The 71854-nt window shown below is 48.6% G+C and overlaps 1 protein-coding gene across 1 annotated transcript; it reads right to left on the bottom strand.

The window, feature by feature from the left end:
- Nucleotides 1–58474: 58474 nt before the first annotated feature.
- Nucleotides 58475–61469, bottom strand: FAM241B (family with sequence similarity 241 member B). Its single transcript, XM_057505935.1, has 3 exons — nt 61362–61469; nt 59978–60127; nt 58475–59269 (listed from the first exon to the last, which is right to left on the bottom strand). The coding sequence occupies exons 2-3, from the start codon at nt 60068–60070 to the stop codon at nt 59000–59002; spliced, it is 363 nt and encodes a 120-aa protein (XP_057361918.1). The 5' UTR covers nt 60071–60127; nt 61362–61469; the 3' UTR covers nt 58475–58999.
- Between the last annotated feature and the right edge of the window lie 10385 nt (nt 61470–71854).

Raw genomic sequence — 71854 nt, 5'->3', positions numbered from 1 at the left:
GCCAAAAGGACAGATGGAGAGTGAATGACTAGGACTTCTGATTCCAACATTTTGGCAAACTGGGTACTAGGAAAGGCCCTCTTGCTAAAGAACTCAGTCCTGGATAAATTATACCACACTTTAAGCACATTTCTGAGCTTGCAGAATGTTAGGGAGATATTTAAAGGAGGGAAAACACCTCACAAGAAGCTAAAACCCAAAGGCAATATTGACCTGAGGCTAAATACATTTATTGGAAACACCAAAGAGAGCCACCCGCAGGTTGGGGGAACCAAAATTGATACTCCTAAATTAGGTCTGGGACCCTTAATATTGTCCATAGGTGTTCCAGGTCAGAAGTACCTCTCCGGCTCTCAGCCAAACACAAATCCTCTCTGGAGAAAGGTGTTCCCATCACAGAGACCCTTTTGACGCCCAAAGATTAAGTTTAACAAAAGTGAACTCACAATTGAAAGTTACCACACACAAGGATACGAGTCACCACCGATTTAGATTCCTAAGGACTGCAAATGTTGGAATCCTCAAATACAGACAATTAAACAACTGTTTTTAAACACTGAGCAATAGGAAACTCAAGATTGAGAGAAGAGCAACAAATGAAATCAAACCTTACCCCAACTTCCTGCAAGGAGGGACTTTCTGGAATGCAAAGCAGGGTGGGGAACCCAGAGTCCAGCAGCCTCACTGATTTGAAGAGACACAGATTGGAGTCTGGGGAGGACAAGATACCTAGAGTTTACAGGACAGAACACCAAAGAAAAGGGAGCTGGGCAGAGAAAAGGCTTCTAAAATCTTCCTGGAGTCTCCTTTGAATCTTTGGCTGAATTCCACTCAGTGCAGCATAAAGTACATACCTGAGGCTGAGGAAAGAACATCTGGGGAAAGAACAATTACCAGGGAGCAGCAGGCTGAAAGCTTCCCAGAGCCACACAGAGCCAGGAATCACTGGAGTTGTTTGTTTTTCATACAGCTATCCAATTTTTTCAGCATCTTCTGTTGAAAAAGACATCTCCTATCATTATCTCTATTCAAGATTTAACTTGAGTCCTGGCTACTACAGTAAGTTAAGACATAAATGCATCCAGATTGGCAAAGAAAAAGTACAACTGCAACTGTCTTTATTTTTAAGCAACACAATTGTGTACATAGAAAATCTTTTAAAATATGTAAAGTTACTAGAATAAGTGAGGTGAGCAAGACTGCAGGATACAAGGTTCATACATAGAAACCAGTGAAATCTCTATACACTAACAATGAACAACTAGAAATTGAAATGGAAATACACCATTTAGGATTTGGGGGATACCAATCTGGAACACCAATAGCATCTCAAAATACTTAGAAATAAATTTAATGAAGCATGTACAAGGCCGGTACACTGAGAACTGCCAAACTGATGGTGAATATATCATACTCATAAGTCAAAAGATTCAATATTATAAATACATCATTTATCCCCAGCTAAGAGATTTAATGCAAAACTAGGAAAATTCCCAAAAGGTGCTTTTTTTTGGGTAGAAATTAAAGCACCAATTCAAAAATTTATATGAAAGTGCAAAGAACCTAGAATAGCCAAAACAATGTTGAAAGGAAGAGCAAAGTGAGAAACTTATACTATCTGATTTCAAGATTTATTATTAAGCTATAGTAATCAAACCATGTAATATTAGCATAAGGATAGATATATTTACAGATTAATGGAATAGAATAGAAAAATCCAGAAGTAAATCTACACATATATGGTAGTAAATTGATTTGACAAAGATAATAAGGAACTTTAATGTAAAAAGATTAGTCTTTTCAACAAATTGTTATGGAACAGTGTGGATAAAGTGAAGGTTCCTATGGCCAGGATCCTCACCTGATTTATATAAATGCTCTGCGTGGAGGCAGAGATGAAGGAGTTTTACATACCTGCAGACTGTTGGATGCAGACATAATTCTAGTGCTTGACCTATCACTACCAGGAGAATAAGCTGGGTAATAAACCCTTTCACCCCAAGAATGTTCCATTTTCATTCCTTGATCTCACTGAATCCATAGTGAACTTGTGGGGGGCTGAAACCCATTGGCAAGACAAACAGATAACCATATGAAAAAAAGTCTCAACCTCTACCTCACACCATATAGAAAAATACTCAAAATAGGCAAAGGCCTAAACATGAAAACTAAAACTGCTAGAAGAATGTATAGGAGACAGTCTTTGTGGCTTTGAGGTAGGACACAAAAAGCATGATCCTAAAAGAAAAAAAATTCATAAATTAGATAATTAAAATTGAAATTTTCTACTCTTAGAAAGACACCATTAAAAAAATGAAAAGTCAAGTCATAGATTAGGAGAAAATATTTACAATACACATACCTGACAAAGGATTTTGCATCCAGAATATGTAAAAAACTATCAAAACTTGTAAGAAGACAAGCAACCCAATAAAATATGTGTAAAAAGATGAGTAAACATTTCACCAAAGAAAATATGCAATGGCCAAAAAGCCCATGAAAAGATGCTTAACTTTATTAGTCATCAGAGGAATGCAAATTAGAAAACCACAACAAGTTGAGTTACCACTACAGATTTATTGAAATGGTTCAAATTAAAAGTTAGGTAATACCAAGTATTGATGGGGACATGAGGCAATTAGAGCCTTCATGATCTGCTCATGAATGTTAAAGAAAGCTTTATCCATAATATCCACAAATTGGAAATGACTCATATGTCCACAGCAAGAAAATGGATTTTAAAAATGTGGTATATCCATACTATAGGATACTGTTCATCAATAAAATGGAGCAAAACTCTCATACACATAGCAGTGTGAATGAATTTCATACTGTTATGCTGAGAGTTGTGGGTTGAATTGTTCCTTCAAAAAGGTGTGTTGAAGTCCTAACTCCTGTGAATGTACCTGTGAATGTGACCTCATTTGGAAATAGGGTCTTTGCAGATATAATCAAGATAACATGCAGTCATCCTGGATTGGTGGGCCTTAAATCTAATATGATTGGTGTCCGTATAAAAGAAGAGACACAGAGACACAAGAAAGAATGCCATGTAGAGATGGAAGAGACTAGACTTACGCTGCTGCAAACCAAGGAACACCAAGGACTACCAGCAACCACCAGTAACCGGGAGAGAAGCCTGGACCAGACCCTCCCTCTGAGCCTCTAGAAGGAACAACCCTACTGACACACTAATTTCACACTTCTGTCCTGAACTGTGAAAGAATACGTTTCTGCTGTTGTAAGCCACTCAGTGTATAGTAGTTACAGCAGCCCTAGGAAACTAATACAGTGAGCAAAAGAAGCCAGATACAAAAGACTATATACCTTACAATTACGATTTTTATGAATCTCTAGAAATGACAAATCTAATCTATAATGACAGATGGCAGATCAGTGGTTACCTGGGTATGGGATGGGGGGTTATTGGAAAAAGCCAAAAAGGAATATTTTGTGGTGATGGAAATATTCTCCAACTTGATTGTGGTAGTGGTTACATGGGTATATATACATTTAAAACACTCAACAAACGGTATCTTTAAAATGGGTGAGAGTTTTGCAAATGAACCAGATTGAACTTCTGGAAACAAAAGATGTATAATAGTCCAAATTTAAAACTCAATGTATGGACCCTGTTATGTTGGGTTGGAATCTGAGATAATGGTGTGAACACATATTTATTTTAAGATAGATGATAGATGTGATAGATAGATAGATAGATAGATAGATAGATAGATAGATAGATAGATAGATAGGAGATAGAGATGTGTGTACCTTTGAGTTAGTATACACATACACATTTCCTATTTCTGTCCACTGAGAGGATCTTGAAGCAGCACCAATAGGCATGCTTCATGCCCAGATCTTGGTTTCTAAATATCATTGTCCAGTAAAAGGAACCAGACCCCTTGATGATATGCCTGATTTCTATGTCTGGGGCAGTGAAAATACAAGATGATCCTAAAGCATCTTGAGGTGTCAGACAGTAAGGAAGTGCTTTTTTAAAAAGTCAAAAGGCAGAGAAGCCAAACTGAAAGAACTTCAATGGCCAAAGTTGCAACAATTTAAGCAACAAACACATCCCCATGAAACCATAGTGATGTAAATAAATGGTGCAAAAGAGAGAACTCTGGCCTATAGAAGACTTCTAATTAACAAATGAAGGAGGGCTAAGGGAAATAGAAAACCACTAGTGAAACATTATAATAATGTTTAGCACTGATGGCTGCTAAAACTAGTGACCAAACTATAGGGAGAAACAGGATATTTACACAGCCTCAAAGTACCTCCTCCAAAAAACATATTAATTACTACGGCATTTTTAACACAGGTCCACAAATCCTTTGATACTCTTCTCTCCAGGGGGTTAGCTTAATTTTCCTCTGGGTGAATGTGGGCTGGATTTATGTCTCACTTATAATAAAGGGGAAAGTAGCACTTAGAGTGGAGAAACCAGACTGATACCACTTTAAGCAGGTTAATCAAGGTTAACATCACTAGTCAAGAGACGTACCAACATCAGACAAATCCAAATTGAGGGACATTTTATAAAAGGCCTAACAAGTATTCCTCAAATGTATCAAGACCATGAAACACAAGGAAAGACTGAAGACCTGTCACAGATTGGGGGCCTGAGGAGATGCGATAATAAAATGCAATGTGATATCTCAGTTGAGCAGAAGAAAGACATTAGTGGAAAAACTAGGAAATCCAAATAAAGTCTATAGTGTAGAGACTAGTATTGAACCAACGTTAATGTCTTAGTTTTGGTTAGTGCGCCATGGCTATTTGAGGTATTAACATTGGGGGAAGCTGGAGGAAGGGTGTAGGGAGTTCTCAGTACTCTCTCTGCAACTCTTCTGTAAGTTTAAAAATTCTTTCAAAATAAAAAGTTTTCATATAAATTAGGTATAGCTCTTTAAACACATATATACATGAAACATATATATATACATCACATATGCATGAGATTATGCACCAGATAATCCTAATCCAGGCAAACGTGGAGGATCACATATATTCATAGCATTTTCTATCAGCTCCCAATGTACTATGGGAGAGCGAATAGATGGAGAGGTATGCAATAGCTTGTAGTTTAATGATACTAAGAAAGCTACTGTGGCTAAGGTACAGTACCTTGTGGCATTTATTCCACATATGTCTCAAATTATCCTTAAATCTTTTTTCAAACTTTCAGATTTTTATATCGTTTTCTCAAATAGATTTTAAATTCCTTGATGTCTAGAGAGCATGCTTTAATTTCAGTGGCTCCTCCTATTTTATTATCTAATCACTTTTAAATGTAGCTCTAGGTCCACACTTTCCATACCACGAGGGGATACATAATCTGCAGGTGTCACGTACTAAAGATCTCATTTTGATTTGTGTTGTTCTGTGGATTGAACTGTGTCCTCCCCAAATTTATGTTGAATCTATTGCCTATTGCCTTAGTATTGATCATGGTTATCCCCAGGGAGTGGAATTTTGGATAATTTTCACTTCTTTCTTTACACTTTTTCCACATCTCTTTACTAATAAGCACATAATACTTGGGAAATATCAGAACCAATAGCTCCCAAATGGTGTACTGAGGCATCTGGGTACAACAAACCCACAAAGACACAGCAGGGTTATTTTAAGCTTTGAGGGAATTGCAGTGACATCTGTTGGTTGCTCCGCAAATGACTAGGTCTCGTTGTCCAGTTTCAGCGTTAGATCATACAACATTCCTTTCAACGATGTCATATCTTTGTGAAGCTCATTTTTTGTTGGTTGCTGTGATAAAAAGCAAATACCATGTGAAAATCATTGTGGTACAGGAAATGAGATGATGATGTCTAACATGATTCCAAGGTTTGAGAAGTCGTGTGGTGCCTGGCGCATATCCCGTTAGTAAATAACTGTGGTTATTTAAGAATGAAATATAAATGGTTTTTCCTTTTTTCTTTCGATGTATGTGTATTATTTTTAGATGGCTATGAAATATGCCTTGAGTTATTTAGACTTAACCACTTAATCAAAGGACTTCTTTGGTATTTCTTTTGGCCTAGAGGACCATAAAAAATTACTCTAAGGGTACCATAAACAGAGAAAGTTTGGGAACCTTTGTTCTAGGGCATTTGTTTCTAGCCTATTGGTGTATACAAACGAATGGGTCTCTCTTCCTCATAATTGAATCCATATGTATATGTAGTTTTATAATGGGTACTATGAGCTATCATTTTATAGTTGAAGAAGCTAAGCTCCAAAGGGAAGTAGTCACTCAGCTAATGAGGCCCCTCTTGGGCACACTCGGCTGCTTCCCTCTCTGTGACCTTGAGGTGGCAGACCTCTATGGTTCTGATGAGTACCAGCCTCATCAACCAACATTTGAAGAGACTTAGGATTACTCTGCCTTACTCTGGGCTGCTGGCATGGTATGGTCCCTCATTCACTGAGAAATCAGAAGTGCTCCAATGTTATTACCCACTTTGCTGATTCCTAAAAAACCATATACCCTTTGACATAAGATTCTCAGAAAGGAAACCCACTGAGCTATTATCAACCCCTGGTACCTCCTTGTGAATGAGCTCACCAGAGCCTTTCCTGAGAAGTTCTGATGAGAAAAAAAAAAAGGGGGGGCTCTGAGAGAAGCTGGTAAGGTCTCAGGGCTCACTGAAAACAGACTGATTCAGAGAGCTGTGTGCAGAAAGGATGCCAAGGAGTGACTGCAGGAGACGCAAGGACCGAGGAAGGAGGACTGGGCAAGGGAGGGCCGGCCTGCAATGCAGTTGGAAATCGGCCGTAGTCATCCTATGGGGCACTCTAGAAATGAGGGTTGTCTCAAATTGAGGCAAGTGGGTCTTTGTATCCCAGTAGGAGCCAGTCACTGTCCATGGGTCACCCCTGGAAGGAGATGTGACCAAAAGTGAGGCAGCTCCATGCAAACCAGACAGGTCACAGTGACTGATGTGGCTGTGAACCATCAGCAGCTAAAAGTCCTAGCAGATGGACACTGAAGAAAAAGTTTCAACTGTGCTAAGTGCCCTGAAAGAGAAATCTAAAGAGCTTAAGTGTGTGTAAAATCTAAAGAGCAAATATCTTAATCCAATTTGGAAAGGGGTAGGGGGTGGGGTTGAGCTGGGGGAAGGGTATGCACAGCTTCAAGGAACAGTTCCCTGGGAGGCTGACATTCAGACTGAGGCCTTTAGCTTGAGGAAGAGCTGCACAGATTAAGAGGTGGGGAAAGCAATAATGGCCAGCATATACGCAAAGGTCCTGAGGCAGAAGGAACAACTGTTAGCTGAAGTCAGGGCATAAGAAACTATTGCAAATTGAGGCTGGCATGCACCCTGGGTCGATCAGGACAGGTGTGCAGGGAGGATTGGGGACCTTATCCTTAATGGAAGCCACTGGTCAGGGAGGTAAGTAACATGATCAGATCTCTCACTTCCTTTCTGGGATCCTTTTCCTCCCCTCAGGCTCTGATGATTGGTCTAACCAGTTTCACCTGGATGTAAATGTGGTTTGCCCTTAGTCCCCCTGTGCCTCTGTGAGAGGTCCAGGGCCTCCGTGGCAGCCACCAGCCTCTCTTCAGGAACCACCAAAGGCCCTGGATGTCCACACGTGTCTGAGGGCCCTCAGAGAAGAGAGCAAGCAGGGCCTGGGAGGCAATGGCTGTCCTTGTCTTCCTCCCAATGCTCCCTCCAGCCAGAGCAGACACAGCTACCCTTTCTAAAAAGAGCCCTGTGGGGAAAGAGGGAAGGGAAGTGAATAATCCCTTTGCTGAGTTCCCCAGAAGAAAAGGGTGGAACAAATTAGCAGAGCTCAAAGGTTCCATCTGGGAAACCACTTAGGGTTTCCAGGATCTGACCTGACGCAACTCTGAGGGCACCTGAGCAATCAAGGAAACACTGGTGCGTCCTCCCTCTGATGTCTGTCTGCCTCTGTGGGAACTTCTCCCCCCAAGAAGTGGCTGAGGATCTGCAGACACACAACCTACCCATGGCCTCTGAGGTGGCTGGTCACCCCGTGCAAAACAACAGCATACTTCACAAGCTGATCACCACACGCTGACCACTTTTTTTTTTAAACACTCCAAATAATTCAATTGAATCTACCACTCACTTTGACTTCTTTTCTCCCTGGCTTATTATGATGATCCCATTTAACCATTCCTTTACCAAGGCAACCATTTAAATCAGCTAACGCATGGTACAGTCCCTAAAGGTAATCAGCCAAGACAGGATGGCCAGTGAATGACAGTCATTTATTTAGCACTTCATATGTTCCAGTCATTGTTCTCTGTGCTTATCAGGCATTTGCCCATTTGATCCTCACAACAATTCTATGAGACAGATAACATTACTGCCCCATTGTACAGATGAAGAAGCTGAGGCACAGAGCAGTTAACTAACATTCCTGAGGCCATGGTTGCTAAGTGGTAGACCTGGATGAGAATGTGGTTTAGCTCAGGCCCAGAGGGTACCCTTGGGCCTCTGTGGAATGCCTCAGGGCAGCAGAGTGGCCACCTCCAACCCCTTCAATCGGGTCAGAGGACTTGTTTCATTGATTTTCTCTCTGGCATAAAGATTTTTGAAGTAAGAGGTTTCAAGACTTCAAATAAATTTGCCAATCACTGGCGTGAGAACTTTGTCTAAAGAAGCAGGAGAACTGCCCTCTCTGCTTTGAAATTATGATGTGAAGGTCTTAATTAGAACCCACAAATTCATAGTTAATGAACACATCACGTGATTCTCAGCCTCAGAAGCATTTGGGAAAGAAAGAGGTATTTGCCTTTGGGTTCCAGCTCACTGTTCTAGTGGGGCCTAAGTCAAGTCCCGAGCCTCAGTGCTTTGCCTATAAAATGGTCACAGTTCCCACCTTGCCTCCTCCTAGAGCTATAGTGAGGTGCAATGAAACCAGCGCAGTGCTATAGAAGGTAGGGAACCGTCACAGCACAATGATGCACTCCTTCCAAGCCACATCTGTGGGTGGATCTGCTTCTGAGCTTGTGCGAGGGCAAACCGGAAAGGTAGATGGGAGGGATACTCTGGGGTTGGGTGATGGAGAATCCAAACCTTGACATTATGGAGAAAACACAGGTTGGAGCAGAAGTGTTTGTCAGAGTATGTGTAGACCCCTGGCTAACAACTAATGCTGTGGCTAAGATGTTGAAATACACCTCCCACCCCCAGGTGGGACAGTCCAGGGTGGGGAAGAGAGCCTGCTGAGAGGGCAGGGCAGTGCAGAGCATGGGCTCAGGAGGCAGACAGACACGGGTCTGCATCTGACTCCTATCACAAGCCGGCTCTGTGATCTTGAGCAAGTAGCCCAGTGCCTCTCTGGCTCGGTTTCCTCATTTGTAAAATGGGAGGAATCGCAGTGTGTGCCCCATGGAGCTAATCATGAGGATCAAGGAAGGCATCACCCAGGACCTGTCAGTAAGTGTCAGTGCAGCAGGCACCACCCTCGGGCTGCAGCTCAACTGTGCAAGGCAAAATAATTTCATCTTTCCATAGTAATTTAATCTCTGCCTTGAGCTTCCCACTCAGCTGTGATGATGGACAGTCTCAGTGAGTTTGGGGCAACCCTCCAATCTTCCCCCTGGAGAAGCTGGAGTTACAGGTGCTTATATAACCCGAAGTTCTGGGGGTTGTTGGTATGCGCCACTGAAGCATTTGCCCCACAGTCCCCTGGGACATCTCTCAGTGCAGCCCTCAGAGCACAGCCATCAATCAACAAAGTTTGTTGCCAAAACAACCCTCATTCCTTCCTTTTTCCTGCCTCTTGCCTGCAAGGTGCAAGGGCCCAGGGACCATTTCTCAGGTCTGGACCTCACCTGGGTGGGGCAGCCAGACAGCGCCTGGACTTGCCCCCAGCCCTCCCCTCCCAGGGCTGGTGCCTCTGCAGCTCTCCAGAGAAGCTCCTCGGAGGCCAATGCCTGCTTTCACTCCAGACCTTGCTCCCAACTTCCTATTAAGCCGCCTCATCCTCATATCTTCTAAGGTTGGGCTTTGGGGCATCCATGCCAGGCAGGCTCCTTTGTGTCCACTCACCACCTGTCCTATCCTTCTTCTTGGTCACACAGGCTCAGCACCTCGAATGCAGAACACAGAGTGCATCCCAGGAGAAAAAGAACTGTTATTGTCGTAAACAAGTGTACCCCACCTCATTTGCTGGGACTATGAGGTCATGGCCTAGCAGAGAAATGCAATGCTGTGGGGAAATGGCATGAAAGTTAGAGGACCAAAGTCCCTAGCAGAGTTTGAGCATGGCTGCAAGGATGCGATTGAAAAGACATCTTAGAAGAAAGCAGTTAACAGGGTACAGATTTTGGAAGATGGAAAGAACTGGGGGAAATCAAAGTCTCCCACTGCAACTGTGCCCGGGACATCTGGGTGTGGACTGTTGGAAAGGGCTTCTGGGTCCTTTGTAAGGGAGTTGGGTTCAATGGGGATAGGCAGTGGGAAGTTGGGCTAGGTACACAGCCCCCCACCCCACACACGTACTCAAAGAGCTCAGGCCTCTGGGGCTCGATGGGGCCATGACTGATCCTTCCCCAGTGCCAAACTTTTAAACAGCACCCCAAAAGGAGAGACAAAATAAGCTCTCATACTCTCCCTGTGCATAGCAGCAGCTTTCACAGCTAAAGAGAGGGCAAGAGGAAGGGAGGAGAGGGACAAAAGGTGGGATTGAGGGTACCTGGGTTTCTCTATCCAGGACCTCTCCCCTGCAGTTTTCCAAAATGTTTCACAAATCATTATGCCCTTGAAATTGTCCTTCAACCTCTTGTGGGTCTTCTTGAGCCAGCATGATGTCCCCCCACACCATATGGTCTCAGAGAGGTGACAGAAGGTGACAAGGGTGAGGGCAGGACCCCAAGGCCATTAGACATCTATCTCCAAGGAGGTCTTTCCCTCCCTCTAACCATACTTGTCCTCGCAGGGGAATCTCTGGCTTGGCTGAAGCCCTTGTCCACTCTCTCCTTTTGCTTGTGAGGGTACTGCTGGAGAAGTGCAAGGGTTCACAGAGCTAGTCCCAGCATGGCCACCAGCTCAGTGGCCCTCCCTCCTTGGAGTCTCCACGTGGAAAATGAGATAGTCAGGATGAAGATCTGAGGCCCTTCCAGGGCTGAGATTCTAAATCACCACCTGCTGCAGCCAGATGTCTTTACTGAAAGCAGACAGGGAGCCTGCTTTGATCTCAGAAGGGGGCAGGATGGACGCCCAGAGCTAGGCCAAGGGTGTGGCTGATGGGGTGGGAGGACAGGCTGGTGGGGAGACTGTTCAAATGGGAGCTTTCCAAGTGCTTGGTGCGCCAGACATTCAGGCCAGCTCCTGGGCATGAGTGTGTGACAGGATAGAGGAGGGATAAGAGTTAAAATGCCCAGGACATGGTTCAGCCAGGGGCTCAGAAGTGGGTCATCTGTGCCTCTGTGTCTGGAGAGTCTCCAGGCGGGACTTGGTGGGGTTGGGACAGGGTGCAAGTGCAGGTCACGTGCCAGAGTAGGCATATGTTTATGGATTTCCTGGGCACTTGGATGTGCTGAGTGTCCAGAGAGGTCACGCACACACACACATGCACATGCAGCTGTGTGTCTGTGTCTTCATGTTTCAGAGTCAACAGAAGCCTTTCCAGGGAAGAAAGCAGAGCCAGAGTTGAGACAGGCTCCAACCCAAGGTGAAGGTTCAGCAGGACCGCCGGGACTGCTGGGCTGGCAGTTAGGTTATCCAATACTTTAATACCAGGATAAATAGCTGAAGTCCCAAGCAGGCCTGGAGCATCCTCAACTCCCACCCCACACTAAGACTCCAGTCCCAGGGTTCCAAGACTTCCTGCAGACCAGCAACCAAAGGGTGAGCACTGGGTTCAGCAGGGAAGGACACTGGGGACCTACCCGGTGTCATATCTGGCACCCCTGCTGACTGACCAACTGCTTGCTCCTAGTGGTAACACAGACAGGTTCCCTCCCTGTTCCCAGCCCACTCCCTTCCCGTCCCTGCTGTCCCTTTCTTCATTTTCATATCCTTCTTAGCTGCAGAAAAAATCTGGCTTCAGAAGAGGGGCAGAGCTGTCCAGATTACTGCATGGTCCCACCTTGAGTTTTGGGGTCCCAATGGCAAGGCCAGACCCTGAGGAACTGCTCCAGAGGCTGCCGCTGGGCTGAGGCAGCAGACGGAGGGCTCTCCATGCTCAGGCCACCTGCCCCCTCCACGCCCCCTTACCCAAACGCTCAGGAACTCTGTCGCCTGCAGCCAGCCTTCTGATGAGTATTCCACACTAGCTCAGGCCCAAAAGCAGAGAGGCAGCCCCTCCCTGTGGCTGTTAGCTGACAACCCAGAAAGGGTTTTAATCTCAGAAACAGTCAAGGTGGGGAAGGGAACGTGGGGCGGCCGGGAGGGCCATATGGAACCTGTTTGGGGAGCTGGGTCAGAGCCCAGCTACACCTCCATGCGCTGGGGCACCAGGCCAGCTCCTGGCTCTGCCTGCTCAGCTCCAGCCAGAAAGGGGAAGGAGCGTGGGAGAGCAGACAGGCGGCCGCGCGGGGACAAGGCGTGCTGTGTGCTCGGGGGCTGCTGTCCTTTAGGTGTGGACACCCTGGCTGGCTGCCCAGTGACTGGCTGGGGGGCTGGCTTTATTGCCCCACAGTGTGGCGATATGCTAGGTTCACAGAGGTCGGAGCGGTATTTCAGGTCTCCTCAAGACAGTTGCCAGGCTCCTTTGTGAACACCACTCCCGCTCAGCCCTGCCGTTTCCTCGGCCTGGTTCCTGGTGGAGATGGTTCTGGAAACCCCCTGACAATACCATTTCATCTCCACTTTGGCTCCCCTGCCTGCACACACAGCCAGTCCTGTCTGTCTGTCTACCTGTCACAAACGCAGTCCCACAGCCGGATGTCAGGCTGACACAATGCCAAGTGGTTGGGTTGACATTTAACCCATCTGACTAAGTATTTGACAACGTTGCTTGGACTTTAGCTTCATCACACTGAACTTTGGATTGATCCAGATTTTGGACTGACCTTGCTGGATTTTGGAGAAAGCTCACCAAATTTCCAACTCACCACTTCAGTACATGTGAGGCCTGCCTGAACTTCTGTCTGGACTCCCAGGACTTCAAGAGGAACTGACCAAGTTTCTGATTGATTTTGCAAAAGTTATGTTGAAACTTGACTGAAAGTAGTATCCCAAATAATCAACCCCCCTGAGTGGATTTGACTGGTTTGACTGAAAAGTTTTAACCAATTTCACTGTTATTTTAAAAACTGAACTTCTCAAGTGTTTGAGCTCCCAGCTCCTCTTAGTCTGAATTGTCCAGATGTTGGGGTGCTCTCAGAACCAGACTGAGAAACAGGAAATCGCACAGGGAGCCCTGACTGGCCGGCCCTTGGCACAGGGCTGAGCCATCAGCAGCGTGCCCCCATCTCACACCCAAGTCTCACCCAGAGCCAGCCCATCTCCCCTAAAGAGGGAGTGCGGCAAGAGACTGCACTGGTCCTTTATCCCCCATCTGGAATCTCCTAACATTCTAGGACCTGCTTTTTTATCAGTATTTCCACGAGCATTTATCTGCCTTCCTCCTCCTCATTTCCAGCACTACCCCAGCTCTTAGAACTGGGTATCAGCAGTTCTAGGAAACACTGCTCCTGAGTCAGTTTCATCTGAGTGCTCACCTCTTGCTAAGAAGTCCTATGAAACAGAGCTCACCAGTGTGGGCTCTGGGTCAGCCCCCTGGGCTTGGGGCTCTGCACTGCTGGTTCTAGCTGTGTCATCCTGGGAAGTGTTCATGAACTGTTCTGAACTTTGATTTCCCCTCCCGAGTGGACATAATTCTCCTGCTTATCTCTTGGGTTTGTTTGAAGGTTTTTAGCAAGAATGGTAATGATAGTTAATGCTTGTTGAGCACTTACTCTAAGGCAGATTCTGTTCTAGGGCTACAATGACCTTAGGATCCTTGCTGATCCTCACCAAAGCTCACAAGTCCAGTAAGTGGCAAAGCCAGCAAAGTCCGAGCTGGCAGAGGCTTTCCCTCAATGACCGGGATCCTGCCTCTTGGGCCTGCCCTGCACCGACTGAGTCCAGTGAGAGTTGGCTGGCATCAACTTCACCACCACAATTAGAACACTACTGTCAGTGGCCTGTTTCTTGGGGGGAATTGGGCTGCTCTTTGGGCCCCACTTTGGTGAGGCAGTTGTTATTTGATGGCATGAATTTATATTCTTTAGGGGACACTGAGAAGCAAGGATCCCCCAGCTACCCTACCCCCCAAACTCCAAGTGAACCATGGATATTTTCAACCTCCCCACCAGGCATGTTAGAACCACAGGGCCAGTTCTGTTTCTCAAGACCTTTGTCAGACTACTCACATCTGGTCTGAATTTACCATGAGAACCTCCTGGGTTTCTTTCCTGGCACCTTAACAAGAACCAGATTTGCAGAGCATTCACCAGTCTGTGATGTGCACTGATATTTGCCAGACTGTATAGGCTGTAAGCTGTGGGCAATGCCAGTGGAGAAACTGGACCCCGCCCCTTACCTTGAGGAATGCCTGTGGCCACACCCGTCTCTGCTCCCCTTCACTGCCACTCCTCCTTGCCTTTGTGCGTGCTATTCCCTGCCCCAGGTGTCTTCTCCTCCTATACATACTTACTCAGAACTTACTGAAAATCTTCTACATGTTAGACATGGTTCAGGAGCTAGAGGCACAAAGACACAACCCCTCAGTTGCTCCCAGTGGTAGAGACATGCAAAGTCTCAAGGGACCACAGGCCTGGGACACCTAGGCCAACTAGGGCAGGACAAGGGAGAGAGTCAGGAGAGACCCCCTCTCCCCTCCATGGGAGGTAGCATTTAATGACTTCTGTCTTTCCCACTTATCCTTTATCAACCAGCTGGAGTAGCACCGTGTTTGAAGCACTCCCAGATTCCATAAACAGAATCATGCCTCTCTCTCTAGAACTCCTTTGGCTTTGCACTTAAAAGAGAGCACTGATCACCATGCTGTTTAAGCCAATTCCTGCACACACACACACCCTGCCAACCCCAATCCTGGACTGCAAACTCCCTGAGGACAGAATTGGGTTCATTTCTGCATAGCCAAAGCCCTGCAGCAATTTTATAAATATCTGTTTAAAGTAAGTCTATGTATCTACATGTATTGTATCCACAAATGAATGCATGTGTGTGTGTGTGAGCAAGGACATGGTAGTCATGGGGGGGTAGTTCTTGAGGCTCATTCGTTAACATATTTGTTTCATTAAGATCTCTCAATGTTCCCCATGACTGCCTCCTCGCCATATGAACAAGAGTGATAGTGGGCTCCCTGGTGCTTGGAAGCTGAAAGACTGATTCGGTCGGGGTGCAGGCAGCACTGGGAGACACTGATGCATCAGCTCCCATCAGTGCTTCTCTCACAGCCAACTCAGAACGCCATCAGGGCTTGGGAAGCATACCAAGAGATCACCAGCCCACCTTAGCCAAAGGGACCCTCCTCCTGCTTCCCTACAGCTCTGCTCCCATTTAATTCCTCCACCCTTGAAAAAGCCATCCACTGTTTCAACCTACAGCTAGAGTTTGGTGGGACAGTACCAAGGGCCCCTAGTGTCCTGACCACTGAACATTCAGGACAGAGACCTAAGGTTGTATCACAGGTTAATTCCTATCTAGAAACTCATATCCCAGCTGGGCCCTTCCCGCTCCTGGGAAAGGGCAGTTGCCTGGGTTGTCTAGAACAAGCAGGCCTTTGTAATTTCCAAGGAACCTTTCACACATTGTCCATTCAACTAACATTTGTGGAACCTTTGCTTTGTGCCTGACACATGTCTTACTAATGATAACACGAGCAGGCACTTGCTAAGCTCTTCACATGCATCATTGTTTGGTCCTCTGAATGACCCCTTTATAGAGATGAAGACAAGTGAGACTCAGTTTATCTATTTCTCAAGGACACAGTGCTAAGTAGTAGAACCAGGATTTGAATCCACCTCTCTCAGGTCCTTCAGACTCCCTCTCCTTCCCCACTCTGGGTGGGGGTGCCAATCTGGCTCCAAAGCCTACGCCACCCATAAGAAAGCACTCACCCCAGCACTGCCCCCGGATCCAAGCACACTCCAGGTCTCACTTTGCCTGGCTTTGCCCTGCACCCCAGTCTCCTTCCCAGACCCTGCCATACAGGACACCACAGCAGGAGACAGGCTCCTGGGAATGAAAACATCACCCACTGTGACTGGTTGTGAGGCACTAGTGCTGGTGGCCAGATGGGCTGCAGAGCAGGCCGGGGCCAGCTGCCTGCCCCGTGGGGCTCCTCTCCGCTCAGGTGCCCTCAGCTGGGGCAGGAATGACCCAGCATTCCTGGTGGCTGACGCACAGGAGCGCTCTTTCTGAAACGTTCTTGCCTAATCCCCACCCACCCAGCAAAGGGCTTTGGGCTCTGTGACAAAGTCAATAGTAGAGCAAATGTCATCAGATCAGATCTATTTCTGGTTTTCAGACTGGACAGTACCAACCAAGCCAGTTTCTCGTGTCACCCTGACTTTATGTCAGCCCCTTCCCTAAAATGCTCCTGTCTCTCACTCAGAACCTAGGACTCTCCCTGTGTTTTGAGAGGCAAACATGAAGCAGGGTTTTCACACCCTTAGATCCCACCCCCCAATTAAAAGAAGGTCAAATGAGTGCCACAGAACCTCCAAGCCCATGGGTCCTCGCCCCTTGTTCCCTGGTGAGGGGGTGAGAGAGGGTCCCATCCTCTATGAGAGGCCAGTCCCATAGAGGTCTCCTTCTCTTAGGACTTGGAAGTTTGGAAACTTAATTATTCAGAAATTTGATGAGCATAGAAGAAAACCAGTTGCAGTAAGAAAACTTGAGTACAAGCCCCAGCTCTAGCCACTCATTGTGGGGTCATGAGCAAGTCACTCAGGAGCCCTGGGCATCACTTTACCCACTGCTTTATGAGAGGGCTTGACTTTGTCTCTGAGTATGATCCTAGCTTTGAAAATGGCCCCATTCTTTAACACAGGCAATCTAGGAAAATCATTCTGATGAGCAAGTTTTTGTTTTCAAGGCACTGTTATATCATTCCTTCTTCTCTCACATTATCTCTGACAACACATGGTATTAATTATCCATGTGCTACTGTGAGTAACAATAAGATGGAGAAGAGAAGAGATCTGACATTTGTGGAGCACTTGGCCTGTGCCAGGCCCCCATGTACTAACTCAGGTGCTCCTCTAAGACAGGCGTATGGTTACAGATGGGCAACGTGAAGCTCAGAAACATAATAATGTGCCAAGTTCATGTCACTAAAAAGCAGCAGGGCCAGGCGTCGAAGCTGGGCGGCCGTCTCCGGAGCACAGAAGCTTAACAAGCATGCCACACGGTCACAGCAGATGAAAGAGGCCCAGCCCAAAGGGAAGATAGGGCTTGTACATACATTATTTTGATACAAGTTGGGGAAGTGATACGTGGCCAAAAGAGAAACAGATAATATCCCTTGGGGGTTCAGATGAGGGAACATTCCTTCCAGCAGGAAGGACAAGGAAGTTTTATGGAGGAGGTGACATTTTAGCTGAGCCTTGAAGGACAGGTAGGATTTTGAGCCACAGAGATTTGGGGAATGGGAACAGTGGGGGATATATTTAAGGAGAGCAGCTGTCTTTGCTGGGAAGCTACAGGCAACAGAGGAAAGAGGCAGATCGGAGAACATCAGCCAAGCTGTGAAGGGCTGTAAACACTCTTCATACTGAATGAAGACAAGGGAGAGGCAAAGGTGTTTGGGAGGAGAGGACACAGTCAGGCCCAAGCTTTGGGAATTGTGTGCAGTCCGCAGAAGCAGGGAGGGAGAGAGCCTGGTAGCAGGACCTCGGGATTCTGGTGGGAGACCATGCAATCAGGGGTTCAGTAGGTGAGTCAATGGGTGAATAGGCCCATCACTCATGGAAGGGTGGGTGGAACCAGGGAGGGATGAAAAGACCCCCAGAGATGGGAAGCGGCGGGAAGCCTTCAGCACTGTTAGTTAGGCCTGCCTGCAAGAGCAGGAAGCTGCATGCCTGGACCTGGTCAGATGTGGAGGTTCAGGCCTCCAGGGGGGCAGTCACCACCAGAAATGGCCCAGAGCAGGAATGGAGCAAGAAGAACCCTCAGCTCTCCTCCTAGGGCTTTTCTTTGGGCAAGAAAATCCCAGTGAAGGAGACTGCTGGGGTCAGTTTCTGGGGACACAGGACAGGGCAGAGAGGGATGGAGAGAGGACGGGAGGTGGGGAGCAGGGAGGCAGAGGAAACAGAGACTCACCAGCCCAGATTTAGAAGCTGTTGCAATGGTTTGGGAAGGAAACGCTGAGAGATTGAACAAGGGCAGTTGCAGGGGAAAAGGCAGTGTTGGGGACAGACACGGGGGAGCTTAAGGAAGTAAGGTCCACAGAATTCATCAAGCAGTTATCTGCAAGGCAGAGAAGAGCTTGGGTACCTGCTAAGTGCCAGGTGTACGTGTAGCAGACCTTGCATATTAACTAAAAAAAAAAAAACTCCACATGTTCTAGCACATTTTTAATGAAAAACTTGAAATCAAGCCATGGCAATAAATGATATTCTAGACAGGTTATCATGGAAGGGCCAAGACAGCAGATCATCTCCTCATTGCAGTCACCAATCACCTGGCACGTATCTCTGTGCCTAGGCTTCCTAGGTGAATTATCTTCCCCATTTTGCAGAGGAGGGAACTGAGGCCTAGGAGATTCCAGTGGTTTGGAGAGGGCAGCATGGCAGCCACAGAGCTGAAACTAGGGGCTGCCACAGTCTGCCCACCTGCCCAGCTGGTATGTCATGAAAGATAACAGTCCATCCCATCCCATCTGGGACTGGAGAAATTAGGGGACTTACTTCCATCACCCTCTTCCTGGGATGGACCTTGTCCCCTCCATATCCACCCTCTTTTTATCCAGTTCCTTTACAGCTAGGGCCTCAAGATGAATATACCTTTAAAAAAATTTTTTTTATTAAGGTATTATTGATATACACTCTTACGAAGATTTCACATGAAAAAACAATGTGGTTACTACATTCACCTATATTACCAAGTCCCCACCCATACCCCAATGCAGTCACTGTCCATCAGTGTAGTAAGATGCCACAGAGTCACTATCTGCCTTTTCTGTGCTACACTGTTTTCCCCGTGACCCCCGACACCATGTGTACTAAACATAATACCTCTCAATCCCCTTCTCCCTCCCTCCCCACTCGCCCTCCCCCACCCCTCCCATTTGGTAACTGCTAGTTACTTCTTGGAGTCTGTGAGTCTGCTGCTGTTTTGTTCCTTCAGTTTTGCTTCATTGTTATACTCCACAAATGAGGGAAATCATTTGGCACTTGTCTTTCTCCACCTGGCATATTTCACTGAGCATAATATCCTCCAGTCCATCCATGTTGTTGCAAATGGTAGGATTTGTTTCTTTCTTATGGCTGAATAGTATTCCATCGTGTATATGTACCACATAAGATGAATATACCTTTGCCTTGGAAAAGACACAGGAACTAATCCAAGGTAGTGCCTGGCCAGGCATCCCCCCAGTGAACTCCCCGCTCTAGGATTCCACGGCATGGTCTCCATTCTGCAGGTTAGCAAGGCAGGCGACTGCAATAACGGATGGTGAAAGCGATGATACCACTCAGAGCCTAGTGAGGCAGTTTCATTATCCTGCAACAGATTTTTGGCGATCCCTCAAGTCTGGCTCATTTTATGTCTAATTACATATCGCTGTGCATATCCCCCCATATGTTATGTTTCACATAATAAATACATGGAAAGTTTTTCTCTTTTTCCATTAGCTCCTGCCCAGAAATGAACAGATTTCTGGTGTGTGCTTACGCAATGAAGAAGCAGTTGTTTCAGACACCATGACACTTCATAACCTAAACTTTATGGGCCCCCATTGCTCTGATTCAGAGGGCTTGAAAGAGAGAGTGGGTTTTCCACGTGTTGTTTCTGCTCTGGAAGCAAAGGGTGCTTGTCAGGAGCAATGTCCTGGGATGGCTGGAAACCCAGCCAGCACCTCAGTCTAGGAGGCAACGGGGATGTCAGGCTGTTGCAGGGTGACCTGCTGACTTCTGGAGGTGCAGAAGTAGCTGCACAGTTTTCCCTGCAGCTGCAGCCTTACTAGAAGTGCCAGAATCTTGTGAGTATTTGTCAGTCATGGGGTACCTCGTCTAACAATCTACATGCATTTACTAAGCATCTTCTACATGCCCAGGTCTGTTCTAGATGCTGAGTGAGGGAGGAAAGAGGTCAAGTGTAGAAAGGGAGGAAAATGCCAAAGAGTGGAACTATGGAGATAGTTCATGATGTGGATATGAGATCAGGATCTAGAATTGGATGCCCTGGGTTCAAGGCCAAGCCCTGCTGCTTACTGGCTGTGAGATGTTTGCTGAGTCACTGAAAACTTCTCTGAACCTGTTAACACATCCAGTAAGTGGGGATGCCGAGTTATGGCCTCATGGGGTTGTCTTGAAAATTAAATGAGACCATTCAAGTGGAGGGGCTCCGTGTGTCCTTCACCCAGAGTGTGTGCTCAGAGGTCATCCCCATTACTGTTATCATTAATTTCACATCACCTACCACGGGGTTGGGCAGTGGTGGGTTGGGGACACAAAGGAAATAGGAGATGTGGCCTCAAAATTCACACTCATGGATTTGAAGGCCCACTCATGGCTGGCCAAGGAGGAGAGCTGCGTGGCTCACACAGGGGATAACTGGGCAACAACTTGATATGGGGTGGAATTAACTGTCATCAGTACAGAAGGGCTGGGGTGCTATGGGTTGGAGTCTGTGAGGACAGCAAGATATGGGAAAAGGAAGAAGGGGAAGCATGGCCAAAAGTAGGAACAAAGAGCACAGTATTCTGTGAGAGCATAAAACCATTTATTATCCATGCTTCAAATGCCTATTGAGCATCTACTGTTACAAGTACAGTTGACCTTTGAACGACACAGGTTTGAACAGCACAGGTCCACTTAATACACATATTTTTTTCAGTAAATATACTGGGGAAATTTGGGAGAGTTGCAACAATTTGACAAAACACTTCCTTTTCTCTAGCTTACTTTGTAAGAATGCAGTATATAACACATGTAAGATACAAAATATGTGTTGACCGTTTATATTTTTGGTAAGGCTTCTCATCAATAGTAGGCTAATAGTAGTTAAGTGTTTGTGGAATCAAAAGTTGTATGCAGATTTTCGACTGGGCAGGGGACAGGGGATGGATAGCATCCTAACGCCAAGTTTTTCAAGGGTTAGCTGTACTTATGAAGTGCTAGGTAACCTTCAAGGCCTGAGAACACAGAGCTCCTGGCTCCTGGCCTAGGCGGTCACGACCCACACCCAGAAACCACAGTAAAGTTACCTCTGTGCTCAAGTAAAGCTTCCCATGCAGAGAGGTAGATGCATCATGCAGGGTCAGGAAAGGGGCACAGGTGTGGTGATGTTTGACCTGGCCCACTTTATTGGTGATGAGAATGTGCATTAGGGGCAGGGGGAGGTCCAGCTGGGCAGATAAAACAAACTAAATGGCCATTCCAACTTTGAGCCCAATAGCCCTGATATCACGCCTGATACCATGACCCACTGAATATTAGTTCCATGAGGGCAGGGACTTTGTCTGCTGTGTTCACTAGCTGGCACAACACAGATGCTCAGAGATTATGTACTGAATGGAGGACTTGATGGCACCGGACTCATGTCCTGGCCAGTGCCTTTTGTTTGCCCCTCCAGGCCCACTCTTGCTTTCTGCCCAGGAGACTAACAGGCATGAACCTCCTCAATGGGTTCCCCTGCCCTCTGCCTATGCTAAGGTTTGGCCAACAGGGAGGAGACTGGGGGAGGGAGGAGAGTGAGATCCAGGTGCCTGGCCCCCTCCCTACAGACTCTCCTCACCTGGCTGGGGCCCTCCACAGAGGCTCCTCTCAAGGCAGCCTCCATCACACATACTGTGATCTTTCCCCAGTGCCAGCATCCTCTCCTTCTTGTAACCAAGACTAGGGATGGTGACCCAGGTCTCTGCCCCATCTATTATGATCTCCTCCCCCTCCCTGGCCATACCTCTGTAAACATCTCGAACACCTCTGTAAACCTCCTTGAATCCTCCTGATCTGAGAGTGCCATCTGTTCCTTTTTGAGATTCTGACAATCCCCAATGTCAAATTTCTTGTAGCAAAATTCTATTACAGTGCTGTCTTTTGCATTTCAATTCTGGGAATTTGGTGGAAAACGTAGACATCTGATGGACTCTTGACCAAGCATAACCTCTGCAATTCAACCTTTTTTTTTCTTCTCCATAAATATTGTATTACAGGAGAGCCCCAAAATGCAAACACAGAACTTGCAAAGAGAATTCAAGTGAGCAAAAGCACATGGCAGTGCCGATTTTGAATCTTCCTTTCCTCTTTGTTCCTCTGTAGCCCCAGCAAACAACCACTACCCACACACATGGCAGCAGAAATCAAAGAATACAGAATAGTTGACCTGCAAGGAACCTAAAGCCCATCCAGACCATTCCCTCCTTAACCATCAGCTCTCCTTCACCTCCACCCCACCCCTCTACAGTGGCCACCACCTCCATACCACCACCATCCCCTCTGCAACTATCATCACTGCTTCCACCATCACGACCATCTAAACCACGCCTACCACCACCACCTCCACCACACCCCATACCACCTCCACGACCATTATGCCCAAATTAACACCAGCACCATCCTGCCCAACAGCATCTCCACTACCATTGTCACCACACCTACCACAAGTACCATCACTCCACCTCCACCACCATGCTCGGCACCCCCACACCACCTTCAGTACACTAAACACTACCACTGTGTAAACAGAAAGAATGAGGGCCAGGAAGACATGTAATTTGCAAGATAAGACAGCTGAAGTGGCTTAAATAGAATTGGAGCTCAAATCGCTTAAGTTTTAATCAAAGAGGCTGAGTCTCAAGGAAACAGTGACTTCAATTTAACACAAGAGGAAGCCATTAGGAAGACTGTATGGTATTGAAAGACATAATTTGTCTCACATTAATTTTTTTAAAAATAGACTACTTTTTACAGCAGTTTTAGGTTCATAGCAAAACTGAGCAGATGGCACAGAGAGTTCCAACATACCCCTGTCCCAAGATACACACTGCCTCCCCAACCCACTATCAACATCCCGAACCAGAGTGGTACACTTGTCACAATCGATGACCCTACACTGCACGTCATTATCACCCAGAGCCCACAGTTTGCATTAGGGTTCACTCTGGGTGTTGTACATCCTTGGGTTTGGACAAATGTGTAATGACATGTGTCCACCATTAGGTGTCATATAGAACAGTTTCACTGCCCTACAAACCCTGTGTTCCTCCATTCATCCTTCTCTCCCCTGAACCCCAGGAAACCACTGACCCTTTTGCTGTCTCCATATTTTTGCCTTTTCCAGAATGTCATATAGTTGGGATCATTCAGTATGTAGCTTTCCCAGACTGACTTCTTCCACTTAGTAATATGCATTTATGTTTCCTCCATGCCTTTCCATGGCTTGATAGTGCATTCCTTTTTAGTGCTAAATATTACTCCATTGTGTGGATATACCATAGTTCATTTATCCATTACTTACTGAAGGACATCTTGGTTGTTCCAAGTTTTACCAATTCTGAATAGAACTGCTATAAATCACCATATGCAGGTTTTCTGTGTGGACCTAAGTTTTCAGTTTATTGGTAAATAACAAGGACTGTATTTCTGGGTTGTATGTTAAGAGTCTGTTTAGTTTTGTATGAAACTGCCTAATTGTCCTCCAATATGGCTCTACCACTTTGCATTCCTACCAGCAATGGGTGAGAGTTCATGTGGCTTCACATCCTCACCAGCATTTAGTTTTGTCAGTGTTTTTGATTTTAGCCACTTCAATAGGTGGGTGGTGGTATCTGGCTGTTGTTTTAGTTTGTAATTCTCTAATAACATATGATGTTGAACCTCACTCCATATGCTTGTTTGCTATCTATATATCTTCCTTGGTGAGGTATCAGTTCAGGTCTTCTGCCCATTTTTTAACCAGGCTGTTAATTTTTAAAAGTTTTTGTATACTTTGTATAACAGTCCTTTATCAGATATGCCTTTTGCAAATATTTTCTCCTAGGCGGTGAATTATTTTCTAATTCTCTTGTCAGTCTTTGACAAAGCAGGAGATTTTTACTTTGATGAAGCCCAGCTTACCAATTACTTCTTTAATAGATCATGCCTTTAGTGTGTATTACCATACCCAAGGTCATCTACATTTTCTCCATTGTTATCTTCTAGTAGTTTTAAAGATTTGCATTTTACATTTATATCTATGATCTACTTTAATCATATTGATTTTTTTTCCAAAAATTTACCATCAAATTGTCTTTAAAAGACCAAACTGGCATTAAAAATCACCAGGTCCTATGTTTTGGTTGCATGTCACCAAACTCTGATGAGCTTTTGAGTGACAGTCACAAATTGGTACATCCTTCTGTTTATGTTCCAATTTCAAAACCTAAGCTTTATTTTCTTTAAATTCAGTTTTCTGTCTTGATCACAGGGGTTAGCTTGTGAAAGTGAATACAATGCTCTCCCCTGGGTTGAAGTGTGAGCCGTAAAATTCATACGGAAATTTCATAAAAAATGGTCACAGTCGTAATCCTCACAGGTAAATTGTGAAGACTTGACATCAAGTGCAAAAGAACGAATTTCAACTATTTGTCAAGTAACAATACTACTAGCTTACTTTTATATTTTCCAAATAAGCTTTATATCCATTATTTCATCTGGTCCTCAAAATAACTCCACAGGATGGCATCATCATTTTCATTTTATAGGTGAGGAAGCAAGGTGAGAATGCTCAGGGTCACAAATGTAAGTAAGTGGTAAAGACAAGCTCGGAGCAAGACTGAGGACCACAGTGACAATGATGATGGCTGACTCTGCTGAGCGCATCCGCTGTGCTAAGCATGTCATAAGCCTTATCACAGTTAACAGGGGCCAAGTCGCCTGTCTTTTTCAGTTGTTGCTGACCTCATGTAACTGTAATCATCTGCCTTTCATTCTGCTAAATCAGCCCAGCACCTCTGAGTCTGATGAAAATAAGCTACAAAGAGCTCCTGAGCAGGAAGCTAGAAAGCAGTAAAAGTGGGGTTGTCACTGCTTCTTGAACGTGTCTGAACTGCCCTTTGCCTGAAGAGATGTCCCTCAGAGGAACACTGGAGTGAGAGTCAGGGCTCTCTGCCACCTTCTACCCATGTAGCAAAGGAAAACTTCTCAGGAAAATCAGCTTCATGAATGAGAATAAAGCCTAGACCCTCAGATGAGAACCACCAGGTGAGGTCCAGGTATGTGTGGAAAACCACATTCAACCCCAACCTGCATTTCAGAGTCTGTGGCCAGGGGCCTGCTGAGTGAGATTCTTGTGACTCTGATCAAGCTGCCTGGCCCAGACATTGTGGGCCCTTCCTGGCTGTGGCGTTGCCTCCCAGGGTGCCAGGCTAAGGGCAGCACGAGTGCAGGCTCTCTTCCAGAAGTAGGTAGGGCACTCACTTGGGTTCAGTCTTCCCCATGGCTCTGGGAGCTCTCTGGGGTGTCCTCAGACAGCATGTGTCCCAGGGCAGGACACACAGGCCTATCTGCCCAGAGATGGCTCCATGCTCACTGAGTCTAGGCTGTATAGCCATCAGGCCAAAGGCTCTAGGGACCCAGCAGAGGACTCCAAGAGCTCCGGGAGTGTGGGAGAAATGGTCATGGTATGGGAGGCAGGGGGGTTACTGGCCCATTCAGATCTCAGGGACACTGGGGAGCACCAGGAGCAGAGTGGGCACCCACACTCCCCAGAGTCATGGCTTCCACTGGAGAGCCCAAGGTGACAGCCAGGGCTGGGCTCAGCATCTCATCAGCCCCTGGGCCTGACACACTGGGTCCAGAGGATCCACAGCAGCCAGAATCTGCTATGTGCCAGGTACTGTGCTAAGTCACTCGCATGTGTTTGTTGCAGGCACCCAATCTCACACAGCCCATACTTCAAGTGTGTAAGAAAGAGGACTTTCTTTATTTTCTATGACTCAGCCTTATTTCCATTTGCCAGTGTGGCCAAATCTTAACCCAGCTTCTGGCTTAATCTGGTTTCATGAAACTTAATCGAGTTTCATGCCATTTTCCCTGGGAGGATGTCTGAGTTCCCATGGGTGGTTGTCTTTAAAGACAAGGCAGCAAGTGAGGCCCTGACGTCAGGAGTTCCCTTGGTCACCTCAGAGGTGCCCTGTATCTTGTTTGCATGATCCTTCTAGCCTGGGATGGGTGGTGGGGAGGGTCTCTCAACTTCTGGGCCATGGTTGTGCCCAGGACCCATCTGCTACTTCCACAGTCTGATGGGTTGAGAGAACTCACAGTGGCGCTGTTTGAAGTTGTGACTGTGTCACACTATGCAGGCCTTTCTTTGGTCTGGGCTTCACTGCCTCCCCAGGAAGGGAGGCCTAGGGCTCCCCTGTTCCCATATCCCAGGACTCCAGCAAAACTGTGGTCTTTTGCTAAGATCCAGCCGTGACACTGCTCACCACCTCCCCATCTTCGGCCCTCGCAGCTCAGCCACCCTCCTCTTCCTCTCCATCAGAGAACACTTTTCTAGTCGGCAGGGGTGGGGTGGTTCTTACTCATTCAGGATGTTTTTTCCAAAATCCCCACCTCTGCAGTTTCCCCTACTGCCAAGACTTTTGCACACAAAAGCCAGGAAGAGACTCCTTCGATTTCCCTTTGCCTCCTTCTGTCACATTCTTTCCCTGAAGCAATGAGCACAGAAGCGCCTGGCAGCAGGAATGGCAGAGGGTGGGGAAGGAAGGAAATACAGTTGGGGAAAAAATACCTGTTGATTTTTCAAAATGTTATGTGGTGTATGGTATCTCATTAAACAGCACAACCATGCTGACATAAATACTACCATTGTGCCCACTTTATAGATGAGGAAACCAAGGCATAAAAATAGGAGCAACATGCCCAGGATCTGAGAAGGGGTGTTGCTGTCATTGCAACCCTGGCGCCTGGCCCAGCCGTGCCCCTAACCCCAATGCCATACTTCCTGGCCGCAGCCTGCCCTCCTGCCTCCTAAGGCTTCCCGGGCAGTGTGGCGGCCGCAGAGGCAGGGTCCACAGGCTGTCCGCCTCTCTCCAAGCCCTGCTGACTCCTGCAGGCCCAGAGGAGGCCCTGGCATCACATCTGGTTCCAGAGCCCAGACACAGGCACCAACACATCATTTTTCTCAAGGAGCAGATGTTTGATCTGACTGGAACTTCCTGCCTGGTTCACAGCCAGTAATCAATAAAATAAATATTGGCTATCAGTATTATTAATCTCCCTGGAGCCTCACAACAACCTAGTGAGAAAACTATTCCAACATTGTGTTTAGCAGAGAGCTGAAACCCTTCAGCTCCTCAGTGGGAGTTGTACTGCCCCCAGAAGCACCCACAGATGGAGCCTCTCCAGGTCACCCTTCCTTATGGTCGAGGCCACAGAGCTGCCCCCTCAGTGGCTCGGGTGAGGGACAGGTGTCTCCCCCCACCTCATCCCCCACCAAGGCACTGCCTCTTCAGAGGCCTTTGCTTTCCATGCCTTCCAGCAAAGATAGGTCCTTGGAAACATAGACCATTGGTACCCCGGGCCAGAGAAAGTCCCCTTCAGGGAAGGAAAGGTCCTCCCACCCCAATTTGAAGGGGGGCACTGGGCACTTTTCAGACTGACCTGAGGCTCAGCAACCCCCACACACCTGTAACTACAGAATAACCAGGTGGGCAGGCTTGGCCAGGAGAGACTTGGCTGCAATGAGGCATGGGGGATGGGGAGATGGGGAGGGCACCACTATCGGACCCCCTCAGATGTTCCGGCCAGCCCCCAGGTGCTTCTGACAGGGCTAGTCCCCCAGGGCCTCAGTGCTCAGAAAGCCTGGAGTCTGGAGTTGTTTCCTGGCCGCAGCACCTGAGAAGACCCTGCTGCCTCCCCCTTAGGGTACCAGCCTCTGATCAGGCCAGAGTTTTGGAGCATAGAGCTTTTGGAAAAGCCCTCCCAAGCCTGGGGGAATAAAGACAAAGAGGAATCGAATCCTCAGCCCTGCTTTACTCCTCTCTCCATCCCCACCAAATTCCCAGAAGAGGAGTCACTGAACTGCTGCTGGATGGGGGGATCTCACAAGGCTGCCCAGGGTGCAGGTCCCTGGCCTTGCTGCAAACCCACTTGCCTCTCTGCCACCCCAGTCACCAATCACCCACCTCCCCATCCCACCCAGGACAGCCATCCCCAGAGGACAGCCCCTACCCAGTGCCCAGTGAGGTCTGGCCCAGCCTCCCGCAAAGCATCGGTCCTGGACCAGTTCCCCAACAGGCCATGAGGCCAGCCAGGTCACCAAAGTGAGGTCAGTGGCCTGGGAGGGGACTCTGATGCCAAAGGAGTTCCAAAGTGGCATCTGTGACTCAGCTCCAGCCCTCTGTTGCCAGATCATCTGATTTTTCAAGAGAAATTGGAAATCTAGATTTGTTTGTAAAAGATTCTCAAATTTACGTATCAACTGCTAACTCAAAACAAAACAAAAAAACAAAACAAAAATTTCTGTTTGGGCCTATTAAAGTTTTTTTCCCCCCCTTAAGCTACCAGTTGAGAACCCCTTGGGGGGAACCTCTACCCTCCACACTGGCTCAGGGGACAACAGACTCTGCCACTATCCTTGCCCATCCACAAAGTCCAGGGTGGAATACGAACACACATCCAGGGTTCTAGGCCTGCCTGTCTTCTCACTATGAGCACGGGGCCCTCAGGATGTCAGTCTCTGGCCTGGGCAGGTACTGGAGAGGCCTCCCCTTAGGCTGGGCAGTGGTGTAAGGAGCCACAGTGCAGAAGTGGAACCAGTCCAACCTCCCTTAACAAACAGAATTCAGTCCATCCAGGGTATATTAGGTGGCCAGCCCTGCTGTGGGGGGCCCCAAGCTGACTGTCATCATGCTTAGCCTGTACTCTGGCTGGACAGGCAGACACAGCAGTCAGAAGGGTCAAGCTCCTTCCAGGAGAGCACCACACAGGACTAGGGTCCTGGCACAAAGGATATTTGTTTATATTCAGGCAGCCTGGCAGCTCAGGTATGACAATGTGAACACATGGCAGGGCCTTGCGGTATAAACCAAAACGCTGCGGACTACGAGCTGCTCTTTCAGTGCAAGCAGGACTGAAGCTTGCCTCTGATTAAGCAATAGTTTTCTGCTGACATTCCAGATTCTTACAAATAAGATCCTCCAAGAGAGGATACTTGGAGATACTAAGGAGAACAAACAGATTTTAAGTACTCTGAATTTTAAGTACTAAAAAAGGCTCAGTTTATCTTCCAATGATATTTTTTAAGATGCTAATGACAGCCATTCTCTATTCCTTATGGCAAAGTCCTACAGGGACTCCTCCTGTCTTGTTTGAATATGTCACTCAATGCATTTTCTTTCCACGGGACATTATCTAATTCAGACTGTCCTTTCTTTCTGTTGCTGGTCAACAAATATTTATGGAGCCCCTCCAAATGACCAAGCAGACTAGTCTACTTGGCAGAAGTTTGCTGACCTGTCCTTCCTAGCACCCTGGGTAGGGCCCACTTTTCAGAGACTTCCCACCAGTCACCTGCTGAGAAGGCACAGATGGTTTTGAAGCCTCTAGGCCTCCACCTTCTGCAGGCCCCATAAATTTCCAGAGTCCCAAACCTCCAGCCAAGAGAGGCCGCTAGGAGGGGGTGCTAAGTGGTTTGCAAAGACCTGGCAGCTGTGTGGGGCTGACACCTGGGAGTGCCCATCCAGGAGGTAGTGCACCACTTGGGCACAGCCCTGGTGAGGCCCAGGGTTGTCACCTCCACAGGGTCTTTGGACAACATTCCACCCGTTCCTTCCCTCTTGACCAGCCCTTGCTGGTCTGGCCACTCCCACCCCTGCCTTGGCCCCTCTCACATCTTCATGTCCATGGAGCTTCCTTCCCATTTGGACCTGAATCCACTGAAGAGACTTCCGCCCCTTGAAGTGTTGAGTTCTGCTGCTCACTTGGCAAGGCAAGAGGCGATCTGGAGTTTGTCCATGCTCGAGGACCTGCCTCCTCTCCCCAGGGCCCCTAACAAAACGGGCCGCACATCAGATTCAGGCATCTGGAAGAGCTACCTCCAGGAGCGGTTAGCAGGGGAACATCCATCTGAGGGATCACGGGGACCAACAGGAAAGGATCCAGAGGCCTTGGCCAGGGAAGGACTACTTGGTACCCATGTCCCTGAGGCCAAGAGCAGCCGTCCTGGAGCCGAATGGAGCAGCTGCTGCCAAGATGCTCCCTGGGCCTGCAGCATCCAGGGGCCTCTCTGAGCCTCAGCTTCCTCAGCTGTGGGGACAACCTGAAACAGCGTGGCTGACCTAGGCAGTGGAGCCAGACCCCAACTCTGAGCCACAGTCTTGGGGAGTTCCTTAACCTACCTGAACTGCAGCTAAATCATCTGTCAAGGGGAAAGGATAATAGTACTCACCCTCTATGGCTGTTGACGGTGCTATAGGAGACAGACCTGAAGTCCCACATGCAGCAGCGGTCAGTAGGTAGGAGTCACCACGATTACTTCATAGGCCTGTTTTGAGGATTGAATCCAACAAGATCATGTGTGTGCAGTGGCTTGGTGGATAAAATGGCGGCAAGTACCACTTATCAGTGTGTCCTCTCTCCCTCTCTCCAGGGCCTCTCCCATCCCTCTCTTTCTCTGTCTCGTTTGTTTTGTCCTCTCTGCCTTAACCTCCTCTTGGCCTCTGTTCCTCTAGTCTCTTCCCCCTCCTCCCATCCCCACAGCCTTTAGAGCCAAGATCCAACTCCAGTTTCATCTTCCCCCACTCCAGAACCTACAGTGGCTCCCCACGGTCCCTCCCATCCAAACTCAGCAGCACCAGGCACCAGGTTTACATCATCCCCTTACTAGAGCAGAGGGAGCTAGCACAGGGCAGGGGTGACATGTGAAGCCAGCAGAGGCCACAATAGGTTCACAGGAGTGGGAAGCAGTTAGGAAGAACCCCAGGCCCCCATGTCAGCCAAAAACACAAGGGGTACCCCTAGTGCTCCTAGACTGGGACATGACCCCACTTTATCTAGTGTGTCCTCTCTCCCAGATCTCTGGACTGGAGGGACAGTGTGAGTGAAGACAGGGAGAGCCACCACTAAGGTCCGCCCTATCCACCCCTGGGGCCTATCCACTCCAGGCTCTGGCTCATTCTTCCTCCATTGGGTCTCCCTGTCCCTGCCACCCTGGCAGGGTGTCAACAGGACAGCTCTGTCCTGGCTCAGAGCCTTTGCACATACTTTCTTATGACCAGGATACACTCTCCAGCCCAGAAATTTTCAAAGGTGTAGGAACTCCTAGAGCCTGCCTCTCTCCATCCTTGTGGGATGCTGGGATAACTTTCAGGATATTATGAAAAGAGCTCAGGCTGGGTTTGAATCCAGCTCTCTCACCTCCCAGCTGACCTTGAGCAAGTGGCAGCTCCTCCCTTGCACCATGTGAAGAGCACCATGATTGCACATGTGAGGGCATCTAGCACATGCAGGGACTTGAACACAACAGCTGATGCTGAGAGGCAGGAATATGCCTACATGTAAGGCTAGAAAGGGAAGTGGGAGTCAAATGGCTCCAATCCAGGCAAAGAGCTGGCCCTTTAGCCCAAGACAGTCTGAGAGAAGTCAGTTGGGGTCTGTGCAGGATGGACTTCTGGAGAGAATATGCAGGACCCCACATCCGAGCCTCCTGAGAAGCCCTGTGCACTGTATGGTCCATGGGTGGGCAATGAACTCCTGTAGCAGGTCAAGGGTAACCTGGGAGCAGGGAGACTCCCCAGGCCTCTGACCTCCTCAGAGCTCTACAGCAGGCCGAGTGCACAAGAGGCACTCCGTGAAGACCTGTCACCTGGGCACTGTGGTCGACAATCATGCTGTGGATGCCTGGTTCTCAGCAGGCCACCTCACTGGGCTTCCCGGCATCTCTAACTCTTCTGCCTAGCATCCCCCCTAGTTAAAAAGATGATCTTTGCTCCCTGCAACCCCACCCCTCTGCTCCACTCAATTAGATTACGTCTGTAAAGCTCCCTGGAGCTAAGTGTGCTATAAATATACGGCACTTTTATTAGATCCAGGTTGGGGAAGCTATGAGGAGCCAGGCAGGGAACAAGGGCTCCGGGGGGTCTGCACCAGCTGAACTGAACAAGGTTTCTCATGGTCCAGATGCTATTTGTCAAAACTGATGGCTGCTGCTGGCTCCTTGGAGTTATGAGTAACCAGGGAGGGCAGAGTTGGCTGAGACTGGAGCTGTTGAGGGCTCTGGACTATTCATCTAGTATTTGTGGTTGGACTAAGCCCAGGGCACGTTCAGTGGAGCCACTTCTAAAATTTATTTTTCAGCCCATGTGAATTTAAGGATGGGGGGCTCTCCTGGTTCTCACTTGCCTGCAGCCTGATCTCCAAGAACCTTTCTGGAAAGGGACAGAGATGTGTCAGACTCAGAGCTAGAAGCCTCTGCAAGCTGGACCTGGACCCCCAAGCTGGGCAGTGCGGGGCCTCTGGACGCTCTCAAGTGTGCTCCTCTTCCCCATTCTCTCCATTGAAGATTATTCCCTGGGACATGACGGGAGCCACAAGCCTCACTGTTCTTCACTTCCTCTACTAGTGTTTGAAGATCAGTCTGGCCTTTTGTTTGTGCTGGCCTGGTTGCCTACTATGGGGCATATAGCACATGGGAGCAGGGTGTAAGCTGGGGGTTTAACCCACCTTGGGTTCAAGTAAACACACACACACCAGGAGGTCCTGCCAGCTGGCCACAATCCACTGGCAGAGCTCAGCCTGACCTGGTCGATCTCTCAGCGAGTCAGCGCCTCCTCTAGCTGATCACCACCGTGGCAGCCACACGGTCACCACCCCCCACCGCCATCACCCACACACCCCACCACAACCCCCCTAACATTCCCTCCACCACCACCCCTCATCTAGCCCACCAATGCTTAGGATGCTGATGCAGTCAAAAGGAGCCCTTTTTCAGGAAAACTTTGACGAGGAGTAACTGAAATCACAGATTACAACCTAGGAGCAGAGGGTCCCTGAGAAACTGAATTCAAACAGGATATGTAGAAGGTGCTAGTGTGTAGCAAGCCTTGTCTGTGAATGGATGAATTCTGGGTGTTTTACTACTTGTCTTCTATACCACAAAGGTTGGCAAAAGCTGGCCTGATTGATCAATGAACATTCATTCAAAATGTGTCTGGATTTCCTGTGGCCCTTGTCATCCAAGAGGAAGACTGAGATTATTCATGGTGGGCCCAGAAGGACACTCCCTGCCCCAAGTGCTTACAGCTCAGAAGAGAAAGTAAAGAATACTAACCATGGGAGTTAAGCATAAAGTTGAATGAAGGGTTGGAGGCGGGTGGTCTGATCTCACCGGGGAAGGCTTCTCTGAGGAAGTGAGGGAGCTGCCTGCCGAGGCCTCCCCTCTCTTATCTGTATGTCCTGGCCTAGTCTGAATGCACTGCCCTACGTCCCTCCTACAGGCACTACCAGCTAATAAGATGCCCACAAGTGAAGAACCGCCTGGACATCACACCCATCAGACCTCACAATTGGAAGAGACCTCAGTGGCCACCTGCCTGAGATGCACATCAGGAAAGGGAATCCCAGTTAACACTGCTAAGCCTCCGTTTTTTTCATCTGTAAATGGGCCTGCCTCAAATGATTATTACAAGGTTAAAAGCAAGACAAGGTCAGCAAAGGTGGGACCATCAGGGCGGAGATTTTCTGAGGCCTGAAGGTGGCAGATAAAGGCCAGGGTGATCTCCTTTCAGACAGTCCCAGCCCCAGAGACGCCGGCCCCACTCAGTCCTCTCTCTGACTCAGGAGAGGCCTGAGTCAAGCGGTGAGTGGAGGCTCGCAGGGTCTGGGGAGGGCGGGGAGGAAGGGGTTTGCTCCCATCCTGGGCAGGGTGTGTCCAACATTCAGTCCAAACGGCTTCAGGGTTCAGGCAACTGGAGACAGAGAGGTGGGGGTGGCTGGGAGACAGAGGGCACACAGACAGGGGGACAGGAAGGTGAGCACTGAAGTGGGAGGGAGAGGAGCCAGCGAGGTTGTGTGGCACGAGGGCCCCTGAGCCTGGCCCCGCGTTAAATATAACCCCAGTCTATTGTTTCCTCAGTAATTGTATTTTGCAGTTTTCCCTCTTGAGAGGCAGCCTAAATGAGAAGTTGGCCAAGTCAGGGGCCGCCTGGAAGTTCTACCAACACAATTGTTTTCGTGATGAAAATTTAAATTGTGTATTTTTTAAGTTTAAAAAAGCAAACATCCCAAGGTCATGCATTGGCCCCGTGCCTCCTGGAATCCGGGCTTGTTCGCTGTTTTTCCTCAAGGTGACTGAGTCTGGGGGCCCAGAAGTAAGAGACAGGCAGGGGCCACCTCAAGGCAGATGGCCGAGAAACACACCCACGGGGACAGTCATGTCCTTCAGAAACTGCTCATGCTTACCATTGGAGCTGACAGCTCGCAGGCACCACGGGACACACAGGCCAAACTGGGTGTGTGCGGCTAGCTTGGAGCCCCCACGCAGGAAGACCTGCTCACTGCCTCGCCTCAAGGGTAGGCAACTGGCTAGAATGAAGGCTTGCTGGCCTGGGGTGATGAGGCCCCAAGAGCGGAGAGGAGGATCCTGCACTTTGGGGTACAGGGTCCAGAGCTCCCGGCTCCTGAAGTAAGCATGCTGTGAGGGGGAACAAGAGCCCCTCTGAGTGTGCACGCATCTGTGCGCAAGCTCCCTGCGCTCCTGTGAACGAACTCTGCTCCCCCTGACTCTCTGGTTCTGTCTTTTTGTCTCTCCGTCTGCCTCTCTCTCCCTCTTTGTCCCTCTCTCTCTCTTTCACACACACACACACACACACACACACACACACACACACTACTGCCTCATACTTTCACTGCTCAGAGACCCTCTGTTGAATTAAGGATATTACTCCCATTTGACAGGTGGGTAAGGGAGCCCAGAGGATTGTCGAGAGACCGGCTTGTGGTCAGCCAGTAGCAGAGCTGGGCCAAGAATCCAGGGCTTGGGTGTCCCAAGTGGGTCAAAGGCTCCACCTCCCTACTGAAGTGGGATGGCCTGGAGGCGGCTGTGGAGACCACCTAGTGAGCCCCACCCCACCCCAACCTCCTCCCCTTCTGCACAGCCCTCCTGGGCACTGCCCCTTCCCACCCCACTGCCCTGGGGGCAGGTAGGGCAGCGCCCTCCTTTCCCTCCACTCCTAGTACCTGCTCATCCATGGTGCTGGCCTATGGGCTCCCCCTTTGACTGACCTCCCCCGACAACCCTGGCAGCCTGTCCCCCTCAGCACTTCACAGAGAATGGCTTCGTGGTCAGAGCAGCAGGGTTCTGAGACCTAGTTCTCAGCAGCCATAACTATGTGCTCCTGACGGGAGTGGGTTTGGCCCCACCAGCCTCAGCTAGTCCTGGCCTTGGGAGAGGGGGAAGAGAAGGTGAGAGGAGCCTGGGTGCGGTGGATCCCAAGAACACGACCCGGCTTCTAACCATGGCAGTGCTCCCCTCTGTGGCTGGGAAGTTGGAAGCAAGTTTTCACCCTCAAAGAGTGTGAATGCAAATAACAGTAGTAAACCCTTGTGTACCATGATCTAAGCAATTTATGTATTAAATTCATTTAATTCCCAGAATGTCCCAATTATTATCCCCATTTTATTTATTTATTATTGAGATAAAGTTGATATACAATATTATATTGGTTTCAGATGTACACCATAGTGGCTTGATAATTATATACCATACTGGATGTCTGCCATGGTAAGTCTATTTCCCCATTACCATACCAAGATATTATAGTATTATTGGTTATATTATATGTGTTATACTTCCATTGCTATGAATAACTTATTTTACAATTTGCAGTTTGTACCTCTATATCCCCTTTACCTATTTTAGCCATTCCTTACTCCCTTCCTTATGGTAACCAACAGTCTATTGTCCATATATATGGGTCTATTTCTTTTTTGTTTGTTTGTTTTGTGTTTTAGACTCCGCATGTAAGTGAAATCACATGGAATTTGTCCTTCTTTGCCTGGCTTATTTCCTTTAGTATAATACTCTCTACATCTATCCATGTTGTCACAAATGGCAAGATTTCCTTCTTTTTTATGGCTGAGTAACATCATGTATATGCACCACATCTTCTTTATCCATTCATCTATCAATGGGAGTTGAGGTGACATCCATATCTTGGTTATTATAAATAATGCTGCAATGAACATAGGTGTACATATATCTTTCCAAATTAGTGGTTTTGTTTTTTTGGGTAAATTCCAAGAAGTGGAATTGCTGCATCATATGGCATTTCTATTTTTAGTTTTTTGGGGGACCTGCACATTGTTTTCCATAGTGGCTGACCAATTTACCTTCCCACCAACAGTGCAGGAGGCTTCCCTTTTCTCAACATCTTCGCCAACATTTATTTCTTGTCTTTTGGACAGTGGCATCTTGACTGGTGTGAGATGATATCTCACTGTGGTTTTGATTTGCATTTCCATGATGGTTAGTGATGTGGAGCATCTTTTCATGTGTCCCCATTTTAAAGGCGAGGGAACCAAAGTCCAGAGAGGTTAAGTAATTTGCCAAGTTCCCAGGATTCAACCCAGGCTGGCTCCAGAGGCTGCTCCTAGGTACTTCCCTACGCCAGCTCATGAACAGTATAATAGACCGAGCACTTTTCAGCACTGAGATGGTACAGAGAGAGGCTATCATGAGTGTTCAACCACAGTCACACAGCCCCAAACTGGGTTTAATGTTCTGTGGCTACCATCTTGAAATTCTGTATAATTTTTTTTAAAGGGCCTGGCATTTGCATTTTTCACTGAGGTCCACAAATCATGCAGCTGGTCCTGGGAATGGGAGCCATGCCTTGAGGTCATTCTCTGAAGGGGAAGCTGGCTGCTTAGCTCTGTCTGCCCCTCCACTTCTTGTTCACTAGTCTTTGCTTGTTCTTTCTCCAGCTTTCTCTGGGTGTCTACTGGGGGCCCATTTGAGCTCTTTTCTGTCTTTCTCAAAACAGTGCCAATATAAGAAACCCCAAAAGCTCCATCCCAGGAGCAAGAAGCTGGAGCAGGGAGCAGCCTGCCCACAAGACACCCTGGCCCCCACCCCACAGGGTAGCTGGGGCATGAGGCTTCTGGAGCTATGCTGCTCCACTCCACCTCCTGGCAATGGATGTACATCTACAGCTTCCTGAACCTGGGGCAGGCTGCATGGCTGTCATCTTGAGCGCAGGCCAAGAACCCTGCTTGCTCAGAGCCAGGTAGTGGGCTCAGCATGGTCCCCTTCCAGGTGTCTTCTTTCTCAACTCCCACCCTTGGTGAGAAGTGATTGCCAGAGTCCAGGGCCCTGGGACACTGGATTCCAAGTGCCTTTTCCACCATTACAGCAGGTAGAGCCCTCTCCCTTCAGAGAGCAGGATGTCTTATGCTTTAATGCTAAGACACTGGCCCAGTTTCATTCCTGCTGAAGCTGAGAAGCTGGACAGGGACCAGGGGAGGTCCTGGTGGATGGAGGGCAGGGGCAGTCAGGACACTAGCTTTCCATCCCAGCTCTGCTGCCACATACCAGGGGCCTTGAGCAATTCAGTTGGCCTGCTGAGCCTCTGTTTCCTCATCAGTAACTTTGGTGGATTGAACCTGAAGGGGTTTCTTTGAGGTGCCCTCCTTGCTCTGAGATTCAGCAGATTGAGAATTCATGAAGATGGACATTTTACAGCCCCAAATGGCAGATTTTTGTGTTTTGTTTAAAACCAGAAGTTTTTTCTGGTTGGGAAGAAACCCTGAGGTGACCTCCAACCTCTACTAACATCCTATCATCTCAGAAACCCTGAGACTCCAGCAATGCCCAGGTGATACTTTCATTCATTCATCTGGCTTGGGGTCAGGAGCCAGTCCTTGAATGAATCACTGTGGACAGAGGGAAGGAGTGCTCTGAGTGGCCAGGTCTGGTAGCACCTGAATGGCCAGGAGTGACAGCTGGCAGTGGGGGAGGGATCACGCTCAAAGGAAAGTCAGAGGGAGGGACTCAAAGCTGGTCTGGTCATGATGAGAACTAACATTTGTTCCATGCAGGCTTTCTGACCTCCAAAAAGAGGCCACCCCTCCTCTCTCAGGGAGCCCAAGAGTGTTCGCCTGTGGCATGGCAGATGTGCCCTCTGGATCCCCTTAAGGCCTGAGCTTCTCTGGAGGTACCACGTCTTACTCACTGGAGTGTCCCAGTGCTGCTGAGGGCCTGGCTCACAGCCACTGCTCAGCATGTATTTGTTGGGTGAGGGCTTAAATCAGAGGCCTCCAGACATGAATGTTCAAGTGATCTAGGGCACATGCTTCAAGATCCATCTCAAGTGTCAGCTTCTTCAGGGAGCAAGGGCCTGCATCATTTAGGACTTTGTGTTGGAAGTAACAATAACAACAAATGCTCTCTCAAATGGATTAAACCAAAAAGACATGATTGTTCACATAAAATGGTTAAGTTGAGAAGTAGAGTAGATATCAACATTGGTTTGACCCAGTGGCTCAAAAATGTCACCAAGGACCTATTTTCTTTCTTTCACTTGTCTGCCTTTCATGATGTTATCTTTATCTTAAGGCCAACTTTCTATTTGGTCTCTGGGGGGCATGCAGAACGTCCCTCAATTACATACTCATCTCTCAAGTCCACAGAGAGGGAGAAGCAGGCATCTCTGCCTCAGCAATCCAAGGCCGCCCCAAGACTCACTCGGATGGGCCATGTGTCCACCCACCAACAGATGGCTGCAGCCCAGGGGCAGAACATGCTGACTGGCTTCGGCCCCACAGGGCCCATGTCTGCCTGCAGCTGCAGTGCACTGCGTCCACAGCACAAGGGTTCTCAGGGCAGGAGCGGCAGATGCCCAGTGGGACACAGGGCCCTGTCAGGGAAGCAGCGGGACAGGTAGAGGCAATGGCCAAGACTCTCCTCCTACATTCCCTCCCTCTGGTCACCCTGGTTCTGAGCTCCCGGAACCCTGCTTCCTGCTTTACCTGTGCACTTGTCACACTAGATTGCAACGTAGGTGTTTACCTATTTGTCTGCCACATTAGCTTAACTTGTTGGAAGCCACACCACATCTTATGTACGCCTGTGCCCTGTGTCTCAGGGGGACCTCCGTAGGGCCATGTACTCAATGGGCATTCAATGTACATGTGTTTAATGACAAAGCTGCCCAGAACAGGACTCTCATGAAATAGACACCTCAATGCCCAAAGAGGTTGTAACAACTTCCTGTTTGTTTTAAAATAAGCATGTGTGGTTTTTCCTTGCATGATTTCTTAATCTGATCACTTCCATCCGGAAGAACAGCAGCCATACTCCAGGAAGTGGGTTGTGTGCCGGCTGCCAGCACTTCCCGCTCTGGCAGAGGTGGGAGGGGTGGCGCCCAGGTCCTCCAGGTGCCGCCTGGGGTGAGTGGTAGTCACTCCCTGGCCCAGTCACGACATCCACACACCAGAGGCTCTGAACAGTCACAGGAAACCCAACAGCTCAGAGTTCTGCACATCACAAGCCCGGACTGGGGCTAAAAACGGCCTCAGGAAAACCAGCCACAGCGGATCAAAGCGTTCTTCCCGCTTTGGAGGAAACCCCCCAGGGTATGAGCTCATCACACACAGTGCTCCCAGGAGGGTTCCAGATATCCAGATGGGAGGCAGGCTGGTCAGCCAAACTGCCCTGTCTCCTTAGTTCCGTTCTTTGTCTAATCCCTGGGGTTTGATCGTGACAGGAGATCTGCAGCTTCACTCCCACCCCTCTGGCCTTGCCGGGTCTGTCCCAGGGCCCAGGAGGGGAGGGTGGAGAGTACCAGACTCCAGCTCCCAGCCTCCGCCAGCCCATCAAGCAAGGCCTCAAAATACAAGCAAGGACACTCAGTCACATGTCCAAGATGACCTGGAGCTTGTGATGACCACTTCCCAGACCTTGCTCACATAAACCCGCTGAATAAACCTGCCCCTCTGAGGCTGGTTGGCAGGAACAGGGTCAGAGCAAAAGAAACTGTTAGGAATTGAGTAGCGGGCCGCTCTGAGAAACACTCCTGCTCTTCCTCAAGGAAGCTGAAGGCTCCACCTAATGTCCAACAAATCTTTGTTTTGCTGCTTGGGAAATAGAGACCAGAGGGACTTGGCGATGTGAGCCCCAAGGGAGGGACGCAAGCAAGTGCTGAGTGTGCAGGAGCCCTGCAGCTGGAGTTTGGGGAGAAAGCTCCAGGAGGCCGGGCAGGTGGCCTAGCTCCTCTGCACCTTCTAGGCCTTTCCAAGGGCAGGAGGGGCTGGAGCTGGCTGGAAGGAGAGGGAAGCTCTTAGTATTTAGGATTTCAGGGCAAAGCCCCAGTAAGCAGGAGGAAGGTCTCCATTCCAGTGCCGACTCCAAGTGGAGGCAGAAGCAGAGGTGTGAGGCTCTAGGCACTCCCACCCCTCAAAGACCTCATGAAGCCACAGCAGCTACACGTGGAGCTGAATGAGGAGGGAAGCAAAGGGCTCTTCTGCCCACCAAGAGTGTTTGCAAACCCCTTTCATGAGCATCTCAGGGGGCCAGTCTGGCCCTGAGGCTCCAGGACTCTAAGCATGGTCAGGGTGGGAACTCCAGGCTTGAGAGGGGTCATTGCAGTTGAAGGGTCCAGCCAGGTGGAACCTCTGGAACTGCCTGGGGGCAGCCCCTCCCTCCAAGCCACACCCAGGAGAGGGCCTGGTGGGTGCTAGGCAACGGCAGGGGGTGGTGAACGACTCAGGCCACACGCGGCTGAGAGAAGGAGGCTGTGTACAAACCCCACTTTTTTGTTTGTTTGGGGGTTTTGTTTGTTCTTATTTAGATATAATTGACATTAAAATCTTAGTTTCAGGCATACAACATAATGAAATATTTGTGTATATTGCAAAACAATCACCATGATAGGTTTAGTTAACATTCATCACCACACGTGGTTATGAAAAAAATTTTCTTGTGATGAGAACTTTTAAGATCTAATTTCTTAGTAACTTCCAAACATACAATACAGTCTTACTAACTACAGTCACACCCCATTTTTCAAAACCAGTTTTAGTTTTGGGCTTTGTGCTGTGGGGTCTGGGTTTGCTGGGGCTTCGGCCTGAATGGAGTAGTTGGAGACACCAGGTGGGGTCAGGCTTCCAGCTCGATTCCCCAGTCCAAGCACGCCCCTTCCCAACCGGGCTCGCCTTCAGAAACCCCCACTGCCAGGGCCTGCTGGGGCTCGCATTTTTCTTTAGAAAATTCTTTGAGTTTCTTTGCATTTATCCCTATAGGCTGCCCTCCCCAACACATATACAAATGTACATTCTTATAAAACACAATCATAAAACACACACACAGGCCCTTTTTATACCCCTGTAGGTTCCCTTCCATCCTTCTTAGAGCATGCACATTCCTTTCTAGACTGTTTTATGGATTATGTATAAAAATTATATAAGTATTTTTGTTCTGCCTTGTCCACATAATATATCACATACAGGTTTTAACGTATAACCATTGGTTGACAGTACCGGCTATTTTAAGAGAGTAGTTGAATAAGGCCTAACTTAGTCCCATATGATTCTTCAATAGAGTAATTCCAGGCACTGTGGCCTAAGGGTAGAGGAAGAGACGCCTGCAAAGGCCAATTCCACAAAACTTTAGGCATTGAACACACGGCACAGGATGTACCCCACAGCTGGGGAACAGCAGCTAGCCCTGGTCCTGGACCAAGGACCTGCTTCACCTGCCCCCTGCCATCCCTTCCCTCAGATGGAGGCAGCAGCCAGGGAGAAGCCTGGGAAGTCTCTGGAGCGAGGCCCCTCTGCTCTGACCCCAGGACACCTGCTCCAGCACCCATTTGGCTCTGGCCATGGAGGAGACAGACACCCTCCTCAGATGGGGGTGGATCCCAAGTCTGTAGTTGGAGGGCAGGGGTTCCTCAAAAAAAGAATGCAGAAATCTAAAGTCAAAAATAGGTACAAAAGTGAAAACTTATTCTGAATGAGAAAAATCAAAACAAATCACAAGTTCTAAAAAGCTGACAAATTCCACAAACATTACAAAATCCAAAACAATATTCCAAACCCGTTTCCTCATTTGTGCAGTTCAAACCTCATTTCCTTTCCTCTCCCCACCTGCCATGGCACCATCCACATGGACCCAAGCACTCCACCTCTTTGCCTGGCACAGTGGGCAGTAAGGAATGCACCTAGGAGCCATTCCCACCCCAGCACAACCAGCCAAACTTGATCATCTATGCTATGCAGCAACCATGTATATAAATCTTTCTTCTCAAACTCAAGCAGACTCTCCCCAACTCGGTGTCTCTTTAGCCAGATCCCAGCGATGCCCAGCCTGGCCACTCCAAGCACCAGGGAAAGTGGTGAGAGGGCAAGTCTTAACAGTGGTCTTAACAGACTGCACTTAAAGCATTTTATTTATGCAATTTTTACAAAAACATGTGACCATGGGGACACATTGCTGGCACTCCTCCTGGAGGGCTCAAGTACATTGAAGGGCCCTGGGGTTGAAGCCATCAGCCTCTGGTGGCACCACCTCTGCTGGGGACCTTCATCCCTCACCCTTTACTTGGTCTGGTTGGCTTTGTTACAATGTAAATGTCACTCCCTTCTAACCCTCAGCCTAAAGTAGGGCCTTGCTATTCTCTCTCATAGACCCTTGCTTATTATTTTTCACAAATTTTAGCTATATTTTTGTGTGTTCATTAATTGGTGTCTGTTCTTCCCAGCTGACTGTCTTTCCCCAGAGAGCAGGGACCACATCTGTCTTGTCTACTATATGTCCCCAAAGTCTAGTACCCACTAGGCCCCTATTCATAATAATAGACTGAGTAAACTGTGTGCTGCTCTATGTTACATTTCGTAGGTGTCAGAATATGAGCACCATGGTACTCTGAGTGTCTCCCTCATCTCTCATGCCTGAGTCACCCGCTTCCAGCAGGAAGGTCTACCTGCCTGCTCAGTCCATGCACAAAACCTAACATACAACCACAGACAAGAGGACATGATACCAGGGGAGATGATGTGGAATCATCTACGGAGTATCCCACTTTCATAATTTTTATTAAAAATATGAAAAATGTCATTCCAAATATGAAAAGCAATGCTTTTGAACAAATCAGAAAGTTCTGGAAGGCTCAAAAGCAAGACAGAAACTGAGGATGGAATGGGTCAAATCCAGTATGTCACACATGAAACACACTGTCTTATACGAATATTTCTTAGAAATACAAAATAGGCTGGAAAATAGATTGGGCAAAGGAATAAGAGAGAAAGAGAAAAAGGAAGAAGGAGGGGAGGAGAAAAGGAAGGAATCATTGAAACCTCAAAATGCAGTGCAATGAAAAAGTCACCTAAAACTAACAGTTCTCAGAGCTGAAAGGGGCCAGTCGCATCTGCAGCAGGGCACACCTATGCCCGGAGCATTATGCTGGGTCATGTGGTGAGTTGCTTTTAGGTTGGGGGACTAGGTCCAGCACCCCCCTCAGAGCACACCAGGGAAAGGCCTCCTGCCTGTGCCCACCTGGGCTGGTCATACAGTTCCAGAGGACAACCCCAAGTTGAGGGCTGACACTCCCACCCGCCCCCAGGTCTGTTTCCATGGTGACAGAGCCCCTCACGCCGATAAACCAGGAGGGGAAGCTGAGCACAGGTTCCTGGAAGCAGAGCTTTGAGCTCTCCCCCTCCTGGGGCCCCCCTGCCAGCCGCTCCACTCCCTGCCCCTCTGTCCAGTCCAGGACTGTCCTTTGTCTCCAGCTGCCTCTGTAAATGTCTCTCTGCCCCCAGCCCCCCTTCTGTCTGCAGTGTAGCACATGTTCCCCACTCTCAGCCAATCTATTTGAAGAGAATGGGGGCAAAATGATGCTTTAATTAATCTCCTGCCTTAACTAATTATTGTAATAGCTTTCAACTTGGGGGAAGAGGGGCACAATGTGCCTAATAGGTTTTTATATCCACAAACGCATTCTCTACTTGGCACAGAACGAGGCCTGTTTGGGTAGGGGGCTGCAGAGTGATTTACAAGAGGTATTAACCCCAGAAAACTGCTCCTACCATAGATCTCTGGGCAGCCTTCTGGGGTGACTTGGTCTCTCGGCTCACCTTCTCCCTCTCCCCAGAAGACTCCCAGTCCCCTCACCTCACTTGCCCTTTTCCCAATACTCCTTAACCCACCTCTATCACCCCTGCGCACATCCCTATTTTCCCCTACCACACCCCTCTTGCTGTTTCTCACCTCTTCTCCAACGCCAAGGATTCTTAGGTTAAAATTCTGCTGAGCAGAATCTTCAGGGTTGACATCCGTTGGCTCCAAGTGACCAGGCAAGGGGTCTGAAGGGCATTGTAGGCAGAAAAGGTGGGAACCCAGGTCAGCTTTGGCCTGCTTCTCTGTGGAGACCCCTAAGCTGACCTTTGGGGTGCCTCACTCACCCTGAGAGTGGAAGAAGGTAACAAGTGGAGCCTTGTGTAAACAAAATGTTTTCCAGGCCTTAGTGGCCCTGGGTGGGGAAGCCCTTGGAGAGGGCCCCAGGTCTGCTGTGAGTCGGGAACAGGCCATTTGGGCAGGCAGAATTTCTGGAAAAAGGAAGCAGATAAAGTTAAGAAAAAACAGTCCCACAAATCACTCTTCAATGAGGTGACAGTCTCCATGGCAACCTGTCCAGGGCTGAGAACTACAGAGGCAGGAGATGTACTGTTGCCATGGAAACCACATCCTAGCCCCTCTGGTATCGGTCCGTTTGCCTTTGCAGCTGAGTGCGGTCCCTTGGGCACTGGTGGGAGAGAGGGAGGAAAAAAGGGAAAGAGACAGGGCCAGGGCAGGAGAGAGAGGCGAGGAAGAGGAGGAGAGAGAGGGAGACGAAGGCTGTAGGACCAGACAAGCCTCTCAGGGGGAGGCTGAGCTCCCTGGACTTTGCCCAGCAGAGAAGGAAGTGCCCTGTGAGCGAGCTGAGTGAAATCAAGAGGCCTGAGCTGCAGCCACAGGCTGAATCGTTTGCCACTTGGGGCTGAGGCACCCACATGTCCTCACTGCTTTTATTTCATCATTGTTCAAAATGAGCAAATGGAGCGCACCCTGAGGTACCCATTCACTGGCCTCTGAACAACCCCAGAGGTCTGGAACTAGAGGAATGCAGTTTGGGGACACTGGTTTGAGACACCAGGGTGTCCAAGCACAAAGGTTCCAGTGGGAGGGTGACGGGAAGCTGGGCGCCAAGGCTGGCCTTTTGCCCTAATTACTCCCAGACAGGAGCTTGAATGTCCCTTTTTCTGGGAGCGAAGTGGCCACTGTGTGCCTAGCGCCACCTGCTGGTAGCCATTGGAAGCAAGGTGACAGTAACCATAATTGGCTGGTGCTAGTGTGTCCTCCGCCTCTGAGCTTCAGGGACCTCTTTAATCCAGATGTCAAACTGGAGTTCTCCAAATCCCCCTCTGATGGCCTGTGGGATGGATGAACTCTTCTGTGAGATGTGCCACAGGACACATTCAGCATGTGATCTTGGCAAGTCAGTTCCCTCTCTGCACTACCATGTCCCATCTTTGTGAGGAAGGTTTAGATTAAATTACCCCACAAGATTGTTTACTGCTTAGATCATCTCTGATTCCTTGACTCAAACCAGAATTTAGTTCCTACCTGGAATATTTTGTTGAGTGAGGGAGACACTAGAAGCCACCCCTAATGTCTCTCAAGACTGCTCCTTGGGATGGGAGCTCTCTAAGCCCCATGTGGTTCAAAGGCAGCCTGCCCAGGAGGGCACCAGAGTTTCTGTCACCTTCCCTTCACCAGGTGGGCCCCACTGAGAGTGAGGCAGAAGCCCTCGCACCAGCACACACAGCATCCCCTGCAAGACATGCCCCACCTGCCCCACCTCCATAGTCTGGAAAGGCTCCTGGGTCCACAATAGCTCCTAGAATCTGTTAGAGAAGGAGAGCTGGGGAACTAATATTCTCCCAGTCGATGTGGTTACCCACTACCTCTGAACACAGAAGTGTCCTCTACTTTCTGCAGGGGAGACACCACTTTGGGACCCAGTGCTAAGCCCATAATGCTTCCTGAACATCTATGACTGCCAAGCTGTCTGCTCACAATCAATAGAGCTGGCCAGGGCTGCAGAAGGTCTAGAAGGGCTCCTGGGCACCCTGCTGGCCTGGAAAGACAGGAAGTAAGTGAATAGAGAACCTGAGCTGAGAGAGCCAAATTCAAATCACAGCTCTCTCACTTAGTAAATCCATGACCTTGTGCTGTTTTCCCACTCACTGAGCACAGATAATAGCAGTATCTACCTTGCAGGGTTCTGGAGAGGATTAAGTGAGCTAATGCATGTAAAGCCTTTAGGACAGGCCTGGCCCATAGCAGCACTCATCATAGACTCCATTCAGAACACTCCAGATTTGGGTCAGGCCAACTCTGACTCATTATAATAGCAAGAACATGTACAAAGTCTTCCTCCCATCAGTAACTATTTGTTAATTACCTACTATGTGTCAGGCACTGGTCTGGACAGCAGGGCTAGAGTAACAAAAAGACAATGTCAGACTTCATGGACCTTCTAGTCTGGTGAGAGGCAAGGGAGAATGGTAGATGAACATCAAACAAATAATGACACAAAGAATGAGGTACTCTCCATTTTGAACAGGAAGCAGAGGGGCCATGGGAGCATGTGACTAGGGAACTGACCTAATTAGGTTAGGGAGGATTAATCTTTGCCTCTTCCTCCTTCCTGATGACTGGAATGAGGACATGATGGCTGGAGCTTAGCAGCCATCTTGGATCATGAGGCCGAACTACTGAATAAAAGAAGCCTGTGTCCCTGGTGACATTTTAAAGGTGCCTAACCTCCCTCTGTATTGTCTACTCCTGATTACTTTATTTTCCAGAGAAATAACTTTAATCTTTAAGAACAGTATTGCTCTCAAAATAAAAAATGAACAAATGGGACTATATCATGTTGAAAAGCTTCTGTACAGCAAAAGACACCATCAGCAGAACAAAAAGGCAGCCTACAGTATGGGAGAATATATTTGTAAATGACATATCTGACAAGGGGTTAACATCCAAAATATATAAAGAACTCACATGCCTCAACACCAAAAAAGCAAATAACCCTATTAAAAAATGGATGGAGGATATGGACAGACAATTCTCCAAAGAAGAAATTCAGATGGCCAACAGGCACATGAAAAGATGCTCCACATCACTAATTATGAGGGAAATGCAAATTAAAACCACAATGAGATATCACCTCACACCAGTTAGGATGGCCAACATAGAAAAGAATAGGAACAACAAATGCTGGCAAGGATGCGGAGAACAGGGAACCCTTTTACATTGCTGGTGGGAATGTAAATTAGTCCAACCATTGTGGAAAGCAGTATGGAGGTTCTTCAAAAAACTAAAAATAGAAATACCATTTGACCCAGCAATTCCACTCCTAGGAACTTACCCTAAGAATGGAAGAGACCAGTTTCAAAAAGACAGATGCACCCCTATGTTTATTGCAGCACTATTTACAATAGCCAAGAAATGGAAGCAACCTAAGTGTCCATCAGTAGATGAGTGGATAAAGAAGATGTGGTACATATACACAATGGAATATTATTCAGTCATAAGAAGAAAACAAATCCTACCATTTGCAACAACATGGATGGAGCTAGAGGGTATTATGCTCAGTGAAATAAGCCAGGTGGAAAAAGACAAGTACCAAATTATTCCACTCATCTGTGAAGTATAAGAACAAAGCAAAAACTGAAGGAACAAAACAGCAACAGACTCACAGAACCCAAGAATGGACTAACAGTTGCCAAAGGGAGAGGGACTGAGGAGGGTGGGTGGGAAGGGAGGGAGAAGGGGAATAAGGGACATTAAAATTAGCACACATAATGTAGTGGGGGGGCACAGGAAAGGCAGTATATACAGAGAAGACAAGTAGTGACTCTATAGCATCTTACTATGCTGATGGACAGTGACTATAATGGGGTATGTGGTGGGGACTTGATAATGGGGGGAGTCTAGTAACCACAATGTTGCTCATGTAATTGTATATTAATGATACCATAATTAATTAATTAATCAATTAATTAATTTTTAAAAGAACAGTATTGTTCTATAGTTTTTTCTGTCCTTGTACTCAAAACGCTCTAAACCACTGGACCAGAGTCAATAATGAACAAGCCTCCTCCTCATTAGACGATAAGAATCTTGGGGGTAGAGGTAGTGCAGTGTGCAGCACAGGGCTTTCCTCATAGGAGAGAGTCTCAGGAGCCATTTATAGAATTAGTTGGAGTGGGAGAGTTGGAAGACTAATCACTGGACAGGCAAACTGAGGCAGATGTAAGTCTTGGGCAAGAAGCCTGAACTATTTCAAAAGATGCCTGAGGAAAGAGCTAAAGAGGACAGGACAGAGAAACCCAGCAGCCAAGGACAGGACATGGCAGAACAAGAGCTGAAGGGCTTGGACCCAGGGAGAGAACTGACCTCCAAAATAAAGTACCATAAGGTATTAGAGAGTTCCTTGAGAATGGCTTCAATTTGACTCTGACCTTGAATGTAACACCGAGGGAAGACCGGAGATGGGAGGCACGGAGAGCTGGGTTTAAATCCTTGCTAGCTGGGTGAGTTTAGGTAAGTTTACTGACCTCTTTTCCATTTATGAGTTTAGTTTACCCATTAAAACACTTCAAATAGATGGAATAATATATATGAAATCTTCCACACACTGCCTGGACCATGGTGAGTTCCCAATTGTTATAATAATGGCCCAAAACCTATTGGGTGATGTGGTGAACAGACTTCCAGGGGGCCGCATGATCCCAGCCTCCTGGAGTTCATGCTTTTCTGGGACCGTCTCCCCCGGAGAGTGGATGGAACTGTGACTTCCTTCTAACCAACAGAATACAGCAGAGGTGATAGGATGTCACTCCCAGGATGATGTTACAGACTGTAAGACTCAGTCTTGCTAGTGGACTTGCTCTAGAGTCTCTCTCCATTGTTGGCTTCGAAGAAAAAGCTGCCATGAGTCTTACAGCTGCAAGAAAATGAGTTCTGCAAACAAACAGTCTAGGGAGCGTGGAAGTGGACTGCTCCCAGACAAGCCACTGGATGAGAACCCGGCCTGGGCTGACATCTTGTTTGCAGCCTTGCAGAGAACCCAGGTAAGCTATGCCCACAAGTGTGAAGTAATAAACGTGTGTGTGTGTGTGCTGTTTCAAGCTGCTAAGTTTTTGATAATTTGTCCCACAGCATAGAAAATGATATAGACAGGTGCTGTATTGAGACTATTTTATGCAGCATTTAAGGAATATATCACTTCACTTCTGTCTGCACATCTACCCTAACTGGGGGTGTAATTACTCTCATTTATAGAGAGAAAACTGAGGCTTAGGGGAAGGGCTAAATCGTCCAAGGCCACACAGTGACTGGGGGAGGGAGAGCCAGGACAGGTGAAGAAGAGCCTCGGGCCTGGCCTGCTGGCAGCTCATCAGCCCTGCGCGGTGCTGTGTGTGGCATGGTGGCCTCTGGAGGAGGGCACCCTGCCCAGATCTCTGCAGCCTCACCCCTCCCTGTTGCCTGGTCCCCAGCTGCCTCACATGGTTCCCTCTGCCAGCTGCCAGGCTCCTGAGGACATCTGAGTCTCTAACCCCACATGACTAGGGCACAGGAGTGAGAGCCCAGGTAGAACAGGTCCTGTTTCCCCCAGGGCCTGGGAGCAAAGGGTAAGAGCCTAACCCCCTGGGAATGAAACAGAGACCGGGCAGCATCGCTCTGAGGGTGATGCTGTACTCCTTTCCTGGGCTGCGAGGCCGCAGTGCATCACTTCCACGACATCTGTGTACCCCAGCGTCACTGCACCCTCTGCACCGTAGGGCTGGGCCCGGTCTGATGGCCTGACCCCAAGTGCAGCAGAGGAGGGGCAGGGACACACCAGGACGACAGCCATAGAGAGGACCCCCAGCTGCTGGAGCAGGGGAGTTCTCATCGGGCAATCTCCACAAGAGCCTTGCTTCTTCATTTAAGAGAAACACAGGGACACAGGCAGATGTCACAGCGAGCCCTGGGACCCCTAACTTGGGGCTGCATTCACACTGTGACACAGGCTCTTTCGTTTCTTTCTTCTTCTCTCCTTTCCACTTCTTCCACCATGTGTGCTGGGGGGAAGGACAGCCTGCATATACAACTTGAGAACTAAGCTCCAGCGCACAGGTAACATTTTTTCCCCAAACCCCCCTGGAAGTAAGGGGATCCTACCTGGCCGAGGCAGGAAGGGTGAGCTGCCCTGGGGCCTCCAGTCTCCTTTAGGCTGGGCTGGTGCCTCATGCCTTCTCACGCAATACACTCAACAATCCCTAAGCTCTGACGGAGGCCATGCGTTGGTCAGCGGTTGGGAGTACAAAAAAGGTGCAATCCCTGCCCTCAGAAACTCAATCTAGTGTGGGAGAGAGCAGGCACCACAGACCCGACTCCCCATGGAGAGCAGCTCCTGCCTGGAAAGAGGCTGGCCTGGGCTGTGGCTGGACCCTGCAGCACAGGTCTTAAGGCTGCCTACCCAGGTGAATCTGCTGTGGGGCTGGGTGGAAAACCACTGTCATAGGGAAAGGACCACTTTCTCCAAGGTTCTGTCCCTTCCCTTGCTGATAGCATCCGGATTTTAGTCACCTCATCAGAAGGAGGTTTCTCAGGATTAGCTGAGCTCAAAGCTTCAAAAAACACCCTCCCCTAGTCGGCTGAGGGCTCTAGCACAAGCCAATGCCTCAGAGGTCAATTTCTCAACTGCATTATACTGGTAAGTAACCAGAGTGGAAAATTTTTCAACTTTTTTTCAAAAGCAAATCACATTTTAACTATTCTTGGCTTACAAAAGAGAATGAAATTTTGCCATTTGTGACAACGTGGATGGACCTAGAGGGAATTATGTTAACTGAAATAAGTCAAAGACAAATATCATATGATTTCACTTATATGTGGAATCTAAAAATATAACACACATGAACAAACCAAACAGAAATAGACACATAAATACAGAGAACAAACTGTGGTTGCTATAAGAGAAAGGAGCTTGGGGGTTTGGGTGAAATAGGTGAAGGGGATAAGGAGGTACAAACTTCGAGTTATAAAATAAGTCACAGGGATGAAAAGTACAGCATAGGGGATATGGCCAGTAATATTGTACTAACTTTGTGTGGTGACAGATGGTGACTACATATCATGGTGAGCATTTTGTGATGTACATAGTTGTAGAATTACTATGTTGCACACCTGAAACTAATATAATATGGTATGTCAACTACATTTACTATACTTCAATTTAAAAGGCTCTTGGCTTAGCATAGCTACTTTGTGCTAAAAAGCACTGTAGAAAGTGATCTGATACAAACCATGGTCCACAACAGGCTGCTACGCACCAGGCTCTGTATACATACCTGCCACTTGGCCCTCACAATACCCTCGATGCACCTTATGCCCATCTCAAGATGAGCAAACTGAGGCTGGTAAGTAACTTTCCTGAAGGCATGCAACTAGCAAATGGGAGATCAGTCTTCCCCCTGTTTCTTGACTCCTGTTAAAAAGACAAGCCCCAGGCTAGGGACACTGTGTTCTTGATGCCAGCCAGGTCACAATATTACATTCATCAGAGGAAACTGGGCTGAGTGAAGACAAGAGAATGTAGAGGTGCTGGTGGGCACTGCGCTAGGCTATGCTAGACACAGAACCCCCCACAGAGAGCACCCAGCCTTAGGAAGTGAGCCGGTCCCTGCCACTGGGCCACCTCACATGATGACAGCAAGCCTGGGCCAGAAATAGCTGAGTGTTAAGACTTCTCATTCTGTTTCTTACCCTGGAAGCTCAAGTCCAAGAACTTGGCTTCAAAATGGCCCCAAAGACCATAGTGACAGAGCCTCTTCCTGGGGGCCTCAGCCTCCCTCTGCCCTCCTGCAGCCCCAGGGCTCCCAGCCTGCTTCTGCTGTGTACCGAATGTGCAAACCACGTGAGCTGCTTTAAATCAGCGCCTCGGGTTCACCGTCTGTGAAAACGGGAAGATATCTATTTCTCTTTGTCAGGGGGAGGATGAAGAGAGATGAGGCTGACACAGGACTTAGCCCAGCACAAGTCCACAGTAAATGAATTCCAATGGAATTGCACAGGCTTTCCACCAGAAACCAGAGTTCTGCTCTCACTGAAATATTAGGTAATCATACACCTGGGCTGGTTAAGGTGCGTGCTCACCTGGGCAGAAGGGAGGGCTATCTGACTGAGTGACCCGTTTTTTGTGGACAGAGGTTGTGCTCCTGCACAGATATTCCACCAGGTGGCGCAAGGGGACACGTTCATGGCTCTTAAAGTCAACACACCAAGATGCCAGGGTCTCTAGTGTCTTCCTGCACGAGGGCAACAGGACTTCATTGGCCAGTTCAGAGCTAAAGAAAGCCTGAGACTGTGTCATTCTTCATGGCTTCCCTCAATCCCTTTAATCCAGATTCTCATCAAAAACATGGTGGGAGAGTGGGGGGACAATGACCCTGGCAGTGCCACACCATGTCAGCGGCAAGTCCATTAAGCATCTACTTTGGACAAGGCCCTGTGGCAGTCTGAGTTTTAGAGCTGAAAGGGGACTTCAAGGAAATCCAGCCTCACCCCTTTGTTTTCCCAGAACAGAAGGAGGGCAGGACCGTCCACTAGCAGAGGTCAAGAAGCCCTCCAGACTCACCCTGGGGTGCAGAGTGTGCTCAGGGGGGTCTCAGTTGAGGCCACTATGCCTCCTCACAGATCCAGGTAAAGCCAGGCAAAACAGGAAAAGCGCCCCATTCAGCTGCAAAGGGAGCCAAGAAAATCAATCCAGTGTGACTTTAGGAGCCATTCCTGCCTCAGCCTCTCTTGGCCCACAGGGGACTCTCCCTGAATGTGTGCTGAACTGACTCAGGACCTAGGACAAGCTTCAGCCATCCAAGGAGATTTCCCCCTCAGACCCTGGAGAAGGGAGACATCTCTGTCAGGGTCCGCAGTTTGAAGCAACAACCCCATAGAGTATTCAGAGTTAGAGCTGCAAGGCCCTTGAGGGTCAACTGGGTCAATCCCCTGTGGTACAGATGACTTCATTGAGGCTAAAAGGGGGTCAAAAACTCACCCAAATACCAAAACACTACAGAATGAGTAAGTTCCTTATGCACTAATATGAAATGTGTCCTGTCCAGGAGATATATTGTTAAGTAAAATGTAAGGGCAGAAAATGTGCTAATTTTCCATCATTTCCAGAAAAATAGAAGACAAATTAGTATATTTGTATTTGCTCACATTTGCATAAATAAATTCTGGAAGGATTTAAAATGAACACTAAAAACAGTAGTTATAGGTGAGGGGTGGGGATGGGGGGCGGCTGAGGGGAATGGGGAAGGAGGGAGACTTTTCTCCCTATACATCTGTACATTGCCTGACCTCCGAACCATGCAAACATTTCACCTTTCAAAGACTAAATTTTAAAAACACCTTGTCTGAGACCATGTAATGTCTCCCACAGTTGTAGGATGCTTTTACCTGTCAGGGTATGAAATGATTTGGGGTGGTGTGTAAGGTGATTATAAACAAGTCCCAAACACAGCACCGAATCATATGGTGAGAAAGCCATTCCCTTTTCACTTCTCTTCAGTCTTCTGAGTCCATCCAGGAGACTGTTTCCATGAGATGCTAGTGGGTCTTTAATATCTCTCTAAATCCTGGTAAAGTGCCTTTTTAACAATGAAAGCAGAAATCAGGCTATGGCCACAGTAGTGGCTAGTCAAAATTCAATCATGTTATTTTCTCTACACTGAATTGGCTTGTACTGGTATCTACTATGAATGGCAAGTAACACTGACTTTCCATTTACCATAGTAATATGAGGTTGCCTTTTCAAAACAGACGTAAGTAAAACATGATTTGCTCTAAAGGAAAAAGCATGTAAACCCTGATGCCATTGCTTTGTGAATATGGTATTATCAAGTGCTAAACCTGTGCCAGAAACTGCTAAGTGCTTCCCATGAAATGATATATTTGATCCTCCAGCTCCTGTGAGGTGCAGATGAGGACATGGAGGGGCCAGGACGGACACTGAATGGATGGAGCTGGGAGTGTGAACTCAGGCATTCAGCTTCCCACAGGGCCCCCGGCGCCAGAGGAACTAAAGCTGGTGGCCCAGTGAGTCAGGCCAGCCCTCCAGCCCGGTGCTCAGCCTGCCCCAGCACTTGAGGCAGCTGCCCTAAAGGCTCTGCCTTCATTTTGGACAGCTTCATCTTCCTCCTCCCAAGCTCTGGGTCCTTAAGGCCAAATGGCTTCAGCTCTCCTGCAACTCCTAAACCAGAGGGCCAGACAGACATGCACCCTCTGCTAGTACACTGACCGGATCACTTGATCTGCTTCTTAAAATTTCTTCCTCTGTTCTTTTGGGTCCTGGACAGCAACACAAGGAGGTAGGCTTTGCTTCTCTTGGACAGGCTACATGCTTCTCTCTCCATCTGGCTTTGGCAGCCAAGCCCTCTGCCGCCCCCTCCCCCACCCTCTCCACCCCTGCACAGCACTTCAGGGACCTTAGGCAAGGTCACTGGATTTCCCCCCTTGTCAGTTTGCAATGAAAATGTCATGTGCTCAGGAGTGCAGGGAAGAAGGCTGCACACCCACTGCATGACTAGGACCCCAAGCTATCACGGTCACCCAGCCAGGCAGCTGCAGCCAGAGTCCTCACCCCCACCCTGTGTCCTTTGCCCTCACAGAGCTGATCTGACGACCACATGAGTCCTAGCAGGGAGTGAGGCCTGTTCCTGCCCATTTTCCCTCCTCTCTGAGAGAGCTTGGGTGACTCCCCTCATCTCTCTGGGCCATGGGCACCCACCCTCTGCACAGTCAGAAGCTAAACTGCCCCTCTACCACCACCTCCCATCAAAATCACCTGCTTTGTAAAAAGCAAGCTCTGGATGACCCCTCTTGGCACTCCTGAGAAAGCCTGTGGTGAAGCCTGGGAATCTGTATCTGTAACAAGTCTAGAAGTGAGTCTGACATACAGTCAAAGACGAAAAAGAGGAGTGGTCGAGAATGTGGGCATTGACCTGTTTGATCTGAGCTCCACCCCCAGCTTGTTTGGGGTCCTACAAAGTTCTAAACACTCTACAGTGTGCTCAGCAGTGAAATAAAGAAGACAGTGATAGCACCTAGTCATACAGTTCTGGTGACAATTAAATGACATCACCTGCTTATTAGCACAGTGTCAGACACACGGAGCACTCAGCAAATTCATCCTGTCTGACACAAGACCTGCAACGAGCCCCTCAGCTCCTGGGAGCAGAGAAGCAGCTGCATTTCTTCTTTAGAAGGGGAAGGGGTGACACTGGTCTGAAGCCCAAGGGCTACCCCAGCCAGGGGTCCTAGGTGCTCAGGACACAGCAGCTGCTCTGGGCCAAAGCCCATAGCATATGAGCTGTGGTCCAAGATGAGGCATCTGTGGAGGGGGCATGGGGGCTGGTGCTGGACCGTCCTTTCAGGCCCTCTGTCTCACCCACCAGGTCAAGGGTGAGCCATGAGGCTCTGAGAGGCAGGAGGCACCCAGATCATCATGCCCTCTGGGAGATGAGGAACGAGGCTCAAGAGGCTACATGAACTGTCCAAGGTCACAGACCCACAAAGCTGGGCAGGGCCTGCATACAGGCTTCCTCTGGGTAGGCCTGGGGTAGCCTTCTCTGTCCTCAAGGTCAGGCGTCCAAGAGCAGAGGCTCTGATCACCACACCAGGGCTTCTTCCTCAACTCACAGAGCTAGAGGGTCCCCAGTCAGGGAGCCCGGCCCTCTGCGAAAAGGCCAGGGTCTGGTCCCAGTCCCAGAGATGGGGAGCCAGAAGAGGGCTCCTTATGGAGATGGTGAAACTGGGGCCACTGCTGTGCCCTATCTCAGGCTTGGTGTCTTTTCTGGGGAGATGGAAAGTGGGGCTGCAGGCTAGCTAGAGTGCAGGGAGACAGAGCTCGGAGAGCAACGAGCTTGGACCTTACGGAAGGAGTGGCCCAGGAGACCGTCAGTCCCTGAAATGGAGGAGGGACAGTCTGACTCCAGCAGCTCCACTCACCAGGGAGCCCCAGCCAGGGAGTCAGAATAACCTGGGCACTGGGGGAGTCCCCTTCACAGCCCCACAGAGGCAGCAGAGGCCTGGGGAGAGCCAAGCCGTGGCTCACCCTGGGATCTGGGGGCAGCTCTCCCTGAGGCAGCCAGGTCATACGCCCACAGGACGTGGAGACACAGGGCTGTGAGGGTTGGCCCTGCAGAGTTCAGAAACCTCCTCTGAAACCTGTCCTCAAGGTGTCCCAGTCTGGGGGTTCCTGTCAAGCAGCAGGTGGGGTGAGGGGTGGGCAGAGGAGGAAAGGCCCACCCTCCTCAGTGAGCCTCCAGCTAGACACTCACTCCCTTGGCCTCACTCGGCGCCTGCATCAGGCTGCCTGAGCAACGGGCCTCTGCCTGCTCAGATCATGTTCACACGTCGGTTTCTGGGCTCCCCAGAAAGAGCCTCGCTGATGCGCACTCACACAAAAGACTGAGACTTGGCCCCCTGGGCCACGTACAGCTCCACAGGCTGCACAGCCCCAGGCGGGGCACTCCCTCGGCAGGCTGCCTCTGCCTGCGGGCCAGGCCGGCCCAGCACTCGTTCCTTCGTTCAGACCCTGGCCTTCCACAAGTGAGGCAAAGCAGTGGTGAGCAAAGCCTGCCCAGACCTGAGGGCCACAGGGAAGGTCGGTTGAGGAAAGAAGGGTCAAGTGGTGGGCCCCTGGGCCCCCAGCCCAATTCGAGCAGAGCAGCTCTGCTGTGTCTGTGTCATGTGTCAATCAACAAACTGGTAAGAAATGACACTTCTTTCTTGAACAATTCACTTGGTGCTGCCAACTCTTTCCCTTAGGCTTGCTCTCAAGTCTCTGGAGAGGCAGTGTGGCCAGTGATGCCAGGGGCTCCTCCCACCTCTTAGTGCCCTGGCAAGTGAGATGCAGTCTCTTCCCCAGTCTCTCTCTAGTCAGGAGCAGCGGGGACAGCTCTGCTGTCCCCTGCCTTCTCTCAGGTACCCTCAACTACCCTCAAAGGACTCAGGCTTTGGGAATGGAAACTGAATTATAGAAAAAGATACAGCTCTCAGCCTGTATTTGTGGACTCGGAGTCATACCCCTTAAAGGAATTTTATATATCAGGGTCCACTTAAGATTTACTTCTTCAGAGAGTCCCACAGCTTTGCAAAGGAAAAAGAAAGGGGAAGCCCAGCCCCAGAGAGACATGCTGAGTGGGGAGTTTCAGCAGTGGTGGGGGGTGGCTGCTGGGCTAGAGCCCCAGGAGCTTGGGTTGGCCAGCAGGTGGGCAGATGTGATGCAGGGCAGAAGGAGATGCCACAGGGAACATCCAGGACACCAGCCAGGCCTGGGCACCACCTCCCCTCGCCCAGGCCCAGAGGAGCCGCTGAAAGCCAGACTCTCCCTTCCCTGTCTGTGAAACCCACCACCCCGTGCCTTCCCATCTATAGGCCTATCATACAGGGAACCCATGTTCCAACAGCTCCGGGAAATAAAGACACAGAAAACACTGGGAAAGGAGTCCTGCCCAACACCACAGAGCTCCCCCAGTGTCTGTGATAAAGGCCGCCAGCCCCCTCAAGGGGAAGGGGTCGGGGGTGTTCCATTCCTGGGCAGCACAGCAGGCTCTCAGCAGGAGGGATGGACACAACCTCAATCTCAATCCCTCTCCCCTGTCCTCCCACATATACCCCATAGGCTCCCCCAACCCTGGCCTCCAAGGAGCACCTCCAAAACCTGCCTTCCTTCCCTAAACCATCAAACCCAGAAGGATCCAAAATGGAGAGTGAGAAATCTGGTTCCTGGGCAGGGGAAGCCCTCGAGCTCACCCAGCCTCTCTCTGACCCTTACCTCTCAGCCCACTGTGGGCCCAGAGCCCTCAGTCACCCAATGCCACTCTGGTCCAAGCAGGGCCTCCACACAGACCCAAGACTCACCAGCCAAAACAGAAGGCCTCCACTGTTGAAAGGCAGGGCCCCTCGCCCCACATGTGCTGAGCAGTCAGAGGCAAGACCCCTGCTTTCTAAGGAGTGCTGTGGGTGGGCAGCTGAGGAAGGCTGCACAGCCTCTGGGCAAGGGGGACATGCACCCTGGCTGTCCCAACCCCACAGCCTCAGCCATTGTGGCTGAGTCCAGACGTTACCTGGACTGCCACCCAGCTCCCACAGCCCAAGGTAAGCTTAGAAACCACCCTCCAAGGTCAAATGCCTGCCTCTACCCTATTTTCCAACCCCAATCACTCCCAAAACACCTTCCCCATGTCTTCCAGATCTACGTAGCTATACTATGAAGTCTTCACATGGACTCATTTCTTTACTTGAATTTATTTATTGAAAATTCCACCACAGTAAGTAGAGTGCCAATACCACTTGTCAAGAATAAAAGGTAGCCAATAAAAATATACCATTAAAACAAAACGGAGCTATAAAAGTCTGGAAACTTTTCCCACCTGCGCTAACCCCAGGCCTGCTCCCTAGTAACAGGGGAAGTCAGCATCAGCACATGTACCAGAGGCATAAGAACATATTGGCACCAAGCTGAGACTTTCTTCTTGCCATAAAAGGATTGGAAGAAAATTGGAAAGGGCATCCTTTTCTTGCTCTGACTTTGTGCTTAATGCACCCAAAAACATCTCAAGGGAATGAAGGTATCTACCCAATACTTTGGGAATGCTGGACTAGAGGCTCCCTCTGTCTCATGCCTAACACAACACGGAAACACGTTCTCTGAGCACACCCCCAAGGCACCACTAGATCCCCTCCCCATGTACCTGCACTCAGACCAAGGCCCAGCAACTCCCTCTCCCACACACCTGCCCACCAGCCCCCAGAGGTCACCGCTGACTCAGGTGCGACACCAGGTAGACGAGGCCCACCAGCAAGAGTCCACGCACGCCGAGCATCATGAGAAGGAAGAGGAGCAGGATGGACGTCACCGGCTCCACAGCATGGTTGCCGAGATGCCACTGTGGGAAGCCCATGTTCACCAGCTGCCGGTTGAGGTCATTGAAGGGGGACTGAGCAGCACCCAGCCTAGCTCCCGCCTGCTGCTGACGGGGGCCAGGACCCCCCAGGGGGGTACCATGGCCCCTATTGAGAAAGCTCTGGAAGGTGAAGACAGAGAGGGATGAAAATCCAGAGAAAGCTTTGCTGGAGTACAGGTACCAGGCAGGATGGAACCTTCTGAGTTGGGCCCAGCATTCCCTGATAGCCACCCAGGGCCACACCTTCCTTTCTCAGCAATCCCCAGGTCCCACCTACGAGGACCCCAACAACTGAGTCATAAGCTCTCGTAGCACAGAAAATGCCAGTCCATATTCCCCATGTCACGCCAGGGAGAAGGTGGCCAGGACAGAGAAGAGAGGGTGGAGCAGGGAGGGCTGGGCCACAGAGCACAGCTTCTGGGCAGGCTCTCTGAATACCCACCACTCCTCCCTTTCAAGTCTTCCCTGTGTGGCTGCAAGCTCATCTTCTCCACTGGCTCTCCAGCTTCTCTCATCCAACAGACTCTTAAAGGAAAGATGCTGGCCCCAGTGGGATTTGCTAACCAGGTTAAGGGACAGAAAGTTCTTGGATTTGAAATCTGGGAAGGCTGCCTGGAGGAAAAACTAGGCAGGCAGGGAGCTGGGCAATAAATCTGTAGTTTTCCCCACATCTTGACACCCCTGCCTTACCCAGCCCAGCTCTCTGCAAAGTGGGCTTCAGGCTAGAGAAATTTAATGACAAGCAAGAGAGCTTCTGGGAGATAAGGAGTAACTGGTACGGAGGACGGGAGGCCAGCTGCTCCCTTTCCATGGGGGCTGGGTGCCTACCTGTCTAGGGGTGCTACTGCGTGGGGGGTTGGTGGTCCTCACTCGGGGGTCGTCGTCCTGCACAATTTCCCCATTGGCCAAGATCCGCACCATCCTTGCAGGAGCTATGGGTCCCTGCTGGACTGTACCTTGCCTCAGACCTCAAAAAACCTGAAAGAAAAGGTTTACCAGAGATAAAGAGATGCTTGCTTTCAGTGTGAAAAACTGCAATTCTGGGCACACACTGGTTACCCATGCTGAGCATGTGTTGGATTAACAAAAAGGAGAGAAATAAATGCACATTGTTTGCCAGACAAAAATCCTTCAGGCACTGAGTCCACTGGGAAAACCAGCAAAAGCATCCCTGGAGAAGGAACCTTCACATTAACCACCAGCACCAGCAACAACGGGGATGAGAACCCTTGCTGTGACCAGGCCCTATGGGAAGTCCACTGAGGCCCATTACACTTCCATCTCCTGACGCTCTTCTAAGGCAGATATGGCTAGAGACCCAGAAAGGTTTAACCAGCTTGCCCAGGACCATTCATCTATGGGCAGCAGAGAAACAACGTGACGCCAGGCCCTTCTCTGAGTACTGAATAGGGAGTCCACAGCACCAGGATCCCCAGTGTCTCAGTTTCCCTTCCATTAACATGGGTCAGCAGGCCATTCCCTTGGGAGTTAATGCCAAGGACCTGGGCCCTCTCCCTGCAGGAAATCCAAGCCCACTTCAGAACTACTTCACATCCACTACCTGGCAGGAGACCACACTGCTGGGCACACAGCCCTACCGCTGAGCGTTAGAACACACCTGTCCCGCAGGTGGCATGCCCAACCTGTCCTTCGCCTCTCAGGTGCCAGCAGTCACTCCTTTGCTAACGGGGGGGGGGGGGGGGGGGGGCAGAGCTAACCTTCCCAAAATATGAGATGGGTGTTACTGCTGAGGCTCTGGGAGGGCCCACTCCACAGACCCCAAAGGGCGCTCTTCCAAGCTCCTCCGGAGTCTGTGTAAAGGCCATTTTTTCTCCGGAGATTAGTCACGGTTTTCACCTAAATTCTCAAAATCACTTATGACACACAGGCCAAAAGGGCTGTTAAGGGCCCCTGCTCCCTTGCCCTTAGCCTGGAGCCTGGAACAGGCGGGTCCCCTTTTGTAAGCCTGCTGGCCCCTGCAGAAGACCAAACGGGCCATGGTTCTCCGCAGTCCCCTTGTGCTTCGTCATCCCGCCCCCGCTGGGTGGGCTGAGCGCGCCGCCGCCCTCGGTGCACCTGACACCAGGGGGGGCGGAGGCAGGGGGGCGCGGGGGGCGCGCTGCCAGGGCAGGAGGGGCCCAGCTCTGAGCCCAGGCCCGGGGAGGGGAGGGGTGCCCACCCGCTGCCCCGCGCCCGAGACCCGGACACCCACCTGCGGGCGCGGCTCCCGGTGTCTCGCCTGCGTCCACTCCCGGCGGTTCCCAGGCCGCTTCCTCCCACCTGACCTCACAGGAAGCGCGCTCCGCAGCTAGAGCCCAGCGGCGGCGCGGCAGCCCCCTCTGTAGGCCGCGGGGGGAACTGCAGCTGCCGGACCCGGTCGGCGGGGCTAGAGAGGAGAGGAGCGCGGAGGGAGAGGACGGGAAGGGAGGGAAAGCGAGGAGAGAAAAGAGGGTGGGGAGGGCGGCGACGAGTGCGCAGGAAGTAGAGAGGAAGGAGAAGGAGAAGGAAAGAGAAACGGAGTCCACAGAGGCAAAACCTGGGCGGCGGGGGCGCCTCTGGCCTGGGTGGAAAGACGGCACAGGCTCAGCCAAGCGGTATGAATTTGCTGGGCCGCTGTGCGGTTGCCCCTTGAGTAGGACCCAATCCTGCCCTCAAGGAGTGGGGAAGACGAGTCGCGAACCCCAGGGCAGAAGCAGCTTCCTGCAGCCTGAGGGAAGACAGGCTTCCTGCGGGAGGCATCCTTTGGGCTGGAGCCGAAGGGTAGGTGTTTGCTTATCAGGCAAACAGGGAAGGTACTCCTAGCAAAGGGACCTACCTGGCAAGGGAATGAACCATCAACCCCTGCCTCCTTCCTGAAACCCCCTCCCTAACTTTCATAAGCTGCTCCCTGTGGACCTGTTCACCAGCGGGAGAGAACGACTCTGCAGTCCCACAGTTTGGGTGAAGACTGGCAGGTTACTCAGCTGCTCAGTCTCCTCCTCTGCAAAATGGGAGTAAGCATAGCAGTTACCTCACAGCACTGGTGTGAAAATTAAGGAGAGCCCCGGCACATGGCCAGTGTTGACAAACGTTAGTTATGATTATCAATTAGTAGATGTTTCTAGTAGGCAGATGTTTATTGAGCATATATTAGGACCCAGATGCCAGCTAGCCCCGGGGTGGAGGGGAATAGAAAGAAGAGTGAAAATTAGACCTTAAACTTAGACTCATCATCTGCCACCATGGTTTATTCGATTATGAAATCTTATTAATAAAAAATGTTAAGCAGGTTCCCCTGATTTCTGTATCTTATTTGTGCATTACTTATTTATTTGTTTATAAATTATACATCTGTAACGTGAGAGTGGATTGGCATCATGGTTGAAAGGTGGCTGCTAGAGTTAGCCAGCATTTGAATCTTGGCACATCTGTTTTCTAAGTGATGTGATGGCCCAATTGTTCCACCTCTCTGGCCTCAGTTCATTCACCTGTTAAAATGGGGGTAATAACAGTATGCACTTTCTCAGGTTTTTGCGAAGCACTCAGCATCACTTTGTGAAGCACTTCATATAAAGTGCTTAGTGAGTACAGGGCAGCTGATTGTTATTGTCCTCACTGCTGCTCCAGTCCATTAAGTCAATGGTAAACATGTATATTAAGAAAGAGTGGGATTTCAAATATAAACTGAAATCCGAATGCTTTTCTTCCTTCACTCTTATGCAGATGTGCATGGTATACACGGAACGGGTCATCCCAAGGCAGGGTGTCCGATTGTCAGGGTGGTCTGTGGCTCTCAAAACAGTCTGCACACTGGAATCATCTGGGACATTTAGAACTAATTCTGATGCCTGGGTCCCACCCCAGAGGTGGTAATGCATAGGCATGGATGACATTTTAAAAACAAATTCCAGGTGATTCTAAAGAACATCCAGGGCTGAGAACCCCTGCCTTCTATGAACAGAGCCCCACACTTGGGGCTCACAACCTTGGAGCCCTAAGGAGGGAGAGACCTCTGTGGGCTGGGGAACAGGGAGAAAATTAGGGATGTTTCCAGGAAGACTTGAGCTGATACAACTGCTGCAAAAATAACATATTCCAGCTGGAGATAACTGTCAGAACCTGGAGGAGTATGGCCCTCCAGAGAAGGTCAAGAACAGCTTTAGGAGGTGCTAGTGTTTGACCAGACTTGGGAAAGACCTATTGTTACCAATTAAAACAGCCTCAGAAGGCTGTGGATCACTTTCCCTACCTCTCCACTTCCTTCAAGTGTCTCGCCTGCTCAAGAAACCTCACTGGTTCCCTATTGTCTGCTTCAAGGAGACTCACCTTATTGGCAGGCTCTGACAACCCTCCTCTCTGGCCCCCGTGCACTCTCACTGGCTCCCTCCCTTGGCTCCACCCTCCTGGTCTCATTACTCCCCCTGAAGGACAGCCCTCAAAGCCTGCTTTTCTTGGGCCTGCCTGTCTGCCTGAAGCGCCTTCCCACCCAATCTAAATCCCTCACCCCCAAACTTTTATGCCGACGGTATAAACTTCAGTTCTGATTTTTCCATGTAATAATAATGATAACCCCTATGTGTACAGAGTCCGTACCACTTACAAAGTGCTTTTCCAGAGACCACATCATCCTTTCTCGGATTATGAAATAGGAGGGGTAGGTGTTATTGTTCCCCTTTTGCCGATGAAGAAACTGAGACTCAGGCTATATACGACCAGCCCAAGGTCAGTGGGAGAAACAGGATTCAAATGAACACAGATTACCCTGGCTCTGCATTCTGGGCTCTTCGCACCCACCAAACAGCCTCTCCTAGGTTGTCTCTACTCTGTTTTCCCCTACCCAGTGCCATTAGCATAAGACTGGCCCTGGGTCCCATCAAGTGCCCAGTAAAAATATGCTTTGGGTTCTTCATTGCAGAGTTACTCTTGCTGAAGATTGAGAAGCACTACTTTAGACCAGTGGCTTTTCCACCTCTTTTGATAGCAGTACATTTTACATCAGAACCTTAGAGCTATGCACATGCACACACACACACAACACACACACACACACACACACAAGCGCGCAGGTGAAACAAAAGTTTCTAAAGCAGTACTTATCCTTTCTACACAAGATACACAGTGATATTTTCTGTTTTTGTAAGGAAAAAATAGCTAGTCAAGACCTCACTTGATTTTACTATCCCCTATCTCAACCCTGGTTGCATTAGAATCACTAAATGGGACTTCCACAAACTTTTGGTGCCCAAACCAATTGAATCAGAATCTCTTGGAACTAAAGCCTGGGCATCTCTAGTCTAGGCATCTTAATATGCACTCGACATTGTGGGCACAGATATGCAGTTTTAAAAACACTACAGTAGATGCTCCTTTGGGTCAGATGCCCCCCTGACAAAACTTAAAGCTACTTCAGATACAAAGCGGTAAGTTCCACTTTGCTAACAAAGATAAGTTTGTATATTGAGCCCAAAGCCCCAAGCGGGAAACATTACCCAGGATACATCATCATAATTATAGTCACTCACCTCCTTTGAATATCCAAATGCCAGCAACAAAGACTGCTCTGAGCCTCCAATATGGCACCAATCCACTCAGAGACCTTTCAGCCCGCTGATGGCAAGTTGACTTCATTGGACCCCTTCTACCCAGAGATTCAACTGGTGGAGAGGGATAGACACACCCTCCAGACATACGTTTGCCTTCCATGCCTGAAGGACCTCACCTAGCACCACACATCTTATGAAGTGTTTCATCTACTGGTTCAGGATCCCACATAATATTGCATTAGACCAGTAGTCCCATTTTACAGTATTAAAGCAGGCACAGGACGCATCCATGAACATGGGATCCAATGGTTACATCACACACTACATCAGCAAGAAGCTACTGGCCTTAAAGAACATTAGAACAGCCCACTGAAGGCACAGCCATGTTCCAGCTCAAAGGCAATGCTCTGTAAGGACAGGATGCCATTCACAAGGATGCATTCTATACCTTGAATCAAAGACCTTTACAAGTTACTATGTCTCCAATTGGAAAAAACACATGGATTTGGCCACCAAGCAGTGGCCCCATTTGTCATCACTCTCAATGACCCATTTTGGAGATCCATGCCTCCCATCTGCACAACTCTCTGGGCTCTGCAGGGTTAGAAGTCCTGCTCCCCAAAGTGGGAACACTGGGTTCAGATAACACAACAAGAGTCCTTGAGCTATAAGCTGAGGGTACAGCCTGAGTACTTTGGCTTCTTGTTTCTGAAGACTAGGAGGCAAGAAGAGAAGGCACGATCTTGGCAGGAAGTAACTGGTCCTGGTCACCGGGAGGCGGTAGGGCTTCTCCTTACATAATGGAGACAGGAGGCCCTTGTTTGGCACCCAGATGATCTACTTGGATGCCTCTTGGTTTTCCTTTACCCAAAAGCAATGGTAAAGGCCAAGTGCAGCAATTCTGTCCTGAGAAGGACTGTGACCCAAAGCTCAGAGCCCTCTGGGTTGAGCTCTTAGTCACTGAAACTAACAGAGATTAGCTGAGGGGTAGACGATCATTTGCAGCCACAACAGAGAAGACTGTAATTTATCCCACTAATAATTCTCAGGAAGAGGGACTCATCAGGATCCTGAGAAAGTGGATCTGAGGGGTGGAAGGGATGGGCTGTGGGGAGCATGGGGATGTGCTGGCCAGACCCCCTCCAAGGAAGGACTTGTTGCTCTAACTTCTGGGGGACTGTCAGCGGCAGCCTTCAGCTTCAGCCCTTGAACAGACTGCTTCACTACAGAGAGACCCTTCACTCAAGGTCAAGCCCTTCCAGAGGCTGCCCACATTCAATAATTGGTGGAGATAAGAGATGTCCCTGGGCTATTTCAGCTCCAGAGTTGGCTGAGCTATCATGTTTCCACCATAATTTAAATTTCTCCTCTGCTCAACCCTGTTTCCTCTGCCTTCCCAATAGACATCATGAACTCTATGCTCTGTCTTAGAGTTTGCTTCCTGTGGAACCCGAAATAGGGCAAGTCCCCATTCTGCTGGAGTGAGAGAAAATTAATCTCATTTAATGTGAGATATCCCTTCCCCTGACATAGCAGGGACAGACAAATGTTCTTCAGATTCATAGACCCCTTTGGTCTTTTAATAACTGAGCCCTCCTTTCTACCAAGGTTTAACAGGTACCTAGACATCCATGATATGATTAGGTAGCTAGAAAGTCCAAAATAAGTTATCAGAATTAATAAGAGATTTTAGTAAGATTGTTGTCTATAAATCACTGGTATTGCTAAATACAAGCTGCAAAGAGAAAATCAAATTGCAAAAATACCAAATGAAATGAAACTTTGAAAATGTATGTATAAACACCTAGAATTAAACTAACAAAAAAGGTGTGCATTGGGTCCTCTATTCTGTTCCACTGATCTATGTGTTTATCCCTCTGCCGGTACCACACAGTCCTGGTTACTGCAGCTATATAGTAATTCTTGAAATCCAGTAGAATGATTCTTCCCCCTTTATTCTTCTTTTTCAAAATTGTTTTAGTTTTCATAGTTCCTTTGTCTTTCCATAAAAAATTCAGAACAATCTTGTCTATATCTACAAAAAATCTACTGGGATCCTGACAGGAACTGTGTTAAACCTGTATATCAATTTGAGGGAAATTGGCATTTTACTATGTTGGGTCTTCCAGTCAATAAAAATAGTCTCTCCACTTATTTAAATTAGAAAATTGTTTTTATTTCTTTCATCAGCATTACATAGTTTCAGAATATAAGAGCCATACATGTTTCATTAGATTAATAGCTAGGTTATTTCATTTTTAAGTGATTATAAATGGTGCTATAGTTTTAATTTCGTGTTCACATATTCATTGCTAGTATATAAAAAATACAATTATTATATGTTTGTCTTGTATTCCATGACCTTGTTGAACTCACTTCTAGGTGATTTTTGTAGATTTTTTGGAATTTTCCATGTAAAAATCATGTCATCTACAAATAAAAATAGGGGCAGTTTTATTTCTTCCTTTCCAGACTTTATACCTTTTATTTCCTTTTTTTCCTTAATCCACATGCTAGAATTTCCAAAAGTATGTTGAATAAGAGCAGTGAAATCCTTGCCTTGTTCCCAATCTTAAGGTAAAAATCATTGTCTTACATCATTAAATATGTTAGGTGTAGTTTTTTAAATAGATGCTTTTTTATCAAATTGAAGAATATCCTATTTCTATTTTTCTGATAACTTTTATCATTTAATTTTGTCAGATGCTCTTTCTGCATTGATTGATATAATAGTGGATTTTTCCTTCTTTAACATCTTAATGTGGTAGATGATATTGAATGATTTTCAAATGTTGATCCAGACTTGCTATCTAAAATAAACCCCACTGAGCATGTGTATAATTCTTTTTATATATTGCTGAATTGTATTTGTTAATATTTTGTTTAGGATTTTTGTCTCTATATTTATGAGGGATATTGGTTTTTTTGGACTTTTTTTAACTGTCTCTGCTTCTGGTGTCAGGGCAATACTAGTTTCGCAAAATGACTTAGTAAGTCTTCCCTCCTATTTTCTGGAAAAGGTAGCATAGAATTAGTGTTAACTCTTTAAATGTGTGATCGAATTTAAGGAAACCATCTGGTCCTGGAGATTTCTTTGGGAGAATTTTAAAAATAGTTTAGAGCCGCTCAAATTACCTATTTTGTAATGGGTGAGTTGTAGTAGACTGCTTTTGAAGAATTGGCCCAGTCTGTCTAAATTGTCAAATTTATGTTTGTGACTGTTTGTGGTATTCCCTTATTCTCTCTTTAATGTCTGCATGGTTTAAATGTTTAAAGGATCTGCAGTGATATTCTACTTCATTCCTGATATTGTTATTTGTATCATCTCTCTTTTTTCCTTCTACTCTTCAAGAGATTTCTCAATTTTATCATTCTTTTCAAAGAAACAGATTCAGTTTCATTGATTTTTCACTACTGTCTTTTCTGCTTTTCAATTTCATTGATTTTTGCTCTTGATTATTTCCTTCCTCCTGTTTGCTTTGGGTTTATTTTGCTCTTCTTTTTGTAAGTTCTTGAGGCAGGAACTTACTTGTTTGAGATACTTCCTATTTTGTAATGTAAACATTTACTGCTATAAATTTCTTTCTCAGCACTGTTTTAGCTGTGCCCACACATTTTGATATGTTGTATTTTCATTTTCATTTAATTCAATGAATTTTTAAATTCCTTTGTTATTTCCCCTTTGACCTGTGGGTTATTTACAAAGGTGCTGTTTAGTCTTTAGGTGCTTAGAAATTTTCCTGTTATCTTTCTGTTACTGATTTCTAGTTTATTTAATTCCACTGTGCTCAGAGAACACACTCTGTATGACTTCAATTCTTTAAAGTTTGTTGGGGTTCATTTTATGGCTCAAAATAAAGCTTTCTTTTTTCACCATTGTAGTTAGAAGTTGGCAGCATGGGAAAGGGGAGGAAAAGGGGAACTGGGGTATTGCTAAAAAAAAAATACAATCCCCCTAAACTGTGGTGCCTGGCAGAACTTCAACCCAGGAGGAAAACAGAAGATCAAAACTGGTTTTGGAAGGCCAGAACTGTCAGGGATGAAGGGAGGGAGCTATTTGGCAAGTGGGATGAAGGAATTGCCCTCTCCCTGCTGTATCTCCCCAACCCCTCTGGTCCAGCAGGAAGCAGGCAGCCTGTAACCCCCATGGGAGGTCTGGGGCTGCCAGATGCTCCAGGCAGGGAGGTAGAGTGGGCTTACAGAGCTGCCCCCAGCCTCTCTGCAGAGAAGCTATCTTGGTGAATGTTCCACAGGTGATTTAAAAGGAGGTGTGTTCTGCTGCTTTGAAGTAGAATATTCTCTAAATCTCAAATACATACTGTTAGTTGATGACATTGTTGAGTCACAAACTTGGTGGAGCCATACAATGGAATACTATACAGTATAAAGATAGTGGGCTCTAATTACATGTACTACCCATGTTGGATCTTAAAAATATTACATTGAACAAAAGAAGCCAGAAGCAAAATAAATCATACTGCATGGTTTCATTTACATAACAATCAAAATAAGATAAATTTGAATAACATTGTTTGGGAATGCATACTTGGGTGATATAAAGAATAGCAAATAAATTATTACCAGTGGAAAGGAAGGAATTGTGCCTGGCAAGGGACATGCATGCAATAGGCAGGAGAGGCTAAAGATGCTGGTAATGGTCAGTTTCTTCACTTGGTTTATGGTTTCATGGATGTTCACTTTATCAGAGCTGCAGGGAACAGAGAGAAGAAGAGCTAAGGAAGAACCCACCAGTCAGGCAGGGGGTCCCAACCCAGGGTTCCCAGCAGGGGCATCCCTGCAGAGACTGGGAGCCAGGCAGGCCCTGGCTGGGTGGTGGGCCTGGCGGCTTCGGGCAGTCTGGCACCAGAACCCAGGCAGCCTCTTCTCCTGCGGGGCTCAGAAGAGCAGGGGGAGGTCAGACAGTCAAACAGGAGGAGCAGGGAGAGCAGGGAAGCTGGGAGGGTCTGGGCCACCTCCCTTCATCCCCTCTGCAGAGGGAGAAACAGAAACAGAATAATCATGGGGGCTGGGGTAAGCAAAAAGGAACCAGACACAGAGAATGAGGCCAGCCCAGCCCTGCGCTTTTTGTAGGGTCTTAATTAAGCCTGCAGGCCCCATTGTTCCTTTCAGGGTAGAACATATGTTCAGGGCCTAACTGAGGTTTGGGATTGAAATTTCAATGGTGCTGGGCCCTATGGCCTACTAGGGAGGGGATCTGGGAAAGGCAGGGGGTGTTGGAGGGACTGTCCCTAAGCCCTCCAAGAACCAATAGTGTCTCCCAGAGTCATCTTCAACTGGAGCAGGAAATAAAACAACCAAAAAGGGTAGCAGAGCCCCCCATCCTCACCAGTGTCGAGAAATGCCTGTGGGCAGAGCAGAGCCATCTTCTCCTTAACAGGCTGAGTGACCTTCCGTGGGCCTGTTTCCCAGTGTGTGCTATTCAGATGAGTCTGCCTCAGACAGTCACCTGCACCTGCCACTGCCTGGAGCAGAAGCACCCCCTCCAGCAGCCAGACAGACCAGTGGAGGCCTTGAGCCCAAGATCAGTCAAAGTTCCATTTGAATGTTCACTCCGCTGTCCACTAGCTGGGTCACATTGGGCAAGTAACTCAATCTCTCTGAGTCTGTTTCCTCATCAGTGAGATGGAGGTGACAGTTGCCATCCTCTCTGTTTGCAGTGGGAATTGATGAGGATGACCTGTGTTGAGCCCTTAGCACACAGTGCCATGTGGGTGTTTGTCTGGTGTCATTACTAGTGAGCGCTCCCATCCTGGGGCACTGATACAAGCCACAAGCACGCTCAAAGTAAAGCAAAGAGTTGAACAGGACTGTCAGAGAGAAGACCATGGCACAGTCAATCCAGGCTGCAGGAGCTCAAGAAGAAGAGCAAGCTCTACTGATGTGAGGGCTGGAAGTTTTGTAAGACCTAAAGAAGCAGAGGGCAGGCTGGCCTTTGGGCATGGGAATGGCATCAGAGAGTGTGAGGCTGGGGATCTAGCTGAGTGTTTAAGGACAGGGCAGGCTGGATGGAGATCCTGTTGGGAAATGGTGGGCCTGGGTGCTCAGAGTGTGGTTTGGGTCAGGATATGAAACATAAACATGCAGATAAGCCAGGACTCTTGAGCACTTCTTGCCTTAGCTATCCAAAGAGAGCCCTGGACTCAGGGATTTCCAAGACCACCCCAGATCACGAAGCCACATTCTCAGTCTGTGGCTCTCATTGTAAGCCTCAGGGAGCTGTGGGAGGTTTTGGAGCCAGCAGGTCCTATGGGGACAGCAAGATTCTGGCCAGTGACCTAAGCTGCACAGGATCTGCCTCTGAGTCTTAGGATAAGGGAGCCTCATGGAGGAATGGTGACTCTCACATCAAGGCCCTGATGGCAGGAATAAGTGTGTGAATCCACAACAGGGTGAGCGCCTACCTGAGTCCTGCCCTGGGAGGCCACAAAGCGAGGGCAGCACTGAAGCCTCAGGCCAACAGGTACCGTGTGCTCCCCAGGCAACCCCTGCCTTTCTGAGCCTCACCCTTTCCCAGAGTTCTGCCACCTGCCCAGACCTCTGGCTCCCAAGTGACCTGAGGCCCACTGTGAGTAAGAGTGGAAGAAGGTGGACTGTCATTCCATCCAAAGTTGAGTCATGGGTCATCTTGGGTTTACTGAACCCTTCCTGCACACCACAAGCCTTGACAAACCACACATCACACTTGAGGATGCTGAGTATCCAGTTGGTAGAATGAAATACAGGCTGTAGGAGGAGAAGGATGCCTATCAGTCCCAAGAGTCAGAGAAGACAGAAATGAATTGGAGTCCTTCTGTTGGGAAAACATGGGGTCAGGGTCAATGCTTAGAAATGTCCTTTCCAACAGATCAACCCCATAGTTCCAGGTCCTGGTAGCTGATAAAGGTACCAGAGTGAAGAATCTGTTGTAATATGTTTTCTGGGCTATGGAATGAGTCACTGTGTCTTTTCATCTACCATATGGGAGAATAACCTAAATGCTGCATTCAGGACAGAACTTATTAGAAAGACAGCAGAATACTAAATGATATCCTTTCTTTTGTCTCAGAATTTTAGCAGAGGCTCAGAGGCCCAGAACAAAGTAAGGGGAGCCCAGTATGCCCCAGTCCTAAAATAGGGTGCTGGACAGCTTATGCAGGGTGTGGTAGTGATGACAGCACTGGGT

The sequence above is a fragment of the Manis pentadactyla genome, chromosome 8, assembly GCF_030020395.1.
Source record: "Manis pentadactyla isolate mManPen7 chromosome 8, mManPen7.hap1, whole genome shotgun sequence".
Taxonomy (NCBI): domain Eukaryota; kingdom Metazoa; phylum Chordata; class Mammalia; order Pholidota; family Manidae; genus Manis; species Manis pentadactyla.
This window is presented reverse-complemented; position numbering and strand designations above follow the sequence as displayed.

Excerpts from the sequence above, each read along its gene's own strand:
- FAM241B (XM_057505935.1), bottom strand. The coding sequence starts at position 60,070 with ATGGTGCGGATCTTGGCCAATGGGGAAATTGTGCAGGACGACGACCCC. Across the intron at positions 59,270-59,977 it reads GCAGTAGCACCCCTAGACAG|AGCTTTCTCAATAGGGGCCA; the intron begins GTAGGCACCCAG and ends TTCACCTTCCAG.